This window comes from Humulus lupulus, chromosome 1 (genome assembly GCF_963169125.1).
Source record: "Humulus lupulus chromosome 1, drHumLupu1.1, whole genome shotgun sequence".
In the NCBI taxonomy this organism is placed as follows: Eukaryota; Viridiplantae; Streptophyta; class Magnoliopsida; order Rosales; family Cannabaceae; genus Humulus; species Humulus lupulus.
The window spans coordinates 262,925,685-262,997,773 of record NC_084793.1 but is presented as its reverse complement, the minus strand read 5'-3'; positions in this window follow the sequence as shown (position 1 = coordinate 262,997,773).

Here is a 72,089-nt window from a genome sequence, read left to right as displayed (position 1 = left end):
ATGAGCATTAGAAAATTTTGCTATTGATTGGAAGAGGTACAATTTTTTACTCTTTTTAATATTAAACAAGTGCATGTTAGAGTAATTTGAATATCTTAAATATTCATTCATAGTGAAGTAGGTTCTGAGATTATAATTGTGTGCTGCAATGATAGCAGAAGGTTGAGAACTTGCATGTCTTAGTGAAATATGTTATGTGATATATATAATTGTGTACTGGGGGAGATATAAGGAAGAAAAATTGATTGTTTGTTTGAATTGATTGAATTATTTGAATTGGTATTGACAGCTAGTTAGGTTACAAATATAGGGAAAATGTTGTTCGTTTTAAATTTAGCCATAATTATTATGTGTTATATTATTTTTTGTTTGTTTAATTACTATGAATTTAGTTCATATTCTAAATTGGATATGCTATATAAACAGATGAAATTTTGTCAATTTTTTTTATATTATTTAATTGAACATAATTATGAAAATAATTTTTGCTTCTTTTTTTCTACAATTTTAGACAAAATAATGATAATTGATAAAGATGGATGTCAGCGGATAGATTATTAGTGAAATATAAGGATGAAGTTGAGCATTTCTTAGAGTTTTGCGCAAGAAATTCTCAAGATCCTAATAACATTTGTTGCCCTTGTATTAAGTGTGGTAATGTTCAAAGAATGAAAATTATTAAGATAAATGGTCACTTATTTAAGTATAGAATAGATAAAAGTTCTAAGATGTGGTTTATGCATGAAGAAAACAAATCACATTTAGTATAGAATCTCCACCTATGAAGAATAATTGTGATTATGTGAATGATGATGAGAGAGATGACATTGCAGAAATGATAGGTAATGCACAATTTGAATAAGATTTTGATCCAGTGAAATTTCAAACCATTTTAGAGGATGCTGAGAAACCCATTTACCCGGGGTGTAATAAGTTCACCAAATTGTCAACACTTCATAGGTTATATAATATAAAGCTAAATATGGGTTGAGTGATAAGAGCTTTACAGATATACTTTCTTTTCTAGGAGAGTTATTATCCGAAAATAATGAAATGCCATTGTCGTTTTATAAGGGAAAGAAGAATTTGCATTCCTTAGGCATGCAATAAGAAAAAAATCATGCTTGTCCTAAAGATTGCATCCTGTATCAAAAGAGATTGGTTGATGCAAATGCATGTCCGACTTGTGGTGAGTTAAGATGGCAGAAGAAAAAGAATTCTGATGAGGTTAGGGTAGGAGTTCCTACAAAATTTTTATGGTACTTATCGCCTATACCTCATTTGATTCGACTTTATCAAAATGTTGATCATGCTAAAATCTTAACATGGCATGCCAATGATAGAATACACGATGGAAAACTTAGACATCCAGCTGACTCGCCTGCTTGGAAGAGAGTCGATTGGAAATGGCATGAGTTTGGTAGCAAACCTAGAAATATTCATCTAGGCCTTTCTGCTGATGGAATTAATCCACACACTTCCCTAAGTAGTAAATATAGTTGTTGGTCTATTATGCTTGCCATTTACAATCTACCACCATGGTTGTGTATGATGAGGAAGTTTACTATGTTGACATTATTGATATCAAGTCTCAGGCAACCCAGAAATGACATTGATGTATATCTAGCTCCTCTTATTGATGATTTAAGCACTCTATGGTATGAAGGAGTTGATGCTTATGATGCATATAGGAAAGAAGAGTTCAAACTTAGAGTTGTGTTGTTGTGGACCATGAATGATTTTCCTGCCTTAGGCAATCTATCCGGGTTTAGTGTGAAAGGGTATAAGGCATGTCATATCTATGAGGAGAACACACATTCTCAATATTTGAAGCACTCTAGAAACATTTGTTACACGGGACACAAAAAGTTCTTACTCCGCGGTCATGTCGTCCGAACATGGGAAAAACCATTCAATGGTTCACAAGAGTTTGAAATGGCTTCACCACCATTATTTGGAAGACAATTGGTCAAAAAGTTTAATAAAGTACAATTCAAACTAGGAAAGCACAAACAGAGCATGAAAAGAAAGAAAGGATGTGAAAATGATGAGGAGGTTCATATTGATCCTAAGGTTTGTTGGAAGAAGAAATCTATATTCTTTGAGCTTGAATACTGGGAGCATTTGGTCCTACATCATAACTTGGATGTCATGCATATTGAGAAAAATGTGTCTGATAGTCTTATTAGTACATTGTTGAATATTCCTGGACGGAGTAAGGATGGACTTAAAGCTCGACTAGATTTAAAAGATATGGGTGTGCGTACAAATTTAGAACCAAAAGTTGGTGAGAAATGAACATATTTACCACCAGCGTGTTATACCTTGAATAAAGAAGAGAAACGAGGAATTTGTCATTGTTTGGCCAATGTGAAAGTTCCAGAAGGTTATTCCTCCAATATTTCGACATTGGTAGATATGAAGAACTTGAATTTAGTTGGGTTGAAATCTCACGATCATCATACACTATTACACCATATTATACCAATTGCTATTTGTTCTGTCTTACCCAAAAAGGTTCGGAATGCCATCACAAGAATTTGGTTGTTCTTTAAATCTCTTTGTTGTAAAGTGGTAGATGTTTCTAAGTTGAACAAACTTGAATCAAAAATCATATACACTTTGTGCTTGTTGGAGAAATTTGTTCTTTTTTTTTCTTTTTTTTTTATATTATGGTTCACCAAACAGTTCATTTGGTGAGAGAAGTGAGATTGTGTGGACCAATATATTTAAGATGGATGTACCCTTTTGAAAGGTATATTAAGATTTTAAAAAGTTATGTCAGAAATAGAAGCAGGCCTAAGGGTTGCATTATTGAATCTTATATCGTTGAAGAAGCAATGGAATTTTGTTCAGATTACTTGTTAGGTGTTTCAAGTGTTGGGGCATGTCCATCTCGAATTGAGATTGAAATTAGTAAAGGTGGAAGATGTGGTGTTGTTTTGGAAATAAATCAAGTTGATCGAGATGAAACTCATCGCTTAGTCTTACAAAATATTAACGACGTTCAACCCTACATCGAGTAAGTACTTTTAATTCTAATTCTTTTGAACAATTTAATGATATAAGTAGCTAACTTTGAAAAGAATAATGAAGTTTGGATCACTCTATTTTCAACGGAGCATTTCAATTGGATCAAAAGTTCCTATCCAACTAAGTCGAAGAATAAAAAATGGCTACAGGATGAATATTATCAAAATTTTAGCACTTGGTTAGAAAATCAGGTACAAAATTATTGTTTTGTGTTTCGTGAGCCTAGATTTAAGTTATGATGATATTTTTATATTTTATATATCTGATTTTTTTTAATGTTTGTTTGTAAGTCCTAATAAAATTGAGTAAAGCACCTAATACAGTTTCACAATCATTAAAATGGATATCACGAGGCCCTACATTTAATGTGATTAAATATCAATCTTATTATATAAATGGTACTCAATTTAACAAAATTGATCGTGATAATAGTAGAAAGACACAAAATTATGGGGTTAGTATTGTCGCAAAAACGTTTCAAGAATCTAGTTCCAAAGATAAAAATCCAATTGAATGTGATATGACATTCTATGGAGTTATCAAAGAAATTTTGGAATTTGATTATATAAATGTTGGAATTCTTTTTTTTTTTTATGTGATTGGGTGAAGAGTGATAACGGTATTAAACAAGAGAACTTCAGATTTACATTGGTTGACTTGAATCTAATAGGGCACAAATTTGACCAATTTATAATGGCGTCCCAAGCCAAGCAAGTTTTCTATGTCATTGATCCTTTAGATGCTCGCTGGTCGGTTGTGTTAACAAGCCAACCAAAAGACTATCACCTAAAAGAATCTCACAACAACGATGTCTTACTCGAACAAGAAACTTTTGTGCTTGACGCACCACTTCCATATGTCACCATTGAGGACGGAAACATTGGTTTATGTGAGGATGGTAAAGGTTTATGGTTTGAAAATTAAGTGTTACTTGACAAATTAAGTGGCTTTTACATGAAAGCACTTTTAGAACAAGGTACTTTGCATTTTGTTTTGTTAACCTTTGATGGGAGACCACTGCAATACTTTGTGAGCTAACTTTTATTTTTCTTCAAATGTAGGTACACAAATATGGATCCTCCTTTATCTCATGATGATGTTGACCATTTGGCGATGAAAATGATGAGGTGGGTGAAATCCCACAAGAAGTTGAAATTCCAAAGATATATAGGGGTAAAATAGTTTTCGTTGATGTCGTAAAGGCTATAAGTGACGATAACAAATTAGTTGTTTAGTATAATCGATTTGGGATATCAATTAGAAAGTGGGCAATGAAGATGGAAAGTCATATTGGAGTGTTGGCACGTTACCACATTCCTTTAAATACCGATGACTAGAGGTTGGTTCCAAATGAAACTAAAGACCTAATTTGGAAGGAAATTAATGTAAGTTTTTAAATTTTATTAACTTTTATATGAGTGAACATATAGTTGTTTATTAATTGATTATTTATGTAGGAGTCATTCGATGCACAGGCCACATCTAAAACAAAAGTTTTGAGTGAAGCTGGGGGCTGATGGAGAGATTGGAAGAGTTGGCTAACAAAAAAATAAAGTTGAAAAGTACAAAGAAAAAGCTCCTGAACTTCTTACCCATCCACCAGATGCATGGAGCAACTAGATCGAACAAGATGATTGGGAAGGATTTGTTGCTAAGAGATTATCTCCTCAGTGGCTGAGCTAAGGAGAAAGAAACAAGGTGTGTGAGCACAGAACAAATACAATCACTGCACAGGACGGGGTGGTTACAAATAGATAGAGCAACAACTTGAAGCAAAATTAGGCCACGAACTAACGGATTTTGATAGAGTTGATATGCGGATAAGGATCAGAAAGGACAAAAAAGGAGAATCAACTAAGGATGTAGCATCAATTATGGAGAAGATTTTGAGTATTATACGGAAAAAAGAAAAAGAGTTGTAAGCCTAAAGTATTATAATCCAAAGGTAAGTAATATTCAACTTTATAAAACATAAGATTTAAATTATAAGTATACTAACAAGTATATGCAATATACTTTTATATTTGTCTATGTTAACAGTGCTGACAACAACCAAAAACCACAGAGTGTGGTATCTACTACATGTCTATCGAATAATGTAGCAATTAAATGCGTTTACCTCTTAACTTTAATAAAGTTATATTTAATTACATATATATTTGACATGTAGCTTATAATTTCAATTATTTGTGGTTCAATTCAGATTTACTGTATACTGACGCCGAACTTAATAAAGTTCAAGAGGAGTGGACATAATATATTCTACTCTGTCTCACTAAATGATGGCATGCATGCTCAGTACCTATGTGAGGGGATTTAGTCATTTTTGGAACATTGTATTTCTTTAATTAGAAATTGTTAGAACTAATCTAATACATAATCAATCTAACAAAATATAGGGTGAGTTAATTTAGCTTTTTGATGTGCATACTTTGTTAAATATCCATTTTATGACAAACAAGCTTTTTTGGAACTTTGCTAGATATCCATTTTATGACAAACTTTTTTGGAACTATGTATTTCTTTTACTAGAAAGTGTTAGAACTAATCAAATACAAAGTTAATATTACCAATGTTGATTTATTTAATTTTTTATGTGCATTCTTTTACTGCAATTGCTACATTGATTTTGAAACCAGAGGGCATTGACAACATATTTGCAGTGCCCTCTGATGTGGAAGCTTTTAATGTTACCAATGTTGATTTTATTTAATTTTTTATGTACATTCTTTTACAGCAATTGATGTGTCGATTTTGAAAGCAGGGGGCATTGACAACATATTTGCAGTGCCCTTTGGTGTGGAAACTTTGCGACAATTAAAAACTGTCACCATAGAGAGCCAATCACGACACATATTAACGGTCGGCATTGCCAGCAACGAAGACACCTAATAATTGTCGGCATTGCAAGCAACGATGACACCTAATAATTGTCCGCGTTGCCAGCAACGACGACACTTAATAACTATCGGTGTTGCCTACAGCAACAACAGTGTTTAATTGTCGGCATAGCTACCCCTACGTCCACATAGGCAAATACGACAGTTAAAAACTGTCGTGAAAGCCCATTTTTGTAGTAGTGATTATCTGAAATGGTGGCAGGTTAGATTCTTATTGCCTAAACATCAACATATGCATTAATGGACACTAGTGCATCACATTCATTCATATCTGCTTCTTTTATGAAAAAGATAGAGAGAAGGCCTGAGCCTATGATTGATAGATGTGAAGTATAAAAAAAAATTAAAATTTGTTTTTTTTTTTTTAAAAAAGTGATGAAAGAAAAAAAAAGTAGGTAAGAAAACTAAATAAATAAAAAAATCAAATGTTGAAAGAAAAAAAAAAGATAAAGGAAGAAAAAAACAATGAAGGGAAAAAATGACAGAAAAAAGAGAAGAAAAATGGGAGAAAAAAGAGAAGAAAAAAATTAATGAAAAAAAAAAGAAAAAAACTAGAAAAATTATTTAAAAAATGAAGAAATAAAAAAAAAAAAAATTTCTTTCAAAATCAAAGAAAACATAATTATCATTAGAAATAGGGCATAATCATATATTTTTTGAAATTCGTGGGAAATAAAATCCCATAAATATGAACTTCCAAATCAAAATAGCCATAAAAAAATGGAAAAGTTAAATGTGTATATTTTTGTAAATCAACAAACGAAAAGCCATAAATGTGAAAAATCCCTTGTTTTAATATCTTTCAACTGACCATTTTCGTATTTGGGCCATGTAACGTCCCAAAATTTCTATTAAGGCTTAGGGTCTTGATTAGCATGCGGGGAGGGCATCTATGTGGTACTTAATTGAATAAATGTGTGAGTATGTAGAGTATATGAGTTATATAATGTTATGGCTGCTTATGTATGATTAAGTGTATTGAATGTGCTTATAGGCACGATTCTATTAAAAAAATTCATAATTTTTGACTCGTTGAGGGTACATTTGTATTATATATGCTTTATAAGGGAGACTACATTATTATGTGGATATATTTGATATGTGTGGCTTGAGGCAATCCTAGTGAGCAATTTGGCGGAAAAGTCACATCCAAGGGTTAATACCTAACACATGGGGAAGCCTACGGGTATTTTGGTAAATTGGATTATTGGGTAATGGGAATTATTTGGTGATTATTCAGGGATATTAAGATTAACTTGGGAATTTGTAGTGTTATTTGACGTTTAGTGGGAAATAATGACAAATGACAATTTTGCCCTTGAGGACATTATAGAACTAAGGTGAGGGCTAGGGGCGTTTTGGTCTTTTCCCTAAGCCGGTGTAATGGTAAAATAGTTCAGGACTTGATAATCAAGTCATTTGATTAAGGGTGTGGTCCTAAAGTCAATAATCATGTTAGGGTTAAAAGATTTTGAGCGTAAACAATCAATTTTCATTAAAATAGATGTTTGATACATGAGATCCCAAAAACAGGGTTTAAGAGACAAAGATACAAAATTCTCAAAAGTTATATACAATCAGTGGCCACTCTAATAGCAAAATACAAGTTTCAGGCTTTGTTCCTATACTTTCCCTCGACTGTGGCGGAAGAGCAACAGACAATGTACACCTTGCCCCTAGAGCTCTCCAACTCTTGGTTGATCCAACTTACCCTTACCTTTACCTGCACCACGTAGCACTCGTGAGCCAAGGCCCAACAAGAAAACCATAACAACAATACATAATCAGAGATAACATTCAATCATTCATAAAACAATCATCCAAATATTCAACAAGTCATAGAACTAATATCAGTAAACATATACATTCATCAAATTATCTCAATCAATATGAAATATTTAGGGTCGGTGGTCTTAGGCTGAACCCTCTGTTTACTCCACTAACTCCGGCTCACTTAGGTCGAGACCAGTGTTTATCTAGCTGACCCTAGCTCATAGTGGCCGAGCCACGTCCTGTGCGCAAATTATCAGCCCTGGCTCTCTTAGGCCGTTCATTCTCATATGCCAAATTGATCATTTAGCCATAGAGTACACATGTTCAAGTATTGGGAATCTCAATCCTGTTACAATCACTCACGGTGCAGTTTTCTTACCTTGAATTCTGAGTGGAGATAATAGAACGGTTCCAAGCACGATCCTCAGTCCTAAGCCTTGGCGATAAACCTATTCACAATGGCCAATTGGTATTTATCAACTTCTAATCCAAACAAATACTTAGGAGATAAAAACTAGCCTCTAGAACCTCAATTTTTACTAAATCGGGTAGTAGAAGATGTCCCGAGCGCTTGGGTTCGAAGTCACGAGCCTTACCAACTCTAGAAACCATCCCAAGGTAAAAATCCCTAGGCAGGCCGCGACCTGGCCCCAAGGGTCTCGAGTTGCCTCCTAAGGTTGCGACGTGCCCCCACATCAAAGAGCAAATCAAGGGCCTACTGGGCACACGCTGGGGGGTCGTGGTGCTCCCCTTCGAACCCATAAATTCTGGGTTTTCTTCACACTTCTCCCAGCCAATTTTCCCAAAATTCAACTCAAAAGAACCCACCAACCAAACCAAGTTTAGCTACAAATCTAAGACTTTTAATCACCCAATTTAAACACAAAATTACAACAATACATACTGAAGTTTTTGTCCCAAATCATCAGCTATTTATTACCCAAAAACCCAGTCTAATTCCACTAAAATACTAGAATTTCTTAACATTATAAGTGATAAGGAACTCACCTCAATTATAATTGAATCTTCCAAAGCTACAACCTCCAAGCCTTGAGCTTAAGTCGCAGCTAAACCCCCTGGTTTCCCAAAGCTTCAATTCTTCCAAATTCCTTCCAAAAGTCCAGCTTCAAGCTTAAACTCTTCTATCCTTTCTTCCCTTAGCTTCAAGTGTAAAGAGAGGGAGAATGAGAGAGATAAGTACATGAGATAGTGATTTAAGAATCTTTCCGCAAGTGTCTAGTGTATTCTGGTTACCCTAATTGCTTAGCCGACCCTACCCTTAGTTCACACAATGACCAAACTGCCCTCCTTGGTATTACTAACCATTTAATTGTTCTATGGGTAAAACAGTCATTCTGCTCCCTATTCCCGCCAATTCCTCAATTGTTCCTAATATTTACCCATTAATCCCGTCATTCCAAGTAATTACCAACTATTTATTCAATATCAAATAATTCCCAAAATATTCTCTAAATTCCTAAAAATACCCCTAGGCTCCCCCGAGCCGGGTATTAAACCCCGTTGTGACTGTTTCGCTAATCCACTCACTAGGACTGTCTCGAGCCATATACTGCAAATATATCCAAATAATAATGTGGTCTCAACAAATTATCACATATAATCACATTTATGCCCTCAATAGGCCAAAATTACAAATATGCCCTTATAAGCTAGAAATGGCCCACATGCATATTTAATACTCATAAACATGCATATCACATATTCATATAATTATATTAATCATGCATGCTACATAATCATGCATTTAACCATTTAATCACACATATACCAATTATGCCCTCCTGGTATGATAATCAAGGCCATAAGCCTTATTAATGGTTTTAGGTCGTTACAACTATCCCCACCTACTAAGAATTTCATCCTTGAAATTTACCTGAATAATTTAGGATACAGATCTCGCATCGTTGACTCAAGCTCCCAGGTCGCTTCCTTGACCGTGTTATTCCTCCACAATACTTTGAATAGAGGAATCGTCTTGTTCCGTAGAACCTTATCTTTCTTATCTAAGACCTGAATTGGTTGCTCCTCATGAGACAAATCTGTCTGCAATTCTAAATCTTCATACTTCAACACATGAGTCGTATCTGAGCGTACTTTCGAAGCATAGAATGTGGAATACGTCATGAGTTCCTGACAATGATGGTGGCAGTGCCAATCCATAGGCCACCTGCCCGATCCTCTCCAAGATCTAAATAGGTCCAATGAATCTAGGGCTCAACTTGCCCTTTTTCCCAAACCTTCTCACCCCTCGTAGCGGTGAGACTCTCAGAAACACGTGGTCCCATACCTGGAACTCCACGTCTCTACGCTTCAGATCAGCATAACTTTTTTGTCTGCTCTACAAAGCGAGCATTCGAGCTCGGATCTTCTCGATAGCTTCATTAGTCTTCTGAACCATCTCCGGCCCCAAATACTTCCTCTCACCCATCTCATCCCAATGAATGGGCGATCTACACCTCCTCCCATATAACATATCATATGGAGCTACTCCAATCATTGATTGGTAACTTTTATTGTATGAAAACTCAATCAACGAGAGATACTTACTCTAAGATCCCTCAAAGTCTATCACACACATCGTGAGCGTGTCTTCCAATATCTGAATCGTCCTCTCAGACTGTCCATCGGTCTGAGAATGAAATGCCATACTAAACTTTAGCTGAGTCCCCATAGCCTTCTGTAAACCACCCCAAAACTTGGAGGTAAATATAGGATCCCGATCTAATACTATAGACTTGGGAACCCCATGGAGACGTACAATCTCCCTCATGTACAGCTCCGCGTATTGATCCACAGTATAGGTTGTCTTCACTGGTAGAAAGTGAGATGATTTGGTGTATCTATCTACTATCACCCACACTGAGTCATGTAGCCCCACTGTCCTGGGTAAACCTCCCACAAAATCCATGGTAATATCCTTCCATTTCCACTCAGGAATACCCAAAGGCTGCAGTAACCCTGCTGGTCCTTGATGCTCAGCCTTCACCTGCTAACAGGTCAAACAATTGGCCACGTACTCCACTACATCCTTCTTCATCCTAGGCCACCAATATGATGTTCGTAAATCCTAATACATCTTCGTGGTGCTTGGATGGAGTGAGTACGGTATAGTATGAGACTCATCCAATATCTCTCGTGTAATACCCACATCCGCCGAGACACAAATATGACCCTTATACCGTAGTAACCCTATCTCTGAAATGGAATAGTCCTTAGCCACTCCAGCTAAGACATCCCCTCTAACTTCCTGCAACTGTGCATTTACCAATTGACCCTCTTTTATACGCTCTAACAGGGTCGAATGTAGAGTAATATTGGCCAATCGGCCCACAAAAAACTCTATCTTCGCTCTAGTCATCTCTTCTACCAAATCTCTCGATATCTGTGCAGAGCTAAATAACTGTCCCAGGCCCCTCCGACTCAACGCATCTGCCACTATGTTGGCTTTCCCTGGGTGGTAAAGGATGTCACAATCATAGTCCTTCACTAACTCCAGCCAACGTCTCTGCCTCATATTCAACTCCCTATGGGTGAAGAAGTACTTCAAACTCTTATGATCGGTGTATATCTCGCACTCCTCCCCATATAGATAATGTGACCACACTTTCATTGCAAATACCACCGCTGCCAATTCCAGATCATGGGTAGGATACCGCTGCTCATACTCCTTCAGCTGCCGTGATGCATAAGCAATAACCTTCTCATTCTACATCAACATGCTCCCCAAGCCCAACCTTGATGCATCACATTATACTACAAACTTCCCTCTCTCCGAAGGAAGACTCAACACCGGAGCAGTAATCAACCGTCGCATCAATTCCTAGAAGCTATTCTCACACTTGTCTTACCAGATGAACTTCAGATTCTTCCGTGTCAACTCTGTCATCGGTGCAGCAATCTTCGAGAACCCTTCCACAAACCGTCTGTAATAATCTGCTAACCCAAGGAAACTTCAAACATCTGAGGCGTTCCTTGGTGTCGGCCAATCTCTCACCGCCTCCACCTTAATTCAATCTTCACTAACAATATGTCCAAGGAATGCCACTTCTAGTAGCCAAAACTCACACTTCTTAAAATTTGTCATACAACTGATGCTCTCTCAATCTATTCAATAAATGTTGGAGATGCTTCTCATGTTCTGTCTCTGAACTAGAGTAAACCAAGATGTCATCGATGAAGACAATCACAAATTGGTCTAGGAAGTCCTTGAATACCTTGTTCATCAAGTCCTTGAATGCTACTGGGGCATTGGTCAGACCGAACGACATGACCAGAAACTCATAATGACCATACCTCATTCGGAAGGCCATATTCGGTATATCCTCATCCTTGATCCTCAACTGGTGATAACCAGATCAAAGATCAATCTTCGAGAACACAGTCTTTCCCTGCAGCTGCTCAAACAAGCCATCGATCCTTGGTAAGGGGTACTTATTCTCGATGGTCAACTTGTTTAATTCCATATAGTCTATACACATCCTCAGAGTTCCGTCCTTCTTCTTCACAAAAAAAACTGGAGCACCCCATGGCGAGTAGCTAGGCCTGATACCCCAAATCAAGAAGCTCTTGCAACTGCATCTTCAACTCCTTCAGTTTCGCTGGAGCCATCCTATATGGTGCCCTAGACACTAGCTCAGTCCCTGACGCTAACTCAATGACGAACTCAATCTCCCTATGCGGCGACAGTCCTAGTAAATCCTTAGGAAACACATCCAAGAACTCACGTACTAATCTGGTCTCCCCCAGCCCTGCTGGCATAACTCTGGTAGTATCCACCAAACTAGCTATGAAACCTATACAACCTCCTTGTAATAGGTCTCTCGCTTTCAATACTGATATCATGGGTATGCGGGGTCCATGCACCGCACCCAGAAAAACAAAGGGATCATCTCCCGCAGGCTCAAAGTCATAATCTTCTTCCTGCAGTCTGTAGTAGCCCCATGTCTGACCAACCAATCCATCCCCAAGATAATATCAAAATCATCCATACTCAACTCGATCAAGTCTACTGATAGTTCCCTACCACCTATCGTCACTGGCAGTGCTCTAATCCATCTCTTAGAAACTACCAGTTCCCCTGTAGGCAGTATAGTCCCAAACTCTGTAGTATAATACTCACTAGGTTTGCACAATCTATCAATTACCTTACTAGAAACAAACGAATGTGTAGCACCAGAGTCAATCAATATAGTATAAGAAAAGCCAGCGCTACAAAGCTGACCTGTCACTATCGGGGGACTAGCCTCGACTTTTGCCTGCGTCAAGGTGAACACTCGAGCTGGAGTCAAGCTGTCCACCTTCCCTGCTTCCTCTTTCTTCATTGTTGGCCAGTCCTTCTTGAGGTGTCCCACCACCCCGCACACATAACAAGCCTTTGCACGACATTCGCCCAGATGGCGTCTTTTGCATCTCGTGCATTCTGGGTAACTTCTCCATGTCTCACTGCCTCCCTGGAGGCCACCCTGAGCACCCCGACACCTCCTATCATGACCAGTTGTGGTTGAAGTGTCAGGGGACTTCCTATTTAGATCGATGGGGCCTCCGCCCCTACCAGACCCTGAATATTGAGGCACCATCCTGTGAACCTCCCGTCTCACAGCATTCTCTTTCCAAATCTTATTCTTTGCCTCTTCATCGGTTAGAGCCTTCTCAATAGCCTGGGCATAAGTCGTTCCCCTAGGTACTGTTGTAATTCTCACATCTCGGACTATCATATCATTAAGCCCTCGAATAAATCTGTCCTGCCTGGTTGCATCTTTAGCAACTAAATCTAGTGCAAACTTCGCAAGCCTATCAAACTTCAGGGCATACTCAGTAACTGTCATGTTGCTCTGCACCAACCCCACAAACTCATTCACCTTCACTGCTCTGATGGCAACATTATAGTATTTCTAGCCGAACAAGTCTCTGAACCCATCCCAACTCAGAGTTGAAACATCCCTGGTCTGTGATGCCACCTCCCACCAAATACGGGCATCCTCTCTAAGCATATAGGTGGCATAGGCAACCCTGTCATTACCTTCCACCATCATAAAATCTAGGATAGAAGTAATCATACTCATCCACTGTTCAACCTTCAGTGGATCTGGTCCTCCCTCAGAGGTTGGAGGATGTTGTCTCCTGAACCGCTCATACAGTGGCTCCCACCTGTTCCCAACCTCAGGTGTCTGTACAACCGATGCCACAGTAGGTGACAAAATAAGTGCAGCACTCCCTGACGGAGCCTACTCTCTCAGAAGATGGATCTGCTCTTCCTGACTCTGTAACTGGACTTGCATGTCTGCAAGTATCTGCTGCCAGTTCTCAAGGACTAGTGGAGGGTTCTAGCCTTGATCATCATCTCTAGCCTCAGACCTTGTGCCGACTATTCCTATAGATCGCCTTGGACACTTATCTATCCAAGTTTATCTACAACCAACAACTCGACGGTCAGGCAATGATGATAGGTTAACAATCTTTCCATAATCAACCATTGGAACCCAACCAACCACAAACAATCAAGATTTAAACAATTATTCAAATATTCATTCACATACAGCAACAATGCTAATAAGCACGCCTCATAATAATCACACATTAGTCAAGGGACAAGCCCTATCAATATCTCATGCTCCCTATTAATCATACGGTAAAACATTTATATTTCATTCAAGTACTTAAGCATGTAATCACATATATACAATTACCAAACCCTGAGTCGAGCTTGTCTATAGTAGCGAGTGTACATGTCCAGCCAGTCTTCAAGAACCCTTAAACCTAGACCGCTCTGGTACCAAGTTGTAACGCCCTGGCTAACCAAGACCATTCCACAATGTATTTAAAATAGTGTAGGACTTGGTAATCAAGTCATTTGATTAAAAGTGTGGTCCTAAAGTCAATAATCAAGTTAGGGTTAAAATATTTTGAGCGTAAACAATCAATTTTCATTAAAATAGATGTTTGATACATTGGATCCCAAAAACAGGGTTTAAGAGACAAAGTTACAAAATTCTCAAAAGTTATATACAACCAGTGGCCACTCTAATGGAAAAATACAAGTTTCAGGCTCTGTCACTATAATTTCCCTTCGCTGTGGAGGACGAGCAATTGACAATGTACACCACGCCCCCAGAGCTCTCCAACTCATGGTTGATCCAACTTACCCTTGCCTTTACCTGCACCTCGTAGCACCCGTGAGCCAAGGCCAAACAAGAAAACCATAACAACAATACATAATCAGAGATGATATTCAATCATTCATAAAACAGTCATCCGAATTTTCAACAAGTCATAGACATCAAACTAATATCAGTAAACATATATATTCAACAATTTATCCCAATCAATATGCAATATTCAGGGTCGGCACTCTAAGGCCGCGCCCTCGGTTTACTCCACTGACTCCGGCTCGCTTAGGCTGAGTCCAGCGTTTATCTAGCTAACTCCAGTTCATAGTGGCCCAGCCGCGTCCTATGCGCAAATTATCAGCCCTGGCTCTCTTAGGCTGTTCATTCTCATATGCCAAATCAATCATTTAGCCATAGAGTACACATGTTCAAGTATTTGGAATCTCAGTTCCGTTACAATCACTCAAGGGTGTAGTTTTCTTACCTTGAATTCCGAGCGAAGATAATAGAACGGTTCCGAGCATGATCCTCAGTCCTGAGCCTTGGCGATAAACCTAGTCACAGTGGCCAATAGGTATTTATCAACTTCTAATCCAAATAAATACTTAGGAGATAAAAACTAGCCTTCAGGACCTCAATTTCTACTAAACCGAGTAGCAGAAATTGTCCCAAGTGCTTAGGTTCGAACCCCCGAGCCTTACCAACTCTAGAAACTAGCCTAAGGTAAAAATCCGTCGGCAGGCCACGACCTGGCCCCAAGGGTCGCGACTTGCCCCCAAGTCAGAGGCTAAAGCCCCAAGCCTCCAAAAGAGGCAGGCCGCGAGTTTCCTCCTAAGGTCGCGACGCTCCCCCACATCAAAGAGCAAACCAAGGGCCTACTGGGCACATGCGCTGTGGCGCCCCAGAGCTAGGTCACAGCGCACCCCATCGAACCCAGAAATTATGGGTTTTCTTCACACTTCTCCCAGCTAATTTTCCCAAAATTCAACAAAGAAGAACCCCCCAACAAAACCACTTTTAGCTATGAATCTAGGACTTATAATCACCCAATTTAAACACAATATCACACCAATACATACTAAAGCTTATGTCCCATATCATCTGCTATTTATTACCCAAAAACCCAGTCTAATTCCACTAAAATATCAGATTTTCTTAACATGATTAGTGATAAGGAACTTACCTCAATTATAATTGAATCTTCCCAACATACAACCTCCAAGCCTTGAGCTTAAGTCCCAGCCAAACCCTCTGGTTTCCCAAAGCTTCAATTCTTCCAAATTCCATCCAAAAGTCCAGCTTCAAGGATAAACTCTTCTGCCCTTTCTTCCCTTAGCTTACATTTTTTCCAATGTTGCAATTTTTTTCAGCTCTTAGTCATGTCCAAAGAGTTTTAAAAGTTCAAATGTCTCTGATTTTTCTCTTAAAAAATCTACCCAAGTAAATCTAGAAAAATCATCCACACAAACAAAAATGTATCTCTTACCATTAATACTTTGAACCTGAATAGGACCCATGAGATCCATATGCAATAATTCCAACACATTTGAAGTTAATATCAGATAGAGCTTTATGTGAAACTTTAAACTATTTTACCAATTTACATGATTCACACTTACCAGGTGATACTTTACCCAACTTGGGTTTACCACGAATGAGACCTGCATTGGCAATCTTTTTCAAAATTTTGAAATTTATATGTCCAAGTTTTTCATGCCATGAATTAGTATTATTAAAACTGGATGATGATGCATGACATGTGAATTTTTGTGTTAGTGTGTAACAATTATCCAAAGAGTGAAAACCTTTACGAATAATGTCACCTCTTTGATTTACAACATTACACTCATCATGTGAAAAATTAACAAGAAAATCTTGGTCACAAATTTGGCTTATGCAAATTAAGTTAGATTTTAGCCCATCGATAAGAAGAACATTTTTCAGTTTTGGTAAGCCCTCAATGTTTAGAGTATCTTTTCCTAAAATATTTCCTGTCATTCCATCCCCAAAACTTACAACTCCACATTTCAAAGATTTAAAGTTGATGAGTCTGCTGGCATTACCTGTCATATGTCTTGAACACCCACTATCAAAGTACCATGAACTAGATGGATGTATTTTATGACATGTAAAGGTAGCCAAACAAACTGAGTTAGTTTTCTTGACCCACATTGTTTTTAATTTTGAAGTTCTTTTGGTCAAGAATTGATTCATGCTACCAAAGTGTTTAACATAATTTATTTTAAACAAATTAAACAGAGAAAAACACTTAGGTCTTATGTGTCCTTTCTTACCACAAAAATGACAAAATAGTACAAATTTTCCAATGTTTTTCTTCGGGAAAATTCTATTTAGTTGTAGATCTATTGGAACAGATGACAACTACGTGTTCTCCGAAGAGCCACTTGTTCCTGCAAAACGGTTAGTTGTCATAACAGACTGATAATTCACAGATTTTGCAAAAACCATTTTCTTAGAAGATTCAGATCCATTAGATCCTAATCCATTGAAATCACCATCCTTTGTTCCTACAGAGAGAATATCATCCGAAATTCCAGATCTTGGATCAAGCATTTTGACACCTTTTTGCATAAGATCAATTTCTTTACTCAAAGAATTAATTTCATTTTTTTGGAAGCAATAATCAACTCAAGTTCTTTAATTTTTTCAATTGATTTCTTATTATTGCCATCCATTAATTACATTATCTTTAAAGAATATTTCAATCACTCCTCATCTAAGTCAGATTCATCAGAGTCAATGTCAGATTATTCATCATTCTGAACAGAATTATTAAGGCATAACAAATCCTTGGAATCAACTAAAGAAAAAAAACATACCTATGTGAACAGAGGTAAAGTGACACTATTGTCTTCCTCATCACTCTGTTCAGAGTCTTGATCACTCCAAGTAGCTTCCATGAGTTTCTTTTTCTTTAAGGTATTAGCACACTCGGATTGAATGTGTCCAAATCCTTCACATTCCCTGCACTGAATACCCTTTTTATTAGTTTCAAAGTGTTTAGAAAAATTACCTTTTGAGCTTTTGGATATGGCCTTTTTGTTTCCCAATTTCTTTATGTACTTCTGAAATTATTTTGTTAATAAAGGCATCTCATCATCTTCATCATCCAAACTTTCCTTTTCTATGGAAGATTTCAAGGCAATAGATTTCTCTTTGATTTCTTCTATTTGACCTTTTTGTCTGATTTTCTAGTTTAGTTCAAAAGTTTGAAGTGAACCCATCAATTCTTCTACTTTTATTTTGTCCAGATCTTTTGCTTCTTCAATTACAGTGAGCTTAGTCTGAAACCTATCAGGAAGAACTCTAACCATTTTTTGAACCAAAACACTTTCTTCAAGTTTCGCACCAAGAGCAAAATATTCATTAGCAATATGTGACAATTTTTCATAAAATTCAGTGAGAGTTTTATTTTCATTCATTTTCCAATTTTGTTGTGAGCATAACAAGCCTAGAACGCTTGACATCAGCAGTTCCTTCGAATTGGGTTTGAAGGATTTGTCAAGCATCTTTGGCCGAAACACATGAAGAAATCTATTTAATGTAACCTTCACCAACACCATTAAAACACAACATGTAATGTTTTATTATTGCAACTGGACAATTTATTTTCAACATCAGTCCAATCAATTTCAGATTTTACCTTAGTTATATCATTTCTTTCTGCTGGAGGAGTCCAACCACTCAAAATAGCTCTCCAAGCCTTTTCATCTTGAGATTTGATGAAGGATCTCATTCTAAATTTCCAATATGGATAGTTAGAATCATTGAGTAAAGGGGGGCGAGCTATGGAGCCTCCTTTTATGAAAAAGACATTGTAAGAACAAGAACAACAAACATAATAAACCAAGACACACTCAGAAATGAGTGACCTGCTCTGATACAGATTGAAATTCCATTGTTATTAATTACCAAATTAATTAAACCTGGTGAATTAATTAAAGTGTGAAATGGTAATTAAATGTTGAAATAGATTTTGGTTTTGTCGGGACTGAATAAGAACTTGTCACTGCAGAAACTTAACACAATAAAAAGACAGTGCAAAAACAATAAAGAACACAATGAATTTTTACAAGGTTCAGAAACCCTTTCGGATAACCTACTCCTTGGGGCCATGCCTAGATAATAAAACCAATTAATAAAAAATCACAAGTACAAAATATTGACTTAAACAAAGTATGACTCCCTCTTGAGATTTGCCACAACTTTGTTGTACTTCTCTTCACTAATTTGATTCTGATTGAAATGCTCAACAACTTGAACTCCCTTCAATGGCCAGCGAGTGCTTGCATCCTCCCGACGCAAGGCTTGTAAAAATCTTCTCCCGAAGACTATAAAAATTGTGTTCAAATTACAACATGTATTCACTCATGAATGTGGTTCAGACTCACCACAAAACTAAACACTCATTTTACTACAAGATCACGTGAATACAATGATCTTGAATAGAAATAATGAATTATCACAAATATTATAATTCGCTCACAAACTATTCACTCAAGAGTTCCTTTTTCTCAAGGCCCTAGAAGCCTATTTATAGAGACTATTTCGTGCTCAGAAAGGCTGAGAAAGAATCTCCTAATAAAAGCAAGAATAATTGAAGATATTCTTGATTAATGATGATTCGCCATTTTTTTATGATTCTGATCCGACAGACACAGATTTTGCAGGGACAGCTAATACCTGTGTCAAATCAAATTTCTAAAGATAGAAATAATAATTAATTACTTCAAAGATTGTATTTCCTGAAGTTTATTACCTTGAGCAGCACAAAAATCAAAAGACAAATATTTCAGAAATGAATTTGAGTAATCACAGAATATTTTCTTTATAAAACCAAGATACAAATTCTCTTTGTAAACACATTGTGATAATATTAAACTAAATAAGGAATTATTTGCAAACCTTACAAATTAATTCAAAATATTAACTCAAAAAATCACAATAAAAGGAATTTAAAATAATCTTTTAGATAAAAAGATATTTCTATAAAATTTTCCAATTTTAGGATTTACAATCTCCCCCTTTGGAAATTTTATAGACAAAGCATATATATTTTTTTAAAAGATCCTACATAAAACTAGTTAGTGCTTAAATTAAAAAATAGTGACAAGAGTCTTGACCTAGGACAAGCCAAATCAATGCCCTTGACGTTTCGAGTTATGGTAGGAGCATTGTCATCTTTGATCTCTTTGATAGTGTAGGTAGGACCAACCAAAGGAGGAATCAAGGTCTCGTGTGACTTCTTCAAAGGACGTTGATAGTCCAATAGTTTGTAAATGACTTGTGGAAACATCAAGTGTTGACCTTTGCGTTTGGCACCACTCAAGGACCCTATCTGATAAAAAATAGCAACAACAAGATTGACAGTGATACCAGTCCCAATATTGAATAATAGAAAGACCATATCTTGAGTGATGGTTGAGGAGTGAGTGGTAGGAAGCCAATTGAACATGGAAAACTTAAAAAGTGCACCATCATAGTGAGTAAGGTCCGAGACATGGAGAGATGCACATTGTTCCCACACCATAGCTTGGCTAACTAATTCAGACAAAACTTGATCCTTTGTAAACTCAATGGAATCATCAATCTCCACGAGAACTAGATTTAGTACCTTAGCAATTTCGGTAGGACTAAACTTATACCAATGACCCCTAACATAAACCTTATGAAACATAAAGGAATTCTGATCTAACAACTCATCATTCAGATTTGCATAAAATTCTTTAACTACCTGAGGCACAAACCCATCAAATCCAGACAAAGAACGTAACCAAACCCCAAAAACACAATGAGAAGCAAAAATAAAATTTCGTTCACTAATGAAGTGACGATGCTCATAAAATTGCATATTTTTCTCATTACCATTAAAAGAAAGTAAGAGAATGAGCTTTGAAAGAGGAACCTGAAGAACAGACTGGAGCACCTTTGTGTATGGTTCTTTAGGCAGACAATTCTGGAAATGCCAATGGTGTTTTTCCCTTTGGGTCAGAGGCAACAGGAGTGATTTCTAACGGGTTTTCTTCAGATTCACTCTCCTCCTCTGAATCTTCATGTGGTTCTTCAGGAATTGGCTCGGTTAGAGAGGGTTCCAACTCAGGCAATGAGTCTTCCGTTTCAGGAGAGATATCCTCCAAGGAGGTGCAAGGAGGAGGATTGATTTTTGCCTTCATTTTGAATTTGGATAAAGGAGTGGAATCAGAGATGGAGCTAGCACCTTTTGCTGGAGTCACTTTGGTCTTCTTGGTTTTCATTGACCCATCAGCTTTGGATTTGCGCTTTCCCTTTTCCTTGGGTGTCATCACATTAAGGGATAATGACGACTGAGAGTAATGAACAGATGGATCGGTCTCGGCTTTGGTTGAGACAGACTGTGTAGGGCTTGAGGTCAAGGCAGGCTTGAGTTTGGCAGGATCTGAGGGTGAGGCGAATGGTACTGCCGAGGCTTGGATTTGTTGCTCATCGAGGTTAGGAAAGGTTACTCCTTTACTAGTATCCCCAACCAAAGGAGATCCCACAGGGCCTAGAAGAGCAAGGACCTTCTTCCTTGCTGTGGGCTTGGGTCGACGGCCTGTAGGAGCCGAGGCAGCTGGGAACGATGAGGCAGCAACAGGTGGGATTGATGCTGGAGCGGGAGGAGTGGCTGAGGGAACAATCTCAGGAACTATCTCCTTCTGAGACTTCACAGGTTTGGAGGTGGAACCACGGCCTCAGGTCTTCATGACTGTTGAAAGACAAAGAACAACAAAAAACTAGAACCTTGGGCACAATAGAGCGAGAAAGAGAAACAAGAACACTTATAACCAAAAAGCCAAAGGGAGTCTGAATATATAGAGAATTCGGTGAACAAATGAGGCAAGTTCGAAAATGGGTAACCAAAAAAAAATGGGTAACCGAATTTAGTGTGATAAATGCCAAAATATCTCTTTTTAAACAAAAAAAAATTCTTTCACAACTCAAAATTGGAAACTTTTACATGATTTTGAATATAATGAGATAAAACAAATAAATTACATTTATTTATTTATTTTTGTTTCAAATTTGATGTGTCTTTAGTACTTGGTCAACAAGGAATTGAATTTTTTTTATTTAAAAGAAAAAAAAAATTGTTGAAAATAAAAGGTTAAATTGCCAAACAATATGTCTCCATGTAAATGCCAAGTCCTGTTCAAGAGAAACAAGAAAATGATTTTCTTCGAAATTAGAAAAATTAATTATAATTAAAATACTAAGTGATAATGACAACCATAATTCGAGAAAGAATATACCGACCACAAGAAATATTTTAATCAATTCATTATGTGTATGAGTCTTACAACATACTTACACAGTCTAGTCAACAACCATTTGTGTGTGCCTGTGTAATCAATTTGGCATTTCTTTTTTGCCTTTTAAAGCTAGGGTCATTGCCCATGTTCGGCAGTTGTAGCCTTTTTCAAATTGTAACCATAATGGAGGCTATAAATCTTATACTGATGGTAGCCCTAGTAGAGTATCCTCCAATATAATTTCTAATTACCTATTACCAACTTACTCAGTGTCGGCTTTCCCACATCAACATAGGTAGCTCTTTTCCAGAATGGAGCCTGAAAAAGAAACTAGAATAAGGAATGCTCATACTAAAATGGACATGATGAAAAACTATGGTCAATAGATTTCTTCCAAATAGGACGAGAGATTTACACAATCAAATATGAAAGGCAAGACAATCAATTATTGGCAATTTCAAATAAAACAAACCCCCAATGATTTCTTGAAGGAATCAAATCTGACTGTGTCTAAAGCTTTAGTAAAACTATGTGCAATTTTTTTGTTAGTCTCAACATATTCTAAAATCAAAATTTTGTTTTCAACAAGTACTCTGATAAAATGATGATGAAGGTCGATATGTTTGGTGCGAGAGTGCTGAACAGAACTTTTGGAGATATTAATAGCACTTGTATTATCACAAAAAAATGGTTAAAGTTTTAAGATCAAAGCCATAGTCAGCCAACATTTGTTTCATCAACAAAAGTTGAGTACAACAACTTCCGGAAGCTATGTACTCAACTTCGGCTGTTGATAAGGAGATTGTAAAACAGCCCAAACTACTACTTTGCAAAACGTCTCCATGCTCATAAAATTATAGAAGAATACCACTTAACATATGAAAATCCAGTGGGGCCTTGATAAAACATGCAAGTTTGACCCAATAGTTTAAAACAAAAATAAGAGTACTTATGCAATGTATAAAATAAATAAAGTTTGCGTCCCACTGATAGTTTTAAAATTTAAATTCATAACATCATTCTCTAAAATCTGGCATTTAAGTTGATCATTTATTCGTCCATAGGATACCCCCATCCCATACACCCCCTGATGTCGAAACTCCTCACATCACATCGCGTGCCAAAGAAAAACCTTATTTATTACCTGAAAGGGGAGGGTAAGGGGTGAGCTAAAAGCCCAGTCAGGAAGTACAGATAGCATACAAAGAAATACACCATAAGAACATAGTCATATTATAAAGCTCATACATACATCATATCCATACATCATCATACATTGTAGCGACCCAAATTTGCTAATAAGGCTTGGGGCCTTGATTAGCATGCCTGGAGGGAAATAATTGCTATATTGTTTTAATATGTGAATTTAATGAATATGTGATTAGAAATGCATGTTTAGGTGAATTAAATATGCATGTGGGCCCCATTTGGTTGTTAGGGGCATATTTGTAATCTTAGCCCACTGGGGGCATAAATGTAAAATTTGTATATGTTGTGATTGATACCACGTGTGGGTGGTGATATAACTGTGATGCGCGTTTCAAGATGGTCCTAGGGAGCTGTTTTGCTAAAAGTCACAACGGGGTCAAATACCCGGCTCAGGAGGAGCTTAGGGGTATTTTGGGAATATTATAAAGTGTTCGGGAATTACTGAGTAGTGGTTAGTAAATTCAGTAATGGTTTAAGCGTGTCGGGATTAAACGAGGATCTTTAGGTATACTCGAGGACTTAGCGAGAATTGGGTGAAATGACGGAATTTCCCTTGAGGTTAGGATAAGAACTTTATTAAGGGAAAATGGTAAAGTGGTAATTTGGCCTTAGGAGGGGATTAACTTGGCTGAGAGGAGTTAGTCACGTTACTTACACTTAGGCTATTCAGGAATTTTCTGTTGGAAATATAGAGAGAACCAAGAAGCAAAAGGGAAGGGGAAGAAGGGCTAGTTTCTTGGGACCAAGGAAGGAGTTCAGGGCTGAGATTGGGGCAACTAGAGTCAAGCTTAGGCCAAGATTAATCCAGAGATAAGCTTTATCTCTGAATTTTAGTTTTCTTGCAAGTTTTTGTAGAGTTTCGGTTGAATGCTGAAAGTTGGGTTTTGGCTATGTAATTGTGAAATTCAGCTTGAGAATCAAAGGAATTAAGCTTGGAGTTGGGTTTGGAAGAAGCTTAGAATCGAATTTCAGTTTGAGGTAAGAATTTCGTGCATCTTTGAAGTTGATAGCTAGTGTGGTTTAAGTTTTGTAAGGTCAGGTTTAAGTTTCATGAAGTTTTAAACCAATTTGTGAATCGTGGGTTTGAATGTGTGTTTGGGCTTGTTATTGATGTTTTCGAGTTGCTATATGGTCTATTTGGGGTTTTGGAATGAATTTGGGATTTAGGTATGTCTTGGTATTGATTTGGAAGTGTTTTGGCTCGGGAAAATGTTGGGGAAAAAACCCAATTTTCTGGGTTCGCGTATGGGCGCCGCGACCCTGTTCTTCCGTGCCGCGGTGCTAGGATGCATCAGGGGAAAGGTACCATTATGGGCGTCGCGGCCCCTATAGGGTGGTGCCCCAACGCCAAGCCAAATTCTGGGCAGGGGAAAAATGTGTTTTTGGGGTTTTGGCTTAAGGGGCTTGGGGGATGCTTCCGCTACCTTGTGGGGGGAAACGGGAGGTCCTGAGAGCACGGGATTAGTTCCGGGAGATGATTATAAATTGGTTAGTAATGAGAGTGCTATGTATGTGTTGTGACTAGGTTTTCAACGAGGCTCGGGTTAGAGGACCGTGCTCGAGAATTCGGTGCTCAAGAAGCTCCGTACACAGGTAAGAAAACTGTTGTACCCATAGAGCAGGGCGAGGCCCCATAGTAGTGTTGCAGGGCACGACCCTATATGATTATATGTAGGGCATAGCCCATTGATTATGTTAATCCATGTTTGAGTGTTTGATTAATTATGCTATGTATGCAAATATGTAAACGATCGGTAAGAGCTGGGAACGGTGAAGGCCGAGAACGGCAAGGGCCGGGAACGAGGAAGGCCGAGAACGACAAGGGGGCCAGGAGCAGCGTTTAGCACGTGGAGTGCGAGTTGCTAGGGTAAGACCCTAAAGGATACCTGGGATATCCTCATGGTGTAGACCGTGAACCCAGGGCCTGGTAAAGTGCCTAGGACGGCATGGCCGTACGTGTTTAGCCTGTTGGCGGATTTGTTATATGCTGAGTAATTGATATGCATATGTTATCTATTTGTGTGGAGTTTTCTTGCTGGGCTTCGGCTTAGGGGTGCTCTGTGGTGCAGGTAAGGGCAAGGAGAAGGTCGTCCAACCATGAGTATGGAGAGCATGAGGCGATACGTACATGTCTGGTATGCCTGGCTGCCACGGCCAGGGGTATTTTTGGGAGATGCTTTGTACTGAATCCTATTTTGTCGTTTAGTCGACTTAAAACATATTTTGAGTTGCAAATATTTATAAACAGTATTTTCGGGATCCCTAATTTAAAACACTTATACTTTTCAATGAATGTTTTCAATTTCAAATTATATGATTTTAATACAGTTTAGTTACACTTTTGAGTTAAATGCTTGGTTAGCTAGTTAAGTGCACATTTTAAACTCACTTAGTAACGGCTCTAAGGTAGTAGGGCATTACATACATCGTAAATAGACGTCATCATTATAATCAAACATCATCATTATATCCGAACATCATCATCAGAAATAAAACATCATAATCATATTCACACATCATCATCAGAAATAAAACATCATCATCATATTCTTTGTGAACATGGCGCCTCTATTGTCCATGTTACATCTTAAAGTAAATAGAAGGCTCTGCTCCTTGAATAACCTCGGCGCGTCCGCCCGATGAGTTACGTCATGCCTTAGTAACTCGGGCTACGTCTTATATCCTTAGTAACCCTTTTGTTGTGTCACGTTCAACACGCTAACAATCATCACATGAAATCCAATTCAAACATCATAAAGGAAAACACATGTTGCACACACATTCATCGTAGCATTTCATGATAGATTTCAATACTTCATATTTCATAGTCCTTCATCATACATAGCATATCATTATTCTCATAACAGACCATTCTTACCATTTTATAGCATAAACATAGAAATTCTATCTAACTTCCTTACCTCAGGTCCAAGCAAAGTAAAAATGAGAAAAACTTCACAACGAGCCTATAATCATAATCAAATATTTCTCTTTAGAATCACATGAGATTGCTTGTGCCCAACACATATATCCCATGTGTGCATGGGCCATGCGCACATGGTGCAAATTGTTCATAAATTCTAAACATGCACATTTTTCACATAAAATCACAAAAGAATAATTTCAATTTTACCTATTATCTATACATGGTTACAAATTAAAAATTATATGTTTGAATAATAGACATATTTTTTAACGTAAAAGTACATTTGCATGCGACCAGCATACGTAGGAGCGTTGTTAAAAAGTGACGCCCAAAACGACAATTTCTACATGCTCAATTCTAACATCTTCAAGTAAAAATTCAGCAACATTTTCTCTTTACCATTATTTGTTTAAGTCTCAAAGTTGATTAAACAAATTCATTTAACCGCTTCAAATTTCTCATAAAATAAAATCTACATTTATTATTTTAAATTGCTTAGAAACAATAAAACTTGTAATTACTTAGAAATACCAATAAAGTTTCATGTTTCCTTTAGAAAATAACATTTTCTTCTAAATTAACAAAATTACAAGATTAAATTTGAGAAAATATAATTTTAAGTGTGGGAAAAATATATTTTCAATTATATTATTCAAGACATAAATTATGTAGTGTAAATCCATAACTTTTAAACAAAATAATTATTTTTAACTTAATAACTTAAACTTTCAGTAACTATGTATTTTCTTTAAAAATCATAAGTGAATTTGAACTCAAACATTTTCTCATTAAAATAAAGAAAAGTTGCACTTAATAATAATGTAAAAATTCATGGTTACCTTTTAAAAAAATATCAATTTAACATATACATAACTTTGGAAAATAATTTATTCAATATACTCACATTATTTGTTTCATTTGAAAAGGCATTTCTTATTTTTAATCAAAACTTCCAGCAACTATTTGATCACTCAAAAATCATAAGCTAGGATAAAACTATATTTTCTTCATAAAATATGTAAAAAAAACTGTAGGTATTAATTGAGTAAAAATACCATTTTAAATGTGAAATAAAATACATTTTTATTTACATAAAATCAGCACATCATTTGAGACATTACTTATGCATGCAACTCATTATTTCACCAAAATTTCCCACCAAAAATACAAAAAATCAGCACGTATACTCATCATGAAATTCACTAAATTATCCTTTTTAAAAGAATCAAGACACACCCTTCATTTAACCAATTAACCTAGCATGTTCTCAATATGTATAAGTGACACAAAAAAAAAAAAAAAGACAACATGCATCACACCCCACAGGCCGAAACCTATAACATAATTTCACTCCTTATTGTTTCCAAAACCCAAGAAATTCCTAGCATGCTCCTAATATCACAATTGATCACAAGATAGGGAGAGGATTAAATCTAACATGCCAAGAGATAAGAGATCCTAACATGTTCCTATTTTCAAAACAATGAACATATGTACAACCATATTGGTACCATGCATAATAATCCTATGTCCCCAAAATATAAGCACAACACATAAACAAACCTAGCATGCCTTAACCTATTAATATATCATAACCACATACCAATCTCATAAACATGTTCATCAAATTCATGGATTGAACAACAAGAGTCCAAATCATCCATCATGCCGAAAACACATAGAACCCTTTAGCAAAATCTCAATATTCAAATCCATCATGCTTGCTTAAAAAAAATCTATTCTTATACTCTTGTTGGCTGAAACCACCATAACATCACTCATCATGATCAACGTGTTTTCATATCTCAAAATCACAACTATTTCACAACTTCATCAACCATTATCTCGAAAATAATAGAAAGAAGACATAAACATGATCATTAACAAACCAACACACAGGGAATAATCCATTACCTCTCTTGACTGTGGAATCAAGAACACACTAGCAAAAAGAGACCTTGACACCTATAGGGATTCAAACATCACAAGGAGAGAAAAGAAGAACCAATACTTAGAATTGAGGGGATGATGTAAACTTAAGAATCAAACCAAGTATGCAAGACCATACCTATAGAATTGACCTCTCCTTTTACTCTTCTTTCTTTCTCCTTCTCCTTCTCTCTCTAGTTCACGCTCACTCTCTCTCTAGGCCGACGGTCACAAGAGCACAAAGTGCTCTTCTTTTCTTTCTTTCCTTCCTTTTAATCTAACATAGCAATAACTAGTCCTAATGGGAAATGGGTAAGTTTCCAAAACCATTTCTCTCAATTAAGCCTAAAATCAATTATACTAAAAAGAATAGATAATTAGAGAAATGTCAACAATTCTCTTACCCAAAATAGCTATAGTCTTCCAATTTAAGCTATTTGATTGAAAAAATAAATGGGAATAAAATCATTCCCTTTCCCACTCCATTGTCGTTCATCTCTCTCTTTCCTCTTCCTTTATTTTTTTCTAATTAAATAAAATAAATCTAATAAAAGGAAATAAAAAAATGTGTAGAAAATCTATTGCATGCACACCATGCAACCATGCACATGCACATGCTGAACTACTAAGGTGCATCTCTACTTACCATGCACCTTGGATCATTCAATCAAAACTCATTTTATTCACAAATTAAATTCATAAATAAATAAAAAAAATTAACAATTAAATACACACAATTTCTATCAAACAATTCAAACAAATAAAAAAATTCATAACACTTAACTATTAAAATAAAACAAAGCACAAAATTAAAAAAATTAAAAAAAATGCTGCGCTACAATATACCCTCCTTAAAAGGAATTTCATCTCAAAATTATTTCTTACCAAATTACTCAGGCATCGATCTCTCATGTCTTCCTCCAACTCCCATTTTGCTTCTCGTTCCGTACTATTCTTCCACAGGAACTTAACTAATGGAATCCTTTTGGATCTTAGTTCCTTGATTCCTTTTTCGACAACACGCTTGCACTGTTCATCGTAACTTAGGTCGTGCTTCAGCTATAATGGCTCATAACTCAAAACATGAGAGGTATCTGACACATACTTACACAACATCGAGATGTGAAAGACATTATGCGTTTCGGCTAGTGCTGGGGGCAGTGCCAAACGGTACGCAACTTGCCCTACTCTATCCAAAATCTCAAATGGACCTATATATCTCGGGCTCAACATCCCTTTCTTCCCAAAATGCATAACACCTTTCATTTGGGAGACTCTCTAGAACACAAACTCGCCCACTGAAAACTCGATATCCCTTCTCTTAAGGTCCACGTAACTCTTTTGCCTACTTTGAGCAGTAAGCATCCTTTGGAAAATTTGCTTGATCACCTCGTTGGCCTCATTAACTGCCTCGAGGCCTAAAATCTGCTTCTCCCCAACCTCATCTCAGTGCAAAGAAGATCTACACTTGCGCCCATAAAGCATCTCATAGGGAGCCATCCCAATAGTGGATTGATAACTATTATTATAGGAGAGCTCCATTAGGGGTAGGTATCGGTTCCAAGACTCTGAAAAGTCCAAAGCACAACATCTCAACATGTCCTCTAGAATCTGTATAGTCCTCTCAGACTGCCCATCGGTCTAAGGATGGAACGCAGTACTGAACTTTAACCTTTTTCTCATAGCTTTCTGTGATCCCCTCAAAAATATCTATGTGAACACTGACCCTCGATCAGAAATTATCGACTTTGGAACCCCATGAAGTCTCACTATCTCACTCACATACAATTTTGCATATTGGTCCGCCGAGTAGGTAGTCTTAACTGGTAGAAAATGGGTGGACTTAGTGAGCCTATCCACTATTACACAATCAGAATCATGTTTCTTTGTGGTCATGGGTATTCCTACCATAAAATCCATTGCGATATTTTCCTATTTCCATTCCAGAACGTAAAGCGGTTGAAGTAACCCTGCTGGCCTTTGGTGTATTGCCTTGACTTACTGGCATGTCAAGCATCTGGCAACAAACTCGGCAATATCGTTCTTCATTCCAGGCCACCAATATAATGCCTTAATCTCTTGGTACATCTTCGTTGACCCTGGATGTAAAGAATAGGTTGTTGTATGCGCCTCTTTCATAATACTTTCCTTAATCTCCTCATTATCAGGCACACGAATCGTATCCTTATATCGTAACAATCCACTGTTGGACATCATGAAGTCACGGTTACCACTTTCCTGTACCAAAGCCTATTGCTTCATTAGGGCTTCATCCATTTTCTGTCATTCTCTAATTTGTTCCAGTAGGGAGGATTTTAACATGAGGTTCACTAGGCCTCCTGTCACGAACTCAATGTCGGTGTTTATAATCTCCTTCTGGAGAGGCACCTCTATTTTGCTCAATGTTGAGACACTCCCATATCCACGCCTACTCAATGCATCTACAACCACACTCCCACATTGCACTTAATAATAATTTGAAAATATGGAAAGGCTGTGACTCGGTTTTCTCTCTTCCATGGCAAAGAAGAAGAAATTGATTCGTAAGCCCGTGATTCAGGTAGGAGAGCAAGACAATCTGTTGATTCAGGATGAGAAGGACCCGATTAGTTCTGTTGCTGATGCTTTGGTTGTTGATGGCTCTGTGGCTGGTGCATTGAACGACGCCGACAAGGATAGATCTGAGGGTTTGAATCTCGTTGCTGAAGAGGATTGATTGACTGAAGTAAGGGGAACCCAGGAAGTTGATACTAGGGGCGTTGGGATGGCCACTCCAGTGTCGAACTCTGCTAGCTGGGAGGATAAGGTGGATGAAGGGGACTTCCAAACTTCAGCTCACCTTCAATGGCAGCAGTTCTCGGCAAGTAAGCTCTCATTTTCTGACCAGGAACTTGAGTTTGCTGAACCTTTGATTATAGATGGTAGGAAAATTGCTAGGGTTGATGTTGAAGAGGTTAAAAATCAATCTGCTAATTGGAGTTTGGCTGTAATTTATATGGTTCTTGGTGCTAATCCTCCAATGGCTGTTTTTTAAGGGTTCATTAAAAGAGTTTGGGGTCATTTAGGGATTGCTCAGATTGCAAGAATGACAATGGGGCTGACCATGGTAAAATTTAATGATGATGCTACACGAGATCATGTTCTGGAAAATGGTATACTTCAATTTGATAGGAAACCTGTTATCATACGACCATGGACTGCTGATCTCAGTGTAGTTCGTCTAATTCATTCAGTTCCATTGTGGATTCGATTACAGGACTTGAGGCTTCAGTACTGGGGAAGTAAATGTCTTAGTGTGCTTGAGTACGATCGATAAACTGATTATGGTTGACAAATTTACTAGGGAGCGCTCAAGAGTTCAATTTGCTAGAGTTCTTGTGGAGATGGATATAACTGATAGCCCTCCTAGAAGTATACAGTTTCTTAATGAGAATGGACAGATTATGGAACAGGGGGTGGAATATGAATGGTTACCTATTAAGTGCAAAGTTTGCTCTGGATATGGTCATTCTATGGTCGATTGTCGTAAGGAGATGAAAACTCACTGGGTCAAAAAGGATGTTACGTCTAAAGTAGAGTTAAAGGAGAGGAGGGATAAGGACACTACTGAACCTGAATGTGATGTTCCTACGGGTTTGACTAATACTACTGATGTTGAAGCTCCACAGGCCAATAATTTTGAGGGTGCTAAGCTTAAGGACTCGAGTAATACTACTGAAACTAAGGGTTCAAATGACAGTAAAAAATGGCAAACTCTAAAGCGAGTGGCCGCTCTGTCTAAACAAGGGCTGTTTGAAGTGGTTTGTTCTCTTCCTACTGGGCAAGGACAAAAACAGTTGAATAAGTTTGAGGTGCTTCAAGAGCAGGTGAATGGTGGAAAAGAAGGTATATCTGATTCTACTTCTTCTTATGGATAATTGCAATATTTTGAGCTGGAACTTGAGAGGACTGAATAGTTCAAATAAGCATACATCAATCATAGAATTATGTAGCAGGAATAAAATAGGGGTTGGTGGTTTTTTAGAAACTAAAATGAAGGGGAATAAAGTTATGGAGTTCATGGAGCATAAACTTCCTAACTTGGGTTTTTATTCTAGTTTTGTTACTGAAGGCATAATTTTGGTTGTTTGGAGGAAGACTTTTGTGAGGGTTACAATGATAGAGGAGACCAATCAAGAAGGTCCTGCTAGAATTTACTCTAAAATTGACCATGTTTTCACGAATGAGGCTTGGCTTTATATTTTTCCTCATTCTACATCTGTGTTTCGATGGTAAGTAGTTTCAGACCATTATTCATGTGTTGTTTCTATCATGCCTATGGAGAATGTGGGTATCAAATTATTTCTTTTTTATAATTTTTGGACAGATCATCAAGCTTCAAAGAGGTGGTTATGACTAGTTGGAGGAAACCTATTAAGGGGACTGGGCTAAGGGTTATCTACTTGAAGACAATGAGAATGAAGCACAAATTGAAGAGGTTTAACAGGAAAAACATTAGTGATATTGGTCTGAATTATCAGAAGGCTAAGGAGGCTTACCAAGAAGCTCAACTTCAAGCTCAATCTCACCCTCAAGACTACAGATTTCAAGAAGTAGTGAAGGCAGTTGCTGAAGCTTTTACTGTTCAGGATAGTTTCTTAGCTCAAATAAGTAAAATTACTTGGTTAAGGAAGGGAGATATGAATACTTCATATTTTCATGCTTGTTTGAAAAAGCGCAGAGCTAAAAATGGTATTGCAACCTATATTACTAAACAAGGCAGATTGATAGATAATTTTCATGATGTAGTCTCTCACTTTGTGGAGCATTTTAGAAGCTATTTGGGTAGTCCGAGTTCAGCCACTGGTTGGATTGATTTACGCTGTATTGAGATGGGTACCAAGCTTTCGGTTGATCAACAATTTATTCTTTTCAAACCCTTCTCTCATAAGGAAATTTGAGATGCTCTATTCGGTATTCCCATCACCAAGTCCCCGGGGCCTGATGGCTTTGGTTCAGGATTTTTCAAGGCGTTATGGCAGGATATTGGGGGTGAAGTTTGTACTGCGGTGAGTCAGTTTTTTGAAACAAGGAATTTTCCTTCTGAACTCCATGAAACTACTCTATCTTTGGTCCCTAAAGTTGCTAATCCTTCTCGGGCTATAGATTATAGACCTATAGCCTGCTGTTCTACATTATACAAATGCATTGCCAAGCTTTTGTGTTCTCGTATGGCCTTAGTTCTTCCTGATCTCATTTAGCTGAACCAATGAGCCTTTATTCGGGGTCGATCCATTGCTCATAACATTATGATATTCCAAGATCTTATCAAAAATTATGGGAGGACCTCTACTTCGCCTAGATGTGCTATTAAGATAGACTTAAGCAAAGCTTATGATACAGTTGATTGGCAGTTTCTTGAGGATCTTTTAAAGGCTTTTTGCTTTCCTATGAAGTTTATAGGATTGATTATGGTTTGCTTGAAAAACACATCTTACTCTTTGCCTATGAATGGTAGAGTTCAAGGCAGGTTCAAGGGCGAGAAAAGGCTGCGTCAGGGTGATCCTATGTCTCCTCTTTTGTTTGTGCTTATCATGGAGTATCTTACTCGGAGCCTTCAACTAGCAGCGCACAATTCTACATTAAGATTTCACCCCATGTGTAAAAGTCTTAAACTTCTTAATCTTTGTTTTGCTGATGATTTTATTTTATTTTGTAAGGGAACTCATTATGCTATTAGAGTTTTCAAAGAGGTTCTTGAGGAGTTTAGTGCTGCTACAGGGCTCTCTATTAATGCTAGTAAGTCTCACATTTTCTTTGGAGGAGTCAGTGCCGCTGAGAGAAGGAATATTGCTCAAGAGATTGATCTCTCTGAAGGAACTTTTTTGCTTAAGTATCTTGGGGTGCCTATGCGGCCAACTAAGTGGAGACATGAAGATTGTGACATTATTCTTCAAAAAATCAGATTGAGGCTTCAGTTTTGGACTAGCAGGCATCTTTCTTTTGCTGGCAGAATGCAACTTATTCACTCAGTTTTATTTGGGCTTCGTAATTACTGGATGAGTATCTTTGTGTTACCTCAGAGCATTGTTAAGGAAGTAGAGAAACTTTGCCGTGGATTTCTTTGGGGAATTTCTAGGCATATGCTTCTTGGCAGAAGGTTTGCCTCCCTAAGGCCTATGGTGGTCTCGGTTTCAGAGATGGTGCTAGTTGAAATAAAGCTATATTAGCTAAAAATATATGGGCCATTTCTGAGAAGCATGATATTCTATGGGTTAAATGGATTAATTCTATCTATTTGAAAGGTGCTAATTTCTGGAACTACAACCTGAAACCTGATTGCAGTTGGTATTGGAGGAAATTATGCGATATAAGGGGAAGATTCAGTTTGGCAGAGGTCCTTGTTGCTGGGGTACCAGGAAGGTTTAAGGCTTCGAAGCTCTACAACAGCTCCTTAAATCAACAGCTGGTGGGTTATCATCAAGCAGTTTGGAGTAAACTTACTATTCCTAAGCACCGATTTCTTCTATGGCAGGTGGTTAATTCTCATCTTCTCACTAGAGATAACATGCTCAGGTTTAACATTAAGGTGGATTGCCTGTTATGTCCTGTTTGTGGCGATCACAATGAGAGTCACACTCATCTCTTCTTTGAGTGTTTCCTTTCTAAGAAGATTCTTACTTTAATCTTTGTTTGGATGGGGTTTAAAGCATGGCCTACTGATTTCAATAGCTAGATTGTTTGGATTGCCAGTGATAGACATGGAATGGTCTCTTCTATTATAAACTTGATTGTGGCTGCTGTTACTTACTGTATTTGGAGGAACCGAAATAGGTGTATCTTTGATGGGTATTCTTTGGCAGCTGACTGTATAGCAAAGGATGTTATTAACATAGTGCAATACAGATTATACATAGTTAAAAATAGGAAGATTTCTCTTCAAGAACAACTTTTTATAAGGAAACTCCAATGTAATAAAGTGGGGTGTTTAGTTGGTTCTTTTATTTGTTTGTATAGCATTGGTTGGTTGTTGTTTGGGTGATTTGCCCCTTCAGTTGATTTGGTTGCTTTGTTCAATGAAGTTCATTTTCTTCTTGATCAAAAAAATAAAATAAAATAAATAATGTGAAAATTCATGGTTTCTTTTTTTTAAAAATATATATAAATTTAACATATACATAACTTAGGAAAATAATTTATTCAATATACTCACATTATTTGTTTCATTTAAAATGCATTTTTTATTTTTAATCAAAACTTCCAACAACTATTTAATTACTCAAAAATCATAAGCTTGGATTAAAACTATATTTTCTTCATAAAATATATAAAAAAAAAACTGTGGGTATTGATTGAGTAAAAATAAAATTTTAAATGTGAAATAAAATACCCTTTTATTTACATAAAATCAGTACATCATTTGAGACATTACTTATGCATGCAACTCATTGTTTCACCAAAATTTCTCACCAAATATACACAAAATCAGAAAGTATACTCATCGTGAAATTCACTAAATTATCCTTTTTAAAAGAATCAAGAGACACCCTTCATTTAACCAATTAACCTAGCATGTTCTTAATATGTATAAGTGACACACAAAAAAAACAACAACAACACAACATGCATCACACCCCTTAGGTCGAAACCTATAACATATTTTCACTCCTTATTGTTTCCAAAACCCAAGAAATTCCTAGGATACTCCTAATAACACAATTGATCACAAGAAAGGAAGATGATTAAAACTAACATGCAAAGAGATAAGAGATCCTAACATGTTCCTATTTTCAAAACAATGAACATATGTACAATCATATTGGTATAATGCATAAGAATCCTTAGTCCCCAAAATATAAGCACAACACATAAACAAACCTAGCATGCCTTAACCTATTAATACATCATAACCACATACCAATCTCATAAACATGCTCATCAAATTCATGGATTCAACAACAAGAGTCCAAATCATGTATCTTGCCAAAAACACATAGAACCCTATAGTAAAATCTCAATATTCAAATTCTTCATGCTTGCTTAAAAAAAACCTAAGCTTATACTCTTGTTGGCTGAAACCACCATAACATCACTCATCATGATCATCATGTTTTCATATCTCAAAATCACATCTCTTTCACAACTTCGTCAATCATTATCCCGAAAAAAAATAGAAAGAAGACATAACCATGATCATTAACAAACCAACACATAGGGAAGAATCCATTACCTCACTTGATTGTGGAATCAAGAACACACTAGCAAAAAGGGACCTTGACACCTATAGGGATTCGAACATCACAAGGAGAGAAAAGAAGAACTAATACTTAGAATTGAGGGGATGATGTAAACTTAAGAATCAAACCAAGTATACAAGACCATACCTATAGAATTGATCTCTCATTTTCCTCTTCTTTCTTCTTAGTTCTTTCTCCTTCTCCTTCTCTCTCTAGTTCACACTCACTCTCTCTCCTTCTCTCTCTAGGTCGACGGTCACAAGAGCACAAAGTGCTCTTCTTTTCTTTCTTTCCTTCCTTTTAATCTAACCTAGCAATAACCTGTCCTAATGGGAAATGGATAAGTTTCCCAAACCATTTCTCCTAATTAAGCCTAAAATCAATTATAATAAAAATAATAGATTATTAGTGAAATGTCAACAATTCTCTTACCCAAAATAGCTATAGTCTTCCAATTTAAATATTTGATTGAAAAAGTAAATGGGAATAAAATCCTTCCCCTTCCCACTCCATTGCCGTCCACCCCTCTCTTTCCTCTTCCTTTATTTTTTTTGTAATTAAATAAAATAAATCCAATAAAAGGAAATTAAAAAAATGTGTAGAAAAACTATTGCATGCACACCATGTAACCATGCACATGCACACACTCAACTACTATGGTGCATCTCTACTTACCATGAACCTTGGTACATTCAATCAAAACTCATTTTATTCACAAATAAAATTAATAAATAAATAAAAAATTAACAATTAAATACACACAATTTCTACGAAACAATTCAAACAAATAAAAAATGATAATTCATAACACTTAACAATTAAAATAAAACAAAGCACAAAATTAATAAAATTAAAAAATATATATTTGGTGCGCTAGAGAGATGGAGTTTTGTTTTTTACTATGCCAGGAAACCAAATTGTTTCCTAAGTAAAAACAACCATCACTTGTACTTTTACGATCATCAGTGTTTCCTGCCCAATTTGTGTTGGGAAAACTTATACAGTATCTTGTTTATTTTCATGTAGATCTTATATTAAATAAATTAATATAAGAAAACCTAAAACATGTTTCTAAAATTGAATTCAAACAGAAATAATGATAAGAATACTTACATTATACGCAGCATAATGATATAGTCCTTTCTGCAGTTTCTCTAACCCATGTATCCTTTCTGTCACAGAATATTACCAAGAAACTGAACCGTTCTTGAATTTTCTTCACAGCCTTCCAAAGTATCCTTAGAATCACCTTGACTAGGGTGAACAATTCTCAACACATGAGATAGATACAGAGAGAAGAAGAGAAAAGAGTAATGAGGCTTAAAAAAATACTTATGTTTGTAGAGAGAATCTAAAACATACTAGATATTCTGATCTTCTTAGAAACTTGTGTCTGCCATCTGTTTTCAACTCTCACTAAGCATTCTTTTTATAGACTCAATTAGGTCATTTATTTTAATTAAAAAATCAATAAAATAATAGACAATTAACAGCCCTAGGTCGAAATTCTCATGGGCTTTAGGCCCATGAAATTTCCCATTTAATTAGAAGCATGTTGGACTTAAAATCAAAGCTTGTATTATTTTCTATTGATTAATAATTAAATAATTATTCAAATCCTTTATCAAATTAATTATTTATAATTTGAACATTGATTTAAATTTATTTATTAATTTAGATACCAATTTATTTTAATTAATAAATATGCCCTAATTTCTCTTTTCTCCTCTAAATTACATAACTTTGTGAAACTATCCAAAATTGACCTAGTCAACTTTCATAATTCTAATTGATAATTAAATCAATTAATTAAAACTATCTAGATGATTTTATCCAAGGTACAGTGGGGACCATGGGCCTATGAAATCAAGCTCCAATAAGTTATCATAAATCTAACAAATAAATTAACTAACTTATTAATTCCTCGTGATTCCACTAAAGACTCGGAATTGCACTCTTGAATTCATAGAATGCTCTACAACAAATATAGATACATTATTAATTATCACTCAATCCTCTATAGACGGTCTACAATGAGATGCGACTAAAATACCGTTTTACCCCTCATTGCATTTTATCCTTAAAACACTTAGTTCCTTGTACATGATATTTCAGTAAACTAATATTAATTACTGAAATGAGATATCTATCATTTAGCACCTTGAACTAAACTAAAAGGAAACCATCATTTCACTTCTTCATTAGAAGCTATATGTAACGACTCAAATTTACTAATAAGGCCTAAGGGCCTTGATTAGTGTGCCAGGAGGGCATAATTGGATTATATGTGATGTAATGATTTAAAAGCATGTTATATGACTATTTGAATATTTGTGATGCATGACTATGTGTATTAGTATGCATGTAGGACCTAACTAGGTTAGAAGGGCATAATGGTAATTTTGGCCCGTTGAGGGCATAACTGTATATATATGTGATAAACTGTCGAGACAACATTATTATATGGATATATTTGTAATCTGTGACTCGAGACGATCCCAGTGAGCATGTTAGCAAAAAAGTCACGGCGGGGATTTATACCCGGCTCAGGGCGAGCCTGGGGGTATTTTTGGGAATTTAGAGAATATATTGGAGTCTATCTTGACATTAAGGAATATAATTGTTTATTAGTTAGGTGTCGGGAAGTAAGTGGTAAATATTAGAGACACTTGAGGAATTAGTGGGAATTGGATGAAATGACCAAAATGCCCCTAGGTGGACTAAAAGGCTTAGGAATTATGGGAGGGTATTGTGGTCATTTTCCTTATAAAGGTTAAATGTTATTAGGCCTTATACTTAGTGGATTGTGTAGAAAGGGCTGGAATTCTGAAGGAAAGAAAGGAAAAGAAAAGAAAGAAGAGAAGTGAAATTGGGAGTCTTTTTCTCTCTCGTTCGGTTGGAGGTATCTTCTCCATTCTTGAGGTTTCTTGGAGCAAAACTCAGAGGGAGTCTAGGCAGGAGCTTGAGGCTAAGTTCTTTGGTCTGGTTTGAGGAATTGGCACGGGATACTCATCATTTGAGGTAAGGTTCAAGGTAGTTTTCAGTTTCTAGTTCTTGGTGTTGTTGTGGATTTTGAGCTGAGTTTTGGCAGGGAATTCTAGGGCAATTGAAGCTGAGCTTTGAGGAGGTGAAGGCCAAGCTAGTGAGGACGATAACCTAGGCTAAGCTTATCCAGCAAAGGTAAGGAATTCTAGTTCAAGTTCTGTCGTTTCAGCTGTTGTTTTGTTAAGTTTCTGAGCTTTAGGTTCAACTATGGTGTATTCTATGTTTAGGGATGCATGTCATTGAGTTATGTGTGGTTGGGATGTTTGGGATGAGTGGAGGATGTTGGTAGGCTTGTTTTTATGTTTGGTTGAAGTTTGGAAGAGTTTTTGTAAGGTTTGGCTCGGGGAAAATCGAAAGAGGAAAAGGAAGGAATTGCTGTGCTGTGACTAGCGCTACAGCGCTAGCCATTGGGCGTTGTAGCGCTAGGATGAGTGGTCTGGGGTGCCTTAGGCTCTGTTTGTAGTGCTGTAGCGCTCTCTTTAGAGCGCTGTAGCGCTACCCTATTTCCAAAAAGGGGTTTTGGGGTTATTTTCAAGGATTTTTGCCCGGGGGTTCGGGGTTTGATTCCACCATCTCGTTTGGTGGAATTAGAGTTTCCCGAGGGCTCGGGATTGGTCCCGATGCTAGGTTTTGGACTAGAGGTTTGGTGATGATTCTGATCTATGGTTGTGACTAGGTGTGCGCTAGGGCTCAAGAAGGATCATGCTTGAGGATCAATTGAACAAATCTAGTGAATCTAAAGGTAAGAAAACTGCACCCGGTTATGTGTTTGTGAAGGGACTAAGTGCTCCCGATATGTGTATAATGTCATAGATGGTATTACGCCATGGGACATGTGATAAATGGCCTAAGGGTGCCATAAATTATACTTGTGCACAGGGTGCGACTCGGCCATTGGTAGCCGAGGACAACTTAATATTCACTGAGCTCGGTTTAAGGCGGCCGGAGTCAGCGGGATAAATAGAGGGTGTGGCCTAAGGGCATTAACCCTAGTTATCATATGTGGATTGATTATTGATATGAAATGATATACTTGGTATGATGAATACTTGATTATCATGAATGCTTAAATTGTTGAGTACATGCTTATGCGATATGAGTTATCTAATTGTTTATTGAATGATTGTGCTCTATTATTGTGTTTTCTTGCTTGGCCTTGGCTCACGGGTGCTTCGTGGTGCAGGCAAAGGTAAAGGCAAGTTGGGCCAATCCTGAGATGGAGGGCTGCAGGGCTGAATGTACATAGTCAGCTGTTCGGCCGCCACGACCGAGGAGTGGAATAGGACGGGATATGCTTGACTGTCTATTTTGCCTTATTATGGATAATCACTGTATTTAAATCTTGAATCTTTTGTAGACAGTCTTAAACTTATTACTTTTGGGATCCCATGTAAAAAGAAAATGATTATTTATAAGAAATGCAGCTTTTGAGACCAAACTCTTTTAACCCTAGTTTAACTATAGTTTCAGAAACACGTTTTAAATTAAATGACTTGATTCGCAAGTCTTGCACCTTTTTAAACACACAGTGTAATGGTCTTGGCTATCCAGAGCATTACAACTTGGTATCAGAGCATCCTAGGTTTAAGGGTTCCTGAAGACTGGCTGGACATGTACATTCACTGTGAAAGCCAAGCTCAACTCAAGGTTTGGTAAATTGTGTATACATGACTATGTGCTTAAATGATTTGAATGAGATATGACTGTTGATATATGCTTGATTAATAGGGAGCATGAGATACTGATAGGGCCTGGCCCTTGACTATTGCATGATGGTATTGAGGCGTGCTTATCAGCACTGCTATGCATGTTAATGAATATATGGATGAATTGTTATAACTTGATTTCTTGTGAATGATTGGAGTTACAGTGATGGATCACGAAAGGATTATTACCCTGTCATCATAGTCTGATTGCCGAGTCGTTGATTGCAGATTGACTTGGATAATTACGCGTCCAAGAAAATCTACATGACTAGCCGGCAGGTCTGGGACTACAGATGATGATCGGGGCCAGACCCCTCCGCCAGTCCCTAAGAACTGGCAGCAGCTTATGGTAGACATGCAGGCTCGGCTACAGAGCCAAGATGAGCAAATTCGAATTCTGCGATAGCAAGCTCCATCAAGGAGTGTTTCCCCCATTCTACCACCTACAGTGGTACCTGTTGTACAGCCAGTGGAGGTTGGGAATAGATGGGAGCTGTTGTATGAGCGGTTTAGGAAGCAGCAGCCCCCGATCTTTGAAGGAGGACCTGATCCACTGAAGGCTGAACAGTGGATGACCATGATTACTACCATTCTAGACTTTATGAGGGTAGAGGGACATGACAGAGTGGCCTGCGCCACATATATGTTGAGAGAGGATGCCCGAATTTGGTGGGAGGTGGCATCACAGACCAGAGATGTTACCGCTTTGACTTGGGAAGGATTCAAGGACTTATTTAGTCATAAGTATTATAATGTTTCCATCAGGGCAACGAAAGTAAATGAGTTTGTGGGGCTGGTTCAGGGCAGCATGACCGTTACAGAATATTCCCTAAAGTTTGACAGACTTGCAAAATTCGCACCAGATCTTGTGCCTCTCGATGCAGCTAGGCAAGACAGATTTATCAGAGGGCTTAATGTTATGATAGCTCGGGATGTAAGAATTACAAGAATACCTGGAGGGACAACTTATGCCCATGTTGTGGAGAAGGCTCTTATCGCTGAGGAAGTGGAAAATAAGATATGGAGAGAGAGTGCAGCGAGGCGAGAGGGCCGCAGGGCGGTGCCTCCATATTCGGGTTATGGTAGGGGCGAAGGCCCCAATGATTTGAAGAGGAAAACCCCTGATGCTTCGACCGTTCCTAGTCCTGATAGGAGAGGTTGGGGTGCTCAAGGTGGCCATCAGGGAGGCAATGATGCATGGAGGACTTATCCTGAGTGCACGGGTGCAGAAGATGCCATCCAGGCGAATGTCGGGCTAAGGCCTGTTATGTGTACGGGGTGGTGGGACACCTCAAGAAATATTGTCCGTCAGTGAAGAAGGGAGATGTGGGGAAGGTGGACAGCTTGACTTCAGCTCGAGTGTTCACCCTGACGCAGGCAGAGGCCGAGGCTAGCCCCTCGGTAGTGACAGGTCAACTTTCTAGCGCTGGCACTCCTTTTACTGTATTGATTGACTCTAGTGCTACTCATTCGTTTGTTTCTATTAGGGTGATTGATAGACTGTGTAGATCTAGTGAGTATTGTACTTCAGGGTTTGGGACTATTTTTCCTACAGGGGAACTGGTAGTATCTAGGAGATGGATTAGAGCACTGCCGGTGATAGTTGATGGTAGAGAGTTGTCAGTAGATTTGATTGAGCTGAGTATGGAGGAATTTGATATGATTTTGGGTATGGATTGGCTGGTTATATATGGAGCTACTATTGACTGCAGAAAGAAGATGATGACTTTTGAGCCAGAGGGTAAGGATTCCTTTGTTTTTGTGGGAGCGGTGCATGGACCCCGCGTACCCAGGATATCAACGATGAGAGCCAGAGATCTGTTACAAGGAGGGTGTATAGGTTTTCTGGCTAGTGTGGTGGATACCACCAGGGTTTCGCCAGTGGGACCAGAAGAGACCAGATTGGTTTGTGAGTTCTTAGATGTGTTCCCCGAGGACTTGCTGGGGTTGTCGCCGCGTAGAGAGATTCAGTTTGTTATTGAGTTGGCGCCAAGGACAGAGCCAGTATCGAGGGAACCATATAGGATGGCACCAGAGGAATTGAAAGAATTGAAGATACAGTTGCAGGAGCTTCTGGATTTGGGGTTCATCAGGCCTAGCTACTTGCCATGGGGTGCTCCAGTTTTGTTTGTGAAGAAGAAGGATGGGACTTTGAGAATGTGTATAGACTACAGGGAATTGAACAAGTTGACTATCAAGAATAAGTACCCCCGACCAAGGATTGATGACTTGTTTGATCAACTTCAAGGTAAGACGGTGTTCTTGAAGATTGATCTCCGATCTGGTTATCACCAGCTGAGGATCAAGGACAAGGACATACCGATCACGGCCTTCCGAATGAGGTACGGACACTATGAGTTTCTGGTCATGTCGTTTGGTTTAACCAATGCCCCAGCAGCCTTCATGGACCTAATGAACAGGGTGTTCAAGGACTTTCTAGATCAGTTCGTTATTGTCTTCATCGACGACATCTTAGTGTACTCCAGTTCAGAGGCAGAGCACGAGATTCATCTTCGACAGGTTCTTCAGAGACTAAGGGAGCATCAGTTGTATGCCAAGTTTAAGAAACGTGACTTTTGGCTACCAAAAGTGACATTCCTTGGACATATCGTGGGTGCAGATTGCATTAAGGTGGATCCATCTAAGGTAGAGGTAGTTAGGGATTGGCCGAGGCCAAGGAACGCCTCAGAGGTGCGGAGCTTTCTTGGTCTAGAGGGTTATTACAGACGATTTGTGGAGGGTTTCTCGAAGATAGCGGCACCGATGACAGAATTGACACGGAAGAATTTGAAGTTTATCTGGTCAGACATATGTGAGGACAGTTTCCAAGAGCTGAAGCGATGACTTATTTCTACGCCTGTGTTGAGTCTTCCTTCGGGGGAAGGGAAGTTTGTGGTCTATTGCGATGTATCGAGGTTGGGTTTAGGCTGTGTGTTGATGAAAAATGAAAAGGTCATAGCTTATGCATCACGACAGCTGAAGGAGTATGAGCAGCGGTATCCTACCCATGATTTGGAGTTAGCGGCGGTGGTATTCGCACTGAAGATTTGGCGACATTATCTGTATGGGGAGAAGTGCGAGGTATACAATGACCATAAGAGTCTAAAATATTTCTTTACACAGAAGGACTTGAACATGAGACAGAGGCGTTGGCTTGAGTATGTGAAAGATTATGATTGTGAAATTCTTTACCACCTGGGGAAAGCCAACATAGTAGTGGATGCATTAAGCTGGAGGGGCCCAGGTCAGTTATATAGTTCCACCCAGATCTCGAGAGAGTTAGCTGATGAGATGGTCAAAGCGGGAATAGAGTTGGTAGTGGGCCGGTTGGCCAATATTACTCTGTAGTCGACCCTGCTAAAGCGGATTAAAGAGGGACAGTTGGTAGACGCTCAGTTACATGAGGTTAGAGAGAATGTCTTAGCGGGAGTAGCTAAGGACTATTCTATTTCTGAGGTTGGTTTTCTTTGGTATCATGGACGGATTTGTGTTCTAGTTGATGAGGGGATCAGACGAGAGATACTGGATGAGTCTCATACAATGTCGTACTCACTTCATCTGGGTACCACGAAGATGTACCAAGATCTACGGATGTTATATTGGTGGCCCAGGATGAAGAAGGATGTGGTGGAGTACGTAGCCAGATGCTTAACCTGTCAGCAGGTGAAAGTTGAGCATCAGTGACCAGCAGGGGTGCTTCAGCCTTTGAGTATTCTCGAGTGGAAGTGGGAGGATATTACGATTGATTTCATGGACGATTTACCCAGGACAGTAGGGCTTCATGACTCGGTGTCGGTGATAGTGGACAGATACACCAAGTTAGCCCATTTTCTTCCAGTGAAGTCAACATATACTATGGATCAGTATGCTGAGTTGTATGTGAGGGAGATCGTACGTCTCCATGGGATTCCTAAGTCTATAGTGTCAGACCAGGATCCCATCTTTACTTCAATATTTTGGGGAGGTTTGCAGAAGGCTATGGGAACTCAGTTGAAGTTCAGCACAACCTTTCATCCTCAGACTGATGGACAGTCTGAGAGGACGATTCAGGTATTGGAAGATATGCTCAGAGCGTGTGTGGTCGACTTTGAAGGGTCATGGAGTAAGTATCTTTTGTTGATTGAATTTTCGTATAACAATAGTTACCAATCAACGATTGGAGTGGCTCCCTATGAGATGTTATATGAGAGGAAATGCAGATCACCCATCCATTGGGATGAGATGGGTGAGAGGAAGTATTTGGGGCCAGATATGGTTCAGAGGACAAGTGAAGCTATAGAGAAGATCCGAGCTAGGATGCTCGCCTCACAGAGTAGACAGAAAAGTTACGCTGACCCCAAGCGTAGGGACGTGGAGTTCCAGGTTGGGTACCACGTGTTTCTCCGAGTTTCACCATTGCGAGGGGTGAAGAGGTTTGGTGAGAAGGGCAAGCTAAGCCCTAGATTCATTGGACCTTTTGAGATCCTGGAAAAGATTGGTCAGGTGGCTTACAAGTTAGCCTTGCCGCCATCATTGTCAGGAGTCCATGACGTATTCCATGTTTCTATGCTCCGGAAGTACGTCTCAGATGCGACTCATGTGTTGAGGTATGAAGTCTTGGAATTGCAGCCAGACCTAGCTTATGAAGAGCAACTGGTTCAGATCTTGGATCGAAAAGATAAAGTACTACGGAATAAGAAAATTCCTCTTTTTAAGGTGTTATGGAGGAATAGTAGGGTCGAGGAAGCGACCTGGGAGCTGGAGACAGCAATGCGGGATCAGTATCCCGAGTTACTCAGGTGAATTTCGAGGACGAAATACTCATCAGGAGGGGATAGTTGTAATGACCCAAATTTACTAATAAGGCCTAAGGGCCTTGATTAGTGTCCCGGGAGGGCATAATTGGATTATATGTGATTTAATGATTTAAAAGCATGTTAAATGACTATTTGAATATTTGTGATGCATGACTATGTGTATTAGTATGCATGCAGGCCCTGACTAGGTTAGAAGGGCATAATCGTAATTTTGGCCCGTTGATGGCATAACTGTATATATATGTGATAAATTGTCGAGACCACATTATTATGTGGATATATTTGTAATATGTAACTCGAGACGATCCCAGTGAGCGGGTTAGCGAAAAAGTCACGGCGGTTTATACCCGGCTTGGGGTGAAGGTGGGGGTATTTTTGGGAATTTAGAGAATATATTGGAATCTATCTTGACATTAAGGAATATAATTGGTGATTAGTTAGGTGTCGGGAAGTGAGTGGTAAATATTAGAGACACTCGAGGAATTAGCAGGAATTGGTTGAAATGACCAAAATGTCCCTAGGTGGACTAAAAGGATTAGGAATTATGGGAGGGTATTGTGGTCATTTTCCTTATAAAGGATACATGTTATTAGGCTTTATAATTAGTGGATTGTGTAGAAAGGGCTGGAATTCTGAAGGAAAGAAAAGAAAGAAGAGAAGGAAAAAAGGGAAATTGGGAGTCTTTTTCTCTCTCGTTCGGTTGGAGGTCTCTTCTCCATTTCTTGAGGTTTCTTGGAGCAAAGCTCAGAGGGAGTCTAGGCAGGAGCTTTAGGCTAAGGTCTTTGGTCTAGTTTGAGGAATCGGCAGGGGATACTCATCATTTGAGGTAAGGTTTAAGGTAGGTTTTAGTTTATAGTTCTTGGTGTTGTTGTGGATTTTGATCTGAGTTTTGTTGGAGAATTCTAGGGCAATAGAAGCTGAGCTTTGAGGAGGTGAAGGCCAAGCTAGTGAGAAGGATAACCTAGGCTAAGCTTATCCAGCAAAGGTAAGGAACTCTAGTTCAAGTTCTGTGGTTTCAGTTATTGTTTTGTTAAGTTTATAAGCTTTAGGTTTAGCTATGGTGAATTCTTTGTTTAGGGATGCATGTGATTGAGTTATGTGTGGTTGGGATGTTTGGGATGAGTGGAGGATGTTGGTAGGCTTGTTTATATGTTTGGTTGAAGTTTGGAAAAGTCTTGGTAAGGTTTGGCTCAGGAAAAATCGAAAGAGGAAAAGGCAGGAATTGTTGTGCAGTGACTAGCGCTACAGCGCTAGCCATTGGGCGTTGTAGCGCTAGGCTGAGTGGTCTGGGGTGCCTTAGGCTCTGTTTGTAGTGCTGTAGCGCTCTCTTTAGAGCGCTGTAGCGCTACCCTATTTCCAAAAAGGGGTTTTGGGGTTATTTTCAAGGATTTTTGCCCGGGGGTTCGGGGTTTGATTCCACCACCCCGTTTGGTAGAATTAGAGTTTCCTGAGGGCTTGGGATTGGTCCCGATGCTAGGTTTTGGACTTGAATTTCGGTGATGATTCTGATCTATGGTTGTGACTAGGTGTGCGCTAGGGCTCAAGAGGGATCATGCTTGAGGATCAATTGAACAAAGCTAGCGAATCTAAAGGTAAAGGGACTAAGCTAGTGAATCAATTGAAAATTGCACCCCGGTTATGTGTTTGTGAAGGGACTAAGTGCTCCCGATATGTGTATAATGTCATTGATTGTATTACGCCATAGGACATGTGATAAATGGCCTAAGGGTGCTGTAAATTGTACTTGCGTACAGGGCGCGGCTCGGCCACTGGTTGCCGAGGACAGCTTAATATTCACTGAGCTCGGTTTAAGCGACCGTAGTCAGTGGGATAAATAGAGGGTGCGGCCTAAGGGCATTAACCCTAGTTATCATATGTGGATTGATTATTGATATGAAATGATATACTTGGTATGATGAATACTTGATTATCATGAATGCTTAAACTGTTGAGTACATGCTTATGCGATATGAGTTATCTGATTGTCTATTGAATGATTGTGCTCTGTTATTGTGTTTTCTTGCTGGGCCTTGGCTCATGGGTTCTTCGTGGTGTAGGTAAAGGCAAAGGAAAGTTGGGCCAATCCTGAGATGGAGGGTTGCGAGGCTGAATGTACATAGTCAGCTGTTCGGCCGCCACGGCCGAGGAGTGGAACAGGACAGGATATGCTTAACTGTCTGTTTTACCTTAGTATGGCTAATCACTATATTTAAATCTTGAATCTTGTGTAGACATTCTTAAACTTATTACTTTTGGGATCCCATGTAAAAAGAAAATGATTATTTATAAGAAATGCAGCTTTTGAGATCAAAATATTTTAACCCTAGTTCAATTGTAGTTTCAGAAACACATTTTGAATTAAATGACTTGATTAGCAAGTCTTGCACCTTTGTAAACACACAGTGTAACGGTCTTGGCTATCCAGGGCGTTACACTATAGATGTTCATATCTATGATTAACACTCCCACTCAATTATACTACCGAGTTCCCAAGATGTAAGTATGGGCTAGTCCGTAGGGTAAGCTAGTAATGAACAAGTCAAAGAACTTAAATAATACATTCAGTTAGAACACTAACCACTCAGAATTGAGATTGAATTGACCTATGGTCAACTATATGATATGACTAGAATAGATAATAATGGTATGTTTACTTACCCTATAAAATGTCACTATCGGTCTAGTCTGATGTAACAAATATATCTGATCTTATCTACTTTGCAAATGTTCTGGAGAGAACATAACACTGTGATGTGTAAGTAGATCATATCGTAGATTGGCAAGTCAGTGTAAATCTTGTGCACTGATTAATCGTAGGACTAACTTATTTTGAACATATAATCATATTTATATTGCACTGTGATTACGTCACTATAAATACGATTAGCTATATGTTCGGGATTTAATAGAAGTTTATATTAAACAAATAATCATGAAAATAAAACATTTGAGAAGTGATTGACCAAGTCAAAAAATGATTTCTATTCTTTTATTGATAATAAAATGAGATTACAAATAAATTGGGTTTTAATTAGGGCATAAAACCCCAACATCTGCGTCACTATAACACACAAGGTTAAAGTTTGTTTCTTTGGAGTACCAAATGCCTAAATCAAGAGTATTACTGATATAAAGAATAATTCAATTTACAGCAGTCACATGAGACTTCATGTGGTTCCCTTGGAAGTGAGCACACACTCCAACACTGTAACTAATGTCTGGACGACTAGCAGTTATGTATAGAAGACTCCTAATCATACTCCTATAAAGATTTGGATCGACTTTCATCCCATTCTCATCTTTAGATAGTTTGACAGTGGTTCCCATGGGAGTTTTAGCAGGTTTAGATGCATCGAGCCCAAATCTCTTTACCGAATTTCTAGCATACTTGCTTTGTGAAATGAAAATTCTCTCATCTGACTGCTTAACTTGGAGCTCTAAGATAAAATTCAGTTCTCCCACCATGTCCATTTCAAACTCTTCCTGCATTTGTTTCACAAATTCATGTGCTAGAGAGTCATTAGTAGTACCAAACACTATATCATCAACATATATTTGAGCTATCATAATATTTGTATCAACATTTTTGATAAAAAAATGTCTTTTCTACTCCCCCTCTCTTGTTTAAACCCATACAAAGCTTTTTGCAGCTTAAAAACATGATTAGGAAAGTGAGGGTCCTCAAACCCTTTGGGTTGCTCAACATATGCCTCTCCATTGAAGAATCAATTTAAAAAGGCAGATTTAACATCCATTTGGAATAATTTAAAACCAAGAACACATGAAATAGCTAGCAATAATCTTATGGATTCAAGTCTTGCAACAGGGGAAAATGCCTCATCAAAATCAATTCCTTCAACTTGAGTGTACCCTTGTGAAATTAGCCTAGCTTTATTTCCTATTATGGTGCCAAATTCATCAATTTTGTTTTTAAATATCTATTTTGTACCTATAATATTAGTATGGCTCGGTCTAGGGACAAGGATCCAGAACTCATTCCTTGTGAATTGATCTAGCTCTTCTTGCATAACATTAATCCATGATTCGTCATTTAAGGCTTCATTCACGTTTTTTGGTTCAAATGTAGAAGTAAAGCAAACAAATTGAACCAATTTTACATACCACTTTCAAGTGACCATACTCTCTTCAAGATTTCCCAAAATAAGATCATAAGGGTGATTCTTTTTTACTCTGGTTGAGGGTTCTTTTTTAATGGAGTTAGAAGAATTAACTAGACTTTCGTTCAGTTTTTGTCGCGACAGAATCTGTGTTTGATACATCATTAACAACTGTTGTCGCCTCTGAACGATCTTAAGTCAGATCTGGCATCCCTTTATGTTGTTGAACATCAATGAACCTGTCAATTTCTTCCTCATGTGAGTACTCAGAAAAATCTTTTAGATCATCAACAATCACATTAGTAGATTCCATAACAATTTGGGTTCTCATGTTATAAACACTATAGGCCCTACTATTATTGGAATAACTAAGAAAAACTCCCAAATTGCTTTTGGAATCAAATTTGCCCAGATTCTCACGATATCTAAGAATATAACAAAGGCACCCAAATATATGAAAATAATTGACATTGGGTTTTCTACCTTTCCAGATCTCATAAGGTGTTTTATTTGTACCTGGACGCAGAAAAACACGATTAATTATGTAGCAAGCAGTGTTAATTTCTTCAACCCATAGTTTCTTTGTGAGTTTTTTGCTATTAAGCATAACTCTGGCCATTTCCGGCAAGGTACGATTTTTCCGTTCTACTACCCCATTTTGTTCAGGGGTTTTGAGTGAAGAAAATTCATGCAAAATTCCAAAAGATTTACAATATTCATCATAAACTGAATTTTCAAACTCCTTACCATGATCACTTTGTATTCTTACAATTTTTCCAATGTTGCAATTTTTTTTCAGCTCTTAGTCATGTCCAAAGAGTTTTAAAAGCTTCGAATGTGTCTGATTTTTCTCTTAAAAAATCTACCCAAGTAAATCTAGAAAAATCATCCACACATACAAAAATGTATCTCTTACCATTAATACTTTGAACCTGTATAGGACCCATGAGATCCATATGCAATGATTCCAACACATTTGAAGTTAATATCATATAGAGCTTTATGTGAAACTTTCAACTGTTTTCCCTATTGACATGATTCACACTTACCAGGTGATTCTTTACCCAGCTTAGGTATACCACGAATGAGACCTGCATTGGCAATCTTTTTCAACATTTTGAAATTTATATGTCCAAGTTTTTCATGCCACGAATTAGTATTATTAAAACTGGATGATGACGCATGACATGTGAATTTTTGTGTGAGTGTGTAACAATTATCCAAAGAGCGAGAACCTTTAAGCACAATGTCACCTCTTTGATTTACAACATTACACTCATCATGCGAAAAATTAACAAGAAAACCTTGGTCACAAATTTGTCTTATACTAATTAAGTTAACATTCAGCCCATCAATAAGAACATTTTTCAGTTTTGGTAACCCCTCAATGTTTAGAGTACCTTTTCCTAAAATATTTCATGTCATTCCATCCCCGAAAGTTACAACTCCACATTTCACAGATTTGAAGTTGGTGAGTATGTTGGCATTACCTGTCATATGTCTTGAACACCCACTATCAAAGTACCATAAACTAGATGCATGTATTTTATGACATGTAAAGGTAGCCAAACAAATTGAGTTATTTTTCTTGACCCACATTGTTTTTTATTTTGAAGTTCTTTTGGTCAAGAATTGATTCATGCTACTAAAGTGTTTAACATAATATTTTTAAAAAAAATTAAACAGAGAACAACACTTAGGTTTAATGTATCATTTCATACCACAAAAATGACAAAATGGTACAAATTGTCCAATATTTTTCTTCAGAGAAATTCTCTTTAGTTGTAGATCTGTTGGAACAGATGACAACTGTGTGTTCTCCGAAGAACCACTTGGTCCTGCAAAATGGTTAGTTGTCACAATAGACGGATAATTCACAGATTTTACAAAAACTGTTTTCTTAGAAGATTCAGATCCATTAGATCCTAATCCACTAAAATCACCAATCTTTTTTCCTACAAAGAGAATATCATTTGAAGTTCCAGATCTTGGATTAAGAATTTTGACACCTATTTGCATAAGATCAATTTCTTTACTCAAAGAATTAATTTCATTATTTTCGGAAGCAATAATCAACTCAAGTTCTTTAATTTTTTCAACTGATTTCTTATTATTGCTTGCCATTAATCGATTCTCAGAGCAAACTTTCAACTATTGATCATACATTATCTTGTAAGAATCTTTCAATGACTCCTCATCTAAGTCAGGTTCATCAGAGTCAATGTCAGATTCTTCATCATTCTGAACAACATTATTAAGGCATACCAAAACCTTGGAATCAACTGAAGCAAAAAACATACCTTTGTGAACAGAGGTTAAGGCAACACCATTGTCTTCCTCATCACTCTGTTCATAGTCTTGCTCACTCCAAGTAGCTGACATGACTTTCTTTTTCTTTAAGGTATTGGCACACTCAGATTGAATAAGTCCAAATCCTTCAAATTCCCTTCACTGAGTACCCTTTTTATTAGTTTCAAAGTGTTTAGAAAAAATATCTTTTGAGTTTTTGGATATGTCCTTTTTATTTCCCTATTTCGTTATGTACTTTTGAAAAGTTTTGTTAACAAAGCCATCTCATCATCCTCATCATCCAAACTTTCCTTTTCTCTAGAAGATTTCAAGGCAATAGATTTCTCCTTGATTTCTTCTATTTTGCCTTTTTGTCTAATTTGCTGGTTTAGTTTAAAAGTTCAAAGTGAACCCATCAATTCTTCTACTTTTATTTTGTCTAGATCTTTTGCTTCTTCAATTGCAGTAAGCTTAGTCTAAAACCTGTTAGGAAGAACTCTAACCATTTTTCGAACCAAAACATTTTCTTCAAGTTTTTCACCAAGAGCAAAATATTCATTAGCAATATCTAACAATTTTTCATAAAATTCAGTGATAATTTCATTTTCATTTATTTTCATATTTTGTTGTGAGTATAACAAGCCTAGAACATCATCAATTCCTTCAAATTGGGTTTCAAGGATTTGCCAAGCATCTTTGGCCGAAACACATGAAGAAATCTATTTAATGTAACATTCACCAACACCATTAAAACACAACATGTAATGCTTTATTATTGCAACTGGACAATTTATTTCCAACATCAGCCTAATCAAGTTCAGATTTTACCTTAGTTATATCATTTCTTTCTGCTGGAGGAGTCCAACCACTCAAAATAGCTCTCCAAGCCTTTTCATCTTGAGATTTGATGAAGGCTCTCATTCTAACTTTCCAATATGGATGGTTAGAATCATTGAGTATAGGGAGGCGAGTTATGGAGCCTCCTTCTATGAAAAAAGACATCGCAAGAACAAGAACAACAAACAGAATAAACCAAGATCACACTTAGAAATGATTGACCTTCTCTGATACCAATTGAAAATTTGTTTTTAGTAATTACGATATCAATTAAACCAGATGAATTAATTAAAGTGAGGAATGATAATTAAATGTTGAAACAGATTTCGATTCTGTCGGGATAGATTAAAAACTTGTCACGACAAAAACTGAACACAATAAAAAGACAGTGCAAAAACAGTAACAACAAATTTTTACTAGGTTTAGAATCCATTTCGGATAACCTACTCCTTGGGGCTATGCCCAGAGAATAAAACCAATTAATAAAGAATCATAAGTGCAAAATATTGACTTAAAAAAAACAAGACTCCCTCTTGAGATTTGCCGCAACTTTGTTGTACTTCTCTTCACTATTCTGATTCTGATTGAAATGCTCAACCACTTGAACTCCCTTCAATGGCCAACGAGTGCTTGCATCCTCCTGATGCAAGGCTTGTAAAAATCTTCTCCCGAAGACTATAAAAATTGAGTTCAAATTACAACCTGTATTCACTCATGAATGTGGTTCAAACTCACCACAAAACTAAACATTCATTTTACTACAAAATCACGTGAATACAATGATCTTGAATACAAACAATGAACTCTCACAAATATTACAATTTGCTCACAAAGTATGCACTCAAGAGTTCACTTTTTCTCAAGGCCCTAGAAGCCTATTTATAGAGACCATTTCGTGCTCAGAAAGGCTGAGAAAGAATCACCTAATAAAAGCAAGAATATTTGAAGATATTCTTGATTAATGAAGATTTGCCATTTTTAGATGATTTTGATCCGACAGACACAAATTTTGCGAGGACAGCTAATACATGTGTCAGATCAAATTTCTCAATATAGAAATAATAATTAATTACTTCAAATATTATATTTCATGAAGTTTATTACATTGAGCAGCACGAAAATAAAAAAACAAATATTCCATAAATGAATTTGAGTAAGCACATAATATTTTATTTATAAAACCGAGATATAATATTGTGATAATATTAAACTAAATAAGGAATTATTTGCAAACTTTACAAATTAATTCCAGATATTAAGTCTGAAAATCACAATAAAAGAAATTCAAAATCATCTTTTAAATAAAGATATTTTTATAAAATTTGCCAATTTTAGAATTTACAACTCTCTTATTATTATAGTGGAGATTGTATGATTAGATTTCATTGACATAGAGGACATTTTCTACAAAAATGGAGCAAAAGCTCAAACACTAATTATGAAATTATTCTAGTATGATTTGATTGTCTTGTTATAAATAGGTTTCTTTACCACACAAACCCTGCATATAAAGCCCCGCGTATCCTCAATTTAGTGTTTCGATTTTTAATAATATATGTCAATAGTAATGGTCAAAATTCATGCTAAGGTATTAAGGACTATGAATTTATGGGACTCCCATACGAGGTTTGGTTAGAAAAGTGTGTCCCCATGTTATTTGAGATATCAGTTCAAACTAACAGCTCACGAACTACCAATTGATTGGATTTAAAAAAATTAAAAGAAAAAAAAACCACCTCTTCTCTTCTCTTCTCTCCGTAGAGGTCTCAATTTCATTCATTAATTGAAACACCCAAGCTTACCTTGATGATACCTCCTTGTAGTGTGGGAAGAATACATAAACATATGCACATATTTACCCACGTAATAACTAATACTGTTTTCAGTTTGGATTAGTTAGGCGATATATGTTAGTTGTTAGAGTTAGTTAGTATTGATTCTCTGAATTGTAACAGAATGCTCTTGTACAACTTTTAACAACTATAAATAAAGATCTTGATCACTGAGAATGATCAAGCTTTGATTGCATCTTTCATTGAAGTTTTTCTAAAACTCTCTGTTCTTGCATAAAGTTCTTTATGGTATCCGAGCCACTGACTCGCGTCCATGGATTCATCTTCTTCTGATCCGTCCCAACACCGTGACACCACCACCACGCCTTTGATGCCTTCTGTTACTCCGGCAGCTCCTGCTCCTCCGGCGACCTCCATTCCTCCATGGAATCCGTTCTCGAATTCTCTTACATCTTCTCTTACACTCAAACTTGACCGTCTCAATTTCCTTGCTTGGAAATCACAGGTCGTTCCCACCGTCATTGGCCATGATCTTGAAGAATTCTTGTTCAGTAATGTCTCTCCTCCGGCAAAAATGGTCCCTGGTGAGGTCAACCCTGCATATACTCAGTGGAAACGGCGTGACCAACTCCTTCTTTCTTGGCTTCGTTCCTCCATGTCAGAAGGTATTCTTGGCTCTGTTGCTGCTTACACCACCTCCTATGATGTTTAGCACGCACTCGAACAGAAATTTTCAGGCCAATCTAAAGCTCGTCTCCTACAATTGAAGGGTCAGCTGTGTAATATTCAGAAAGGTAACATGTCCATTTCTGATTATACTGACAAAATTAAATCTATATGTGACAATCTTGCTATCGCTGGCTGTTTGATAAGTGATCAAGATATGGAGCTCCAATTACTCAATGGTCTAGGACCTGAGTATGATCCTGTTGTTTCTGGCATTACCTCCAGCAAAGAATCCAAAAGCCTTGAAGAAATTCAAGCCTTACTCTTGGCTCATGAATGTCAACTTGAGCGACATCACTCCGTGCATGATATCTCCAACAAAATGGCTGTTCATTTAACATTTGATGATCCAAGAAATGGGTACTCAAACCATTCCAGATCTTCTTACAATCCTAGTCGTATAACTTCGAATGCCAATTCAAGAAATGCTCCAAGAAGCTATCCAAGACCTCCATCTACGAGCGTTCGACCAGTCTGTCAAGTGTGCCTCAAGATTGGTCACACTGCAGCCATTTGTCATTATCGATTTGACAAAGCGTTTTTGACTCCCAAGAATCATTCCACACAACCACGAATTTATCTCACTGAACAAGAAGTTGCTGATATGGATGATCCTCAAGCATATGTCTCAACTTCAGTCTCCGATTTTGGCGATGACCCCATGTGGTATGCGGATACTGGAGCAACTAATCACGTGGCATTTGGAATGGAGCATCTCGACTCTGCCACCCAATATCATGGGACTGAGACACTTGTAGTAGGTAATGGTAAGAAACTGCTCATTTCTCATATAGGCAAAGCTACTCTTCCTTCAACTTCTAGTTCCCCTTTACATCTAAATTCTGTCCTCAATGTTCCTTCAATAACCAAAAATCTTGTGAGTGTCTCTAAGCTTACTAATGATAACAATGTTTATCTTGAATTTCATAAAAATTGTTGTTTTATTAAGGACAAGGACACAGGGAATGTTTTGCTCAAAGGGAAAGTTAAAAATGGCCTTTATATGCTCGGGGATGATTCCAATAGCTCAAGTCCACCAGCTCTTCAGTGTCATCTAGCCACACTTTCCAGAATTGATTCCACTCTACCATCATCTTGTATTTCTTCTAGTTTACATTCAGTATCGTGTACTAATACATTGGACAATCATGCTTGTAATATACATTCAAATAATAATAAAACATGTCTTCCTTCTGTCTCTATTGATTCTCAACCTCAAGCATTTACTTCTTCACTTAAAACTGATGTGAATTTGTGGCATGTTAAGCTAGGACATCCTTCACCTAAAGTGCTTGGTCAAATTTTGTCTCAAATGGCAATTTCTGGTTCATTAAAAGATCTCAAATTCTGTGATGCTTGTCAAAAAGGAAAGAGTCACAAACTGCCTTTTCCCATCTCTGCTAGTCGTGCTACTCAGCCACTAGAATTGCTTCACACTGATGTATGGGGACCGTCTCATACTCCTTCTACTGAAGGTTTTCGATACTATATTCATTTCCTTGATGATTATAGTAGATTCACATGGATTTTCCCTTTAACACTCAAATCTCAGTCTTTTGATGTCTTTATAAAATTTAAAAGCCTAGTTGAGAAGCAGTTTTCTTTACCTATTAAATGTGTGCAAGCTAACTAGGGTGGAGAGTATAGAGTGTTTGAGAAATTTTTGGAGGACCAAGGCATTAGATTTCAACATCCGTGTCCCTATACACATGAGCAAAATGGAAGAGCGGAGAGGAAACATCGCCACATTACAGAAACTGGTCTCACTTTACTAGCTCACTCCGGTCTTGATTTGTCATATTGGTGGCATGCCTTTCAGTGTGGAGTATACTCTATTAATTGGCTTCCAACTCCTGTGCTTCACAATATTAGTCCGTATCAGTGCTTGTTTGGGAAGCACCCTGACTACCACTTTTTAAAGCCTTTTGGCTGCATCTGCTATCCTCACCTCAGACCATATAACTCTCACAAGCTAAGTTTCAGGTCTGAACCATGCATATTTCTGGGGTACTCACCACAACACAAAGGTTACATTTGTCAAAATGTTGTTGGAAGAAGGTTTATAGCTCGGAATGTTGTTTTCAATGAGACTCAATTCTCATTTCCACCTACTGAAAATATACCCCAGGTACAAGATTCCAAGTATACTTCTTTTCCATCTGCACAATTCTTTACTAGCTCAGTAAATATAAATACTAATACTAGTACTTCTGATCCTGTGACTGAGGATTTGTCCCCCGCCGTATCATCTGGTTCCAATCCTCCAGAGCCTCCTGTTTTGGCAGCTACTCCTTCACCAACTCATCAACATGATGATATTGTTACTACATCTAGCTCTCCTATTCAAGCTCCTGACAGAAGTGTTCATGGTGCCACTGCATCTATTGCTGTCTCATCTAGTGCCACTGTACCATCTCCTCCAGCTCAAGTTGTTACAAGAACTCACTCTATGACAACTCGGTCTCAAAAGGGTATCTATAAACCAAAAGCATATTTGGCAACAAAGCATCAGCTGCCTGAATCCTTACTGCCTACTGAACCTTCCTCTACCAAGGCTGCCCTTCAAGATCCTAGATGGTATGCTTCCATGAAAGCTGAGTTTGATGCTCTACAACAGCAAGACACTTGGACTTTAGTTCCATATTCTCCTGATATGAACATTATACCAACTAAATGGGTGTTTAGAGTGAAATTGAAATATGATGGGTCTCTTGACAAGTTTAAATCTTGACTTGTAGCCAAAGGATATCTACAAACGCCTGGCATTGATTATGAAGACACATTTAGTCCAGTTGTAAAGCCAGCAACTGTTAGAACATTTCTTACACTAGCTGTGTCATATGCCTGGGATGTCAAGCAACTTGATGTAAGTAATGCCTTTTTGAATGGCACTCTCAATGAGCTAGTATATTTGCAGCAGCCTACAGGTTTTATTGACTCCTCAAGACCCAATCATGTTTGTATATTAAACAAGGCATTATATGGATTGAAACAGGCACCTAGAGCATGGAATGAAAAACTCAAAACTACTATGTTTCAGTGGGGCTTTAAGCAATCTCGGTCAGATACTTCTTTGTTCATTTTTGGCTCAGGACCGAATCTTATTTTACTACTAGTCTATGTTGATGATTTTCTCATTACTGGCCCTAACAACACTCTTATTCAGCAGCTTATTTCTGATCTAAACTCTCAGTTTCACCTCAAGGACTTGGGAGCTGTTCACTACTTCCTTGGTGTTGAAATTTTCAGAAATTCTATAGGAATGTACTTGTCTCAATCCAAGTACATTACTGACCTTTTTCTTAGGCTACATATGGAAGGTGCAAAATCAAGCTCTAGCCCTACTAGCTCTACTCACAAGCTATCCTTAGCTGAGGGGGAACCATTTAGTGACATTCATCTATATCGTAGTACACTTGGAGCTCTTCAGTACCTAACGCTTACTAGGTCTGATGTTGCGTTTATTATTAATAAACTGAGCCAATTCATCCATGCCCCTACAACAGTTCATTCGGAAGCAACTAAACGGTTGTTGAGGTATCTAAAAGGTACTCGGTCAGAAGGATTGCTTCTCAAGCCTGCTCTTACAATGTCTTTATATGGCTATTCGGATGCGGACTGGGCTAGTTCCCTAGATGACAGACGGTCAACTGGAGGATATGTGATGTTCTTAGGGGAAAATTTGGTATCTTGGTCAGCTAAGAAGCAACAAGTCGTAGCAAGGTCCAGTACTGAGAGTGAGTTTCGAGCCTTGGCTAATGCTGCATCTGAGATTAAATGGCTTGTTTCCTTGTTGACTGAACTTCAGGTTAATCTTAGTGATACTCCAGTTCTTTGGGTTGACAACCAAGGTGTTGCTGCCCTTGCAGCCAATCCTGTCTTTCATGCAAGATGTAAACACATCGAAATTGACATGCATTTTGTTCGTGACCAAATTCTTGCCAGGCAGCTTCATGTTCGATATGTTCCCTCACAAGATCAAGTTGCTGATGTGCTCACCAAACCTTTACCTATTGACAGATTTCAGTATTTGAAATCCAAACTCAAAGTAGTTTCCACTCCCTTTCGTTTGAAGGGGGATAATAACTAATACTGTTTTCAGTTTGGATTAGTTAGGCGATATATGTTAGTTGTTAGAGTTAGTTAGTATTGATTCTCTGACTTATAACAGAATGCTCTTGTACAACTTTTAACAACTATAAATAAAGAACTTGATCACTGAGAATGATCAAGCTTTGATTGCATCTTTCATTGAAGTTTTTCTAAAACTCTATGTTCTTGCATAAAGTTCTTTACCACGTAACCTTAGTTGAGCTTTTCTTTTCACTTCTTCTGTCAATTGGAATTACTCAGTTGAATCAAATGCCAATATCAATATCAACAGATACCTGTAACAAGCTACAAAAGTTAGACTACATATTTGATGATATAAAGAATTATAACTCAAAATAATGAAAGAATAAAACAAAGAATTATGATCCTAATAAGGGCATTTGATCAATATTCGGGTCATTTTCATGATCAACGATCCAATTTACAACATCCTCTTTACTAATATTATTATCTTAAAAAAATAGAATAAAAAAATGACCAAACAAATCACCCTTATAATAAAAGTGCTCATGTTGCCTAAGCTAAAAGGGAAGCCTATTGCTTCAAGTTCTCCAAGAAAACTCATTCTAAGAACAGCCATTCCCATCAAAAATATTTTGACCATAATTACAAGACTGAAAACTCAACAGTATTGCTATTAAAGCAAATATACATGCAAGGAAAATCTATTAATTTTACCTTTTGACTTTCAGTCACTTTGAGGAGTCACTTAAAATCTATTTTTTGAATTATTTTTTTTATAAATTAGAATTAATCATTTTGAGTGGAAACATGAACTTGTAACATAATTATTTTTTTGAATTTTCTCATAAACCCTGCGTTTTTTTTTAAATATAAGAAAACTCATGGTAATTAGAAATATATTACTCGTGTTTTGTGAAGAATGAATATATGCTCTTGTATCACAGTTTACTTTGTATTTTGTCAAATACATAGTTTTTTTTTTTGAAAATAGAATTTTTTTTTATTGTACTATATATTACTTTGTTTGACATTTGCAAAAGTCCTATAACTGTACACTATGTAGCACACATTTCAATTTTAATTTGTTCAACTGAGGCCTTGGTGTTAAGAGAAACCAACTACTTGAAGACTTAACAGGCTAAGGATCAATGAAACCTGTACTTGAAAGCCTATGATTAGACTTAGCATGTACAAGTTCAACCTTTGTTTTTGTTCCTTTATTAGTGGTCAAAAGTTAAGTCATATATCATAGTTGATATAATATGGGGTTTGTTTTCAAATATCTTAGAAATGGTAAGGACATATCCAAAAGCCTCTTAAGCAATCATCTTAGATGAAGCTATTGTGGATGCTCCTTACAAGAAATTAGATGAATTTAACCATTTTTACTTGCTCTAGTTATTGTGGCTGCTCCAATTATAAATAGTGAGAGTTCCATACTGGAGTCCTGAAAAACGAGAATTTGTAAAATTTTGTGTAATAACATCATGCAAGTACTTTCGTGAATGAAAGTTAAGCTCTCTAAGATGATGAGTAGAAAGAAAACTGAATGTTCTCTAAGATTTGATATTATCAAAATTCTCTTAAAATGATTTTGGAATTTGAGTGTACCTGACTAGTCAAATCAGCTGGTTCATAATGTACATAGGTTAGCAAACAACAACAATTCCAACAACTGATATAACTTTGAGTATGAGCTTTAAACTGAAGAAGGACAATTTTGTTGAAGGTGACTCAGATTTTTGCCAGTGTTCCTCCTGTAATCTTGCAGACAACTTTGATAGGAACTGAGATATGGGAATGGCTTTCTTCACATCTTAACTGAAACCAACAAGAATAAATTAGTGAATTACAGAAAGAGTATTCACAAGGAAAAATCTCGTTTAGTACGATTTTACCTCTGTTCTTTAAAATTCTCTCTTTTCCAGCAACATGACACACCGAAGTACTTTTAGCAGAGATCCAAAATACAATGTGAATACTGTGCACGTAATAGTGATGACATTGTTTGGCATGCTAAAATTCGAAGTGGTCAAAGGGACAAGTAATACTTCTGTGTGAGACAAAGTAAATACAAATCTAATCCAAAATGGAACATATTTATAACCAACATAAAAGTTAAATTACCTGAAATTGGAGTCCGCATAACCATGGCTGCAATTGTCTTCCAATCACAATTTTTACAAGGGAAGGCCTTGATCTCCAAAACTAGAAACAAATGAATGACTTGTGTCAAAACCAAGCATGGAGATAAAATTCACACATTAGGTTGAGCCTATACAGAAATTATTAGTTGATAATTCTCCTACAAATAATAAATACTTGTTTAAATTTACCTTTTGATGTTTTGAACAGAGTTCTCGGCATTTTGGCTGAAATTTAAGTGTATTTTCTTTTTAGTGCATCTTCAAATTTGTATTACCAGAACTCCACAAAAGATAATTGTTCAGAATAAGAACGAAGACAAGTATTGAACGGAATGTGTTTTTCATTAATTAATCAATCTGAGCACAGTGCTCTATATATACAAGCTCAAGAGAGTTAGTTAGAATAATTAGTTAACAGAGCGCTAGTAACTAATCTACAGCTGTACAAACAGAATATCTAACTAATCATAACAGCCTAACAACTTTAACTAACACCCCCCTCCCCCGCAAACTGAGCTGGGATAGAGAAACCAGACTCAGTTTGTCTCTCAACAATACAAATCTAGGTGTAGATAAAGCTTTGGTAAGTATATCAACAATTCGGTCTTTAGCTGGAGTATGCTTGACATAGAGCTGGTTGTTGAAGATGCGTTCCCTGACAAAGTAGAGATTGAGCTCAATGTGCTTTGTCCGAGAGTGTAAGACTGGATTGGCAGACATAAGCATAGTGGATTGATTGTCACACCAAATTGTAGGGATCGGTAACTGGGAGAAACCAACTTCAGAAAGCAAGGATTGAATCCAAACAAGCTCAGCTGTGGCATTTGCAAGACTTCGGTACTTGGCTTCAGTGCTGGAACGATAGACTGTTCGCTGCTTTTTGGAGCTCCAGGAGACTAAGTTTGAACCAAAATAGATGCAGAATCCCGAAGTTGACCTGCGATCATCAGGATCGGATGCCCAATCAGCATCACAGAATCTTGTCAAAACAAGTTTGGAATTGGGTTTGAAGTGTAGGCCAAGGTCGAGAGTGCCTTTGAGATACCGGAGGATTTTCTTAACCACTTTGAGATGAGACTCAAGGGGATTTTGCATGAAATTAGACACCTTATTAACAGCATAAGCTATCTCTGGCCGAGTGATGACAGCATACTGCAATGCTCCAACTATGATGCGATATTGATGACGATCAACAAGAGGATCATTGTTGAAGGCCGATAGTTTTTCTCCACCAGTCATGGGAGTAGGAAGAGAATTGGCAAAGTCCATTTTAGCACGGCATAGAAGATCTATTATGTATTTCTTTTGACATAAGTGTAAGCCATCATGGAGATGACGAACTTGAATGCCAAGGAAGTAGTCTATTTGGCCAAGATCCCTTAACGCAAATGAGGCATTAAGATCTGAGATGAGAGTGGAAACAACAGCCATGGAACTTCCAGTTATCAGTATATCATCCACATATACAAGAACATAAGTGGTATGAGAATCGGTTTTCCTGATGAATAAATATTGGTCAGCTCGAGCAGAGATAAAATGAAATGTCATGGAGCAGTTCTGAGTTTATCAAACCAGGCCCTAGGAGCTTGCCGTAGACCATATAATTCCTTGGTCAGTTTGCACACTAAATGAGGAGAACTTTGATCAATGAATCCGGGAGGTTGAGTCATGAATACCTCTTCAGTGAGCTCTCCATTCAAGAAGGCATTATTGACATCTAATTCCATTATTTGCCAGCCATTAGATAAGGCAATGGTTAAAATGACTCGAATTGTTGTTCGCTTAACTATAGGACTGAAAGTCTCTGTAAAATCATAGCCATACTGCTGCAAAAACCCTTTGGCAACCAGTCTGGCCTTGTGTTGAGCAATAGTGCCATCAGGGTTTTCTTTTGTCCTATAGACCCATCTACAGCCTATGGCACGCCTGCCAGGAGGAAGAGGAACAAGTATCCAAGTCTTGTTATTCTTTAGAGCAGTAATTTCAACCTGCATAGCTTGATTCCACTTAGGATCTTTGAGAGCTGATGCTATAGTTAAAGGTTCGTTGGACACCATCAGAACTTTGGGCTTGTATGTGCCAACTTTGGCTCGTGTAACCATAGGATGAATGTTGACAGGAGCTTGTGGTGCAGTTGTAACTTCAGAAACAGGCGGAGCAGAATCTGACTGCACAGGTGCAGAAGCTTGAACAGTTGATGCAGAACTGTGAGAAGCAGAAGCAGTTGATGCAGATGGTGAAATGGAGTGATGAGTTGGTGCAGAAGTAGATGAGGATGAAGGAATGGATAGAGTTGGTGTGATAGAATGTACTTGACCAGAATGTGTAGGAATAAGAGCAGAAGGACCAAGAGAAACATTATCACGGGTTACATTAGTAGAAGCAGAAAGAATTGCAAAAGGAAAAGTATATTAATCAAAGATAACATCTCTTGAAATGTAAATTCTACCAGATGAAGCAAGACATTTGTATCCCTTATGTTTCAAACTGTATCCTATGAAAGTGCATTTTTCAGACCGAAACTCAAGTTTATGCTTGTTATAGGGTCGGGTGTTTGGGAAACAGGTACATCCGAAAACTTTTAGAGTGGAGTAGTCAGGATATTTTTCAAATAGTTTGTGTAAGGGAGTGTCATTTTGGATAACTCGTGTTGGGAGTCTATTGATAACAGTCTATTGACAACATAGCAAGCTATTCTAACAGCTTCATCCCAGTAAGATAAGGGCATGGAGGCTTGGGTAAGAAGAGTTAGACCGGTTTCAATTAAGTGTCTGTGTTTTCTCTCAGCAACACCATTTTGTTGGTGAGTGGTTGGACAAGACAGCCTATGAGTAATGCCATTCTTAGTCAAATAAGGTTCTAAGGCTTGATACTCACCCCCCCCCCCCCCCAATCAGATTGGACAGATATAATGGATTGATTGAACTATTTTTCTACCTGAGTTCGAAAATTAATAAACGTTTGCAAGGCCTCAGATTTGGCTCAAAATCCCTTCAAGCGTTGTGGCTCAAAACAAAGGAGCCGCGACCCACCCCAATTCAGAGAGCCCAAACTCTCATCTTCTTCAACACACACTGCGGTGCTCCCTAGCAAGCGTCGCAGCTCAAATGGGCCAAAGGCACCTGCTTCTCCCATCGTTCAAGAGAGTCGCGGCGCCCCAAGAACAGGGTCGCGGCTCGACATGAAAACCCTATTTTTTCTCCATTTTCCTCAAGCCAAATCCCTCCAAAAACCTATCCCAACATAGCTAAAACTCAAAAGTAAAGTCCCTGATCAATTCAGTAGCCCAAAACCATCAAAACCCAAGCAAAAGCTTGGCCAAAACCCCATCAAACTCTAAAACTCCAAAAACATAACTAAAAAATAGAGAAACACAGAGATTTAGGGCTAGAAATCATTACCTCTGTTGCCCCAATCGATGGTGAGTCTTTCCCCAAGCAATCCCAACCCTAAGCTAGCCACGATTCTCCTTAAACCACAACAGTTCCCAAGGAAAATTAAGAAAGTCTGTGAACGAGAGAGAGAGAGAGGGTGTGTTGAATGTTTCCTCTGTTTTTTTGTGTTTGTGAGGTTTGCTTAGACGCTAAGTAACCTTAAGCAGATCCCGAGGCTTGGGGTACCAAAAACGTCTCCGAGGGCAAAATTGTCGAAATTCCCGATATTCCCTCCTAATCTCACTAACTCCAAATATATCATCGAATGTTTATTCCCGTTACCCGATAACCTGGTAATGTACTAGATACCCAAAATATCCCTTGACTCGCCTCGAGTCAGGTATTAGGTCTCGTTGTGACTTTCCCGCTAACTTGCTCCCTAGGATCGTCTCGTGCCGAGTAACCCTAAATATATCCACATAGTAATATGGTCTCACACATATATCACATACGTGCACATATATTCCAAATATATTCGTAACGGGCCAAATTACAAAAATTTCCCTTCTAATAAGAAACAGGCTCACATGCATATTTAATACACCTAAACATGCATATCTAGTCATATTATCATATAACTCACATAATCACATACTTACACTCATATATATCACATAAACATATAATTTCCATAAATTTCCATCCCGACCCCCTAATCAAGGCCCTAAGCCTTATTAGGTAATTTGGGACGTTACAACTATCCCCTCCTTATAGAAATTTTGTCCTCGAAATTTTACATGAATAGTTCAGGATACTAATTCTGCATATCTACCTCCAGCTCCCAAGTCACTTCCTTGACCTTGTTGTTCCTCCATAATACCTTAACTAAAGGTATAGTCTTGTTCCTCAGGACCTTGTCCTTCTTGTCTAAAATCTGAACTGGCTGCTCCTCATAGGACAAACTGTCTTCAGTTCCAGATCATCATAACTCAATACATGAGTCCCATCTGATACATACTTCCTCAGCATGGAAATATGAAATACGTTGTGCAACTAGAGAGTGCAGGGGGTAAGGCCAACCTATAGACCGCCTAACCAATCCTCTCCAGGATCTCAATTGGTCCCACAAACATAGGGTTCAGCTTGCCCTTCTTCCCAAATCGCTCCACCCCTCTTAGTGGTGAAACCCTAAGGAAGACATAGTCTCCCAATTGGAACTCCACGTTCCTACGCTTTGGGTCTGAATAACTCTTCTGTCTGCTCTGAGACGTGAGCATATGAACTCTAATCTTTTCAATAGCCTTAGTGGCCTTCCGAACTATCTCAGGACCCAAAAATTTCCTCTCACTCATCTCATCCCAGTGAATGGGTGATCTACACTTCCTACCATACAACATCTTATAAGGTGCCACTCCAATAGACGACTAATAGTTGTTATTATAGGAAAACTCCATCAGAGGCAAATATTTACTCCAGGATTATTCAAAATCCAATACACATGCTCTAAGCATGTCCTCCAGTATCTGGATAATCCTATCAGACTAACCATCAGTCTGAGGATGATAAACTATATTGAACTTCAGCTGTGTACCCATCGCGTTCTGTAAATTTCCCCAAAACATGGAAGAAAAGATGGGGCCCCTATCCGACACGATAGAACTCAGAGTCCCATGTAGGTGTACTATCTCTCTCACATAGAGATCTGCATACTAGTCAACGGTGTAGTTCGTCCTCATTGACAAGAAGTGAGCAACTCCGTATACTGGTTCAGAATGACCCAGACTAAATCGTGCTGGCCCAATATCTTGGGCAATCCCACCACGAAATCCATCGTGATGTCCTTCCACTTCATTTTTGGGATATCCAGAGACTGTAACAGCCCTGCTGGTCTCTGATGCTCTGCCTTCACCTGCTGACAGGTCAAGCACTTTGCCACATACTCAATCACATCCTCCTTCATCCCAGGCTACCAATAAAATACTTTTAGATCCTGGTACATCTTTGTGGTAGCCGAATGTAAAGAATAATGGGTAGTATGAGATTCATCCATAATCTCCCGTCTGATCCCCGTGTCCATCGAAACACAAATCCGATCATTGTATCTCAATAAACCCATGTCTGACACTGTATAGTCCTTAGCCACTCCAGCTAGGACATCCCCTCTAACCCTTCCCAACTGTGGGTCACTCAACTGTTTCTCCTTATTCTTCTTTAAAAGAGCAGACTGCAGGGTGATGTTGACTAACTGGCCCACCACTAACTCAATACTTGCTCTATTTATATCGTCCGCCAACTCTCTTGATATATATCTAGCACTATACAATTGTCCTGGACCCTTCTAGCTTAAGGCATCTGCTACTATGTTGGCTTTCCCTGGGTGGTAAAGGATCTCACAATCATAATCCTTTGCCAGCTCTAACCAACGTCTCTACCTCATCTTCAAGTCCTTCTGGGTGAAGAAGTATTTCAAACTCTTGTGATCTGTGTATATCTCACACTTCTCACCATACAAGTAGTGTCGCTACACCTTCAGTGGAAAAACCACTGCTTCAAGTTCCAAATCATGTGTGGGGTACCTCTACTCATACTCCTTCAGCTGATGTGATGCATAGGCTATCACCTTGCCTGTCTGCATAAGGACACAACCTAGGCCATGCCTCGAGATGTCACAATAAACCACAAATTGGTCTTGATCTATAGGAAGACTCTGAACTGGAGCGGTGATCAAATTCTTCTTCAGTCTCTAGAAACTATCCTCACACCTGTCTAACCATAGGAACCTCTAATTCTTGCGTGTCAACTCTATCAGTGGTGATGCAATCTTAGAAAACCCCTCCACAAAGCGTCTGTAATAACCTGCCAATCCCAAGAAACTTCTGATCTCTGAAGCATTCTTCGGTCTTGCTCAATCTCTGACCACTTCAATCTTCACTGGATCCATCATAATTCCATCCTTACTGACTATGTGACCTAAGAAAGTCACTTGTGGCAACCATGACTCACACTTTTTGAGTTTCGGATATAGCTTGTGCTCTATCTCTGTCTAAGAGTATACCAATATATCATCGATAAAGACAATCACAAATCGATCGAGGTAATCTTTGAACATCCTATTCACCAAATCCATAAATGTTGTTGGGGCATTAGTTATTCCAAATGACATCACCAAAAACTCATAATGCCCATACCCGGTGCGAAAGCTATCTTCGGTATATCCTCCTCCCTGATCCTCAGCTGGTGATAACCAAATCAAAGATCTATCTTGGAGAATACCGACATACCCTATAACTGATCAAACAAATCATCAATCCTTGGAAGAGGATACTTATTCTTTACAGTCAACTTGTTCAGTTCACTATAATCAATAACCATCTTTCTTCTTCACGAAGAGAACTGGTGCGCCCCATGGCAAGATACTGGGCCTGATAAAACCCAAGTCTAGTAACTCCTATAGTTGAACCTTTAGTTTCTTCAGCTCTGCTGGAGCAATCCTATAAGGTGTCATAGACACTGGCTCTTTCCCTAACGCCAATTCAATCACAAACTCGGTCTCCTTGTGTGGAGGTAACCCTGGCAGATCCTTTGGAAACACATCCAGAAATTCACAGACTAATCTGGTCTGTCTTGGTCCCACTGGCACGACCTGAATGGTATCCACCACACTAGCTATTTTAATGCCATGACTAATTCTAAGACCTCAGACCATTAAACCTACTAAGCATAACTACTATTTTGGAATACATGCATAAAATAATAGAACTTTATTATAAAAATCCAAAATACAGGATCACATTGTTGTTGCATAAAATCATAAGGAAAACAAAACCTTTAATCAATTGTTCAAATACTAAATGCGAAAAATCATAAATGCATAATTAAAAAGACTTCAAAACATAAACGCCATCCTCGATATTTCCCATAAGTCCAATCATTCAGTTCTCGCCCAATACACATGCCAAAGCTGCCATGAATTTATCCTGTCTTCCAAGCTTATTTTCCTGCACCATCTAAAATAAAAAAGAATGAGTCTAATGCCCAACAAGGAAAATCTACTAAAAACATATCATAAATCATAAGTCTAAAAACATAAATCATAAAACGTATGACATAAAACCGTAAATCATAAAACATAGGACTACAATATTAATGGCCATTAACTCATTACCGTAGTATGTGATAACCATCTAGGTCATCTTGCTACTATTTGAGGCAGGTTTAAACACAATATAGTATATGATAAACCATCTAGGTCCTCTTGCTACTATTCAAGGTAGGTTAAATCATAACTACAGTCTATGATAATGATAAAAATCTTAGGATTTGTTGATTTTCTATTTAAGCAACTATAATTCCCAAGTGACTACGACATAAACATATACATATATACATACACATAGCATATAAACATAATCATAACACATAAAGTCTAACCTATTTTCCTTACCAAAAAATGGGATATTGGTGACAAGAGCGGGATCCGAAACTCCTAAAACCAAACAGTAAAAATCATAAGTTTTCTAAAGAAATGAAGATGAAGAGAAGATCTAAACCATAAAGATAAGAACTTATCGAAAACCTTTAGTTTCAAGAAACTCAAACACCTAACCAAAAACCATTATAACAAGTTAGGATTTTGAAGAAAATGAAAGAATAAGAGGAACTATAATGAACTAAACCTGAGGATAAAGAATACCTGGGATAGATTAGAACTTTGATCTACACCTCAATACTGAAATATCACTCTATCTTACTTCCCAAGTGTTTAGAAAAGCTTAGATTGGAAAGCTTTTAACCCCAAAACCCTAGTGTTTTCTCTCTAGAATGAACTTAGCAGCTTGAAGGGTATGAAGAATGCTTGAATGATGAAGCAAATGGCTGAGTGAAAGGTCCCATTTATAGAATTTAAGGAGTGAAACTAACTCCTTTTAAAATGAATAAATAATTAAATAAAAATTGAATTTTTTGTTCAACAGTTGCCCAGAACTCGGTCAAAAACGTTCAAGAGAAAGTCCAAGTTGTTGAAGGCTGTTTCTAACTCGGATTCCACAGATTTTCAAACTGTGCTGAAGGAGCCGATATATCGCCTCCTATAGGCAATATATCACCTCCCCTTTAGTCTCGAGTCTCCGTGTTTTCGTTCGTGCGAAGTTGACGTGTTTTTCGTATCACCCATAAGCGATATATCGACCCCTATAGTTGCGATATATCGGCATATGCTGATATATCAAACACGTTTTTGCACACATTCAGCATACTTGAATTTGTTTAAACCACTTTGATTGAGTAAAAAGTGATCCTAACAATTGAGAGAAGGTTCTAGACTTCCTAGGTTTATCCTTTGTTAAATTATTCATCTAAAATCCTTAATAAACATGCATGTGACAAGTGTAACATTCTTAATTATTCTAACTAAACCTTAGGTTATAATAAATATCATTTCTAGGACTAGCTATATTAATCAAACCTTATGATAAAATTAATATTTCTATACTATAGGCTTGTTGACGCGGTTCTTCGCCAACAGGTAATTAAGAGAAGAAGAGAAAGGGATTAGTGCTAATAATGAACCGAAACAGATATATGATCTTAGGAAATGGAATGGTGACTCAAGACACGATTTTTAAGTGGTTCAAAGGTTAAAATCCTTCTACTCCACTAGTCAATATTATTGCTCTATTCTGGGTATATGATTACAGGATATTTCTTACAAGAGATAATCCCACCTCTATCAACTCCCAGGGTCTCCATATTTATAGGAGAAGGCACCTGGGAGTTGGTAAGAAGGTCATCCCGTGACCTTCTTACCTATCATATCAACTCTGTGACATTCATGATTAATTCCTAAACCTGACACATAAGTGTGGTCAAATCAATAGGTAAGGAGATAATGGGCTGCACGGCCCAACCCAGTCGTGGGTGTCTTAATACGCACGTTCCTACTGCGTGTCTGAGAAGTCAGGGGCATATCAGACACGTGCACTCTGATATATGCACGTTTACCTTGCGTGTGTTGAATTTACAAAAGGGTCATAGCTCCATATCCAGCTCGTACCATGAGCTGGATACTTAACTCGACCTTCGGCCTCCTGAGTCCGGACTCAGGTCTTAGGCAATCTTGGCGAACCCTTGGGTTGCCTCGAGCTAAGGAGGTATGACCTTATGACGGAAGCTCCGGTCTTGGGGATGTCCACGAGATAATCACAATTAGGTCGTAGCTTAGCCCGCTAATCAGCCCGTGGGAAAATCAGGGCATACATCTGCCCCCCAAGCCCCTGCTCGTGGTATACCACGTCGTATAAGATCACAGTAGGGGCTTTTGGGCTTCCCCATGAACTCTTCACATTCCACCTCTTACGCAGGCACCTGATACATGGAACATCGTGGTTGGTGATGATACGTCTTACAAGAACCGCATTTAATGGCCTAGCCTATGCCCAGCCGTCGTTCCGTATTTCGAGTGGAGGGCCTCGGATCCCTCATCAGGGCCATCCAATGGCCCTCTACACGTGACTCTTCACGTATATAAAAAGGGGTGGCCATCCTACGCATGGGACACCCTTTCATTTGAAATTTCTCAGCACTTCTCTCCTTCTTCTCTCCTCATCTCAGAATATAAACCCTCTTCTCTTCAGCGCTCAAGAAGCTCAGACGTAAGGATTTCTTCAAAGCTTTGGAAGCCAATACTCCGACGAAGCTTTCACCTAGGCGATACCCTCATCCACCTCCAAGCCAAACACTGTAAGTCTCCTGACCATGTGTGTTTTGAAAATATATTTCAC